A 72,089-nucleotide genomic window follows, 5' to 3' on the forward strand; every position below is an offset into this window, starting at 1 on the left:
ATCTAGGGTTTGGTTTTTCTTTTCGATTTTTCTCTCAAATTTTCTCTTTCTCTCAACTTGCCTAAGATTTTTTTTATCATCAATGGCTTCTGCTGCTTCTTCATCTACTCCCACTTCAAAGAATGCTCCTCCATTTGCTTAGGATTCTCCAATGGAAGATCCCCTGTTGTTGCACCATGGAGAGAGTCCAAGCATTGTGCTTGTGACTTAACCTTTGACAAGGAGTGAAAATTACTCAGCTTGGGCACGAGCAGTAAGGAAAGCTCTGCTCACCAAGAACAAGTTAGGCTTCATCAATGGCACACTCACTTTGTCATCTCCATTGGTGTCCACACCTTCAACTATTCAAGCTTGGATCAAGTGTGATAATATGGTGGGAACTTGGTTGACAAACTCAGTTTCTTCTAAGCTTCAAGCCAGTATCATCTATGAAGACACTGCCTTGGAAATCTAGAATGATTTGAGAGATTGCCTTGCTCAAAAGAATGATTCTAAGATTTACAACCTTCAGAAGGAGATTGCAGAACTCCATCAAGGTGAGACTTCCATTACTAATTTTTTCACTCTATTGAAGGTTTTTTGGGATCAATTGTAGAACAATAGTCCTTTTCCTTCTTGTACTTGTGGGAAATATACATGTAATGTGAATAAGAGACTTAATGACTTGCAATCTAAAGAATTTGTTATGAAGTTTTTGATGGGGCTAAATGACTCTTTTTTACAAGTAAGGACACAAATTTTGCTTATGGATCCTTTTCCATCTGTTAATAAAGTGTATTCCTTGATGATTCAACAAGAAACACAAAGGTCTATTACTCATTGTTCCACTACAAGGGTTGAATCAATTGCCTTGATTGCTAAATCACAGAATTTCAATGTTAATTCTGGGGTCAATTATGTTGGTAACAATGGGAACAAAGGAAAAGATAAGCCAATTTACACCCATTGTGGTAATTCTGGTCACACCATAGATAAGTGCTATAAGTTTCCTAGATTCCCTCTTGGTTACAAGTTCAAAGGCAAAAATCTAATGGCACATCAAGTGTCTCTTTCATAGCCCTAAGATCTCTCTTTTCTGGCTTCTTCAGGACCTGTGACACCTGGTTTCACTCCAGAGCAATATCAATAGCTACTTGCTCTTATTGGCACTTCTAGTTCTCCATTAGTTCCACCTGTTCAAGGGAAAGACACACTCACTACTGCCATGGCTAATGTGGTATCTTCTAATGCTCCTGCAATGGCAGGTACGTATGGATTTTAGGCACTCAGTTTTTTCTGCACAAATGATTAATAGAAGGGCATATGATTCCAATACTTGGGCCATTGACACTAGTGCCACTGATCACATAGTGTGTTTTGTCCATCTTTTGACCACTATTACTGCTATTACTCAGTCCATGGTTCAATTGCCTAAAGGAGAAACAGCATCAGTAACACATGTTGGCACTATTATACTCCACAATGTTCTATGCGTACCTTCCTTTACCTTCAATCTTTTCTTTGTCAGTTCTTTTACTAAATCTCAACCATATTGTCTTGTTCTTTTGGCTACCTTTTGCTTCATACAGGACCTTACCTTTTGAAGAACGATTGGAGTGGGACATGCAATTGATGGACTGTACCTGCTACAGTGTGGCACTTTTTAACAACCTTCTTCTACTGCACTTTCAGATCTCCTAGCCAATCATAAATTGGGTGATGCTTTTCATCCTTTCTCTGCTACAATGTCATCAAGCTCCCTTTCTTCTCTCTGGCATGCAAGATTAGGCCATCCATCAGATGCTAAGCTTCAAGTTTTAGGTCATATTTTTCCTTTTTTGCAAACACCATGTAATGATCTTTGTAAGGTCTATCCTCTAGCTAAAAACAAATGTTTGCCTTTTCCTTTTCCTTTCAATAATAAACTCAGTTCTTGTGCTTTTGATTTGATTCACCTAGATGTTTGGGGACCTTATGCTACTCCTATTTTGGATGGTTTTAAGTATTTCCTAACTATGGTTGATTATGCAACTAGAGCAACTTGGGTATACTTAATGAAATCCAAATCTGAAGTTAGACCCCTCAACTTGGGATAATTGAATCCTTACTGCAGCTTACTTGATTAACAGATTACCATCTTTCTTATTGAATAATAAAACTCCTTATGAGCTTCTTTTTAAACAACCTCCTTGCTATGATCATTTAAGAGTGTTTGGTTGTGAATGTTATGCCTCTACTATTGCTTAAATATGGACTAAGTTTTCTCCCAGAGCAAGAAGATGTGTTTTTCTTGGTTATCCTTTTAATGTGAAGGGTTATAAGTTGTTTGATCTTTAATCTTATTCTGTCTTCATCTCCAGAGTTGTTGTATTTTAGGAGCCTGTGTTTCCTTATCAATTTGATCCTTGCTCTTTTTTACCTGTTTGTTCCATTCCTCTGCCTTACTCTCCTTCTGTTTCTTCTGATTCTTTTGATCCAATTCTTCCTTCTTCCACTTTAACTTCTGCTCCTCTATCATCTGATCCTATTGCTAATCCCATTATCCAAGTTCACACTGATCTTGATGATGAATTCTTACAAGATGTCCCTACTAAACCACCTGAGCCTCTAGTTGATCCAATTCCCCTTAGAAGATCTATTAGGATTCATAGACAACCTTCTTACCTCCAAGCCTATCACTGTAATCAGGTATCCTCAATTCCCAATGTTGTTGCTCTCCAATTAGGTACTTCCTATCATTTATCTTCTCATCTTTCTTATCACTCTTTTTCTCCTTCTTATAAGCATTTTTGTTGTTCCATCTCTTCTATTGTTGAACCTTCATACTATTGCCAAGTTGTTTCTGATCCTAAATGGCAAGAGGCCATGGAAGCTAAAATAGCAGCTCTAGAAGCCAATCACACTTGGACTTTGACACTCATCCCTGCCAATAAGAAGCCCATTGGTTGTAAATGGGTTATAAAATCAAGTACAAGTCTAATGGTTCCATAGAGAGGTATAAGGCTCAGTCGGTGGCCAAAGGTTTCACACAAAATGAAGGAGTTGATTATAATGAAACCTTTTCACCTGTTACCAAAATGGTTTCTGTTGAGTGCCTTTTGGCTGTGGCTACTGTGAAGTGTTGGTATTTTAGTCAGCTTGATGTCAATAATGCTTTTCTGCATGAGGATTTGTCTGAGGAGGTTTATATGTCTCTTCCACTGGGGTTTCAGAGCTAGGGGGAGATGGTTTGTAAGTTGAATAAGGCTCTTTATGGGTTTAAGTAGGCTTCTATGCAATGGTTTGCTAAATTTTCTAACACCTTGGTTTAGTTGGGCTTTAAGCAATCCAAGGCAGACTATTCCCTTTTTACTAGACAAAAGGGTCATTGTTTCATGATTTTATTGATCTATGTGGATGATGTTTTGATAGCATGTAATGATAAAAAGGAGGTGGATCAGTTCAAGGTGTTGCTGGATTAGAAGTTTAAGTTGAAGGATTTAGGTGACTTGAGGTACTTCCTTGGTTTGGAGATTGCAAGGTCAAATAAGGGTATATCACTTTGTCTAAGAAAATACACTCTTGAAGTGTTGAGTGATGCTGGTTTGTTAGGATGTAAACCATCTAAAACACCAATGGAACAAAATGTAACGTTGAGTAAGTATGAAAGGGAAGAGCTCAAACATCCAAGTGCTTACAGAAGGCTTATTGGGAGGCTGTTGTACTTGACCATCACTAGGCCAGACATTACATATATTGTTCATACATTGAGTCAATACATGGCCAAGCCAAGGAAGCCACATTTGGATGCAGTGCATAGAATTTTACAGTATTTGAAGAATGAACTAGGGGAAAGCATCTTGTTTTCAGCTAGGACAGAGTTACATGTAAAGGGCTTCATAGATTCTAACTGGGCTACTTGTCCTGACACTAGGAGGTTTGTCACAGGCTATAACATTTTCATTGGGGATTCCTTGGTCTCATGGAAATCAAAGAAACAGTTTAGAGTATTTAGATCCTCAGCAGAAGCAGAGTATAGGGCAATGGCAGTGGCTACTTGTGAGATAGTGTGGATATTGTATTTTCTTAAAGACATTGGTGTTGAACACAAAAGGGAAGCCTTGCTATTCTGTAATAGTGAGGCAGCCTTGCACATTGGATCAAATCCAATGTTTCATGAAAGGACCAAACATATTGAGATAGATTGACATGTAGTTAGAGACAAAGTGTTGGAAAAGGTCATTAAATTGAATCATGTTAGGACTCATTGTCAACTTGCAGATTTGTTGACCAAGGCATTGAATTTTAATCAATTTTCAAGTCTTATTTGCAAAATGGGAATGATCAATATACATTCAGTAGTTTCCCTTGAGGGGGAGTATCAGAATGAAGGCAATAAACACAAGCAAGGGCAGATGGGCTTGACAGAAGAGGATCAAGGTTGTAAGGTCAACTGCAGAACAGACTTGAAGCTGAACGACAATAGCTATAGCTTAAAGCAGCGAAACGACTTGTAGCTAGTGTATAGTTACTATTAGTAGTTAGCACGTGTATATGTTAGTTATAGATACTGTACAACACGTGTGAAAGTTAGTTAGTTTGTTTTTGGTAGTTTTTTTCTTCTTTGTACATATATATACGAAACTTTGTATTTGTTTTCTAATTAATGAGAATTAGTTTTTACCAAAGCTTTTCTAATAAAAGTAGTTTAGAACTACGATTGTTAATGGATTGCGTTGTGGGGTTAGGTTTAATTTGTTACTTTTGAAATCTCATTATTTACTTTGTTATTCTTGAAATTATAGGATTTAAGTTGTTACTTTTTGAAGCTTTAAGATTTTTTTTTTTTTTTTTTTTTTGAAGCTACAAAGTTTAATATGTTACACCTTTAAACTATTTGGTTTAAAATATAATTTTCCAAAAAAATATTTTGTTGGGGGAGACTATAATTTGACTTTCTATGATCGCATTAATTAAAAAATAAAAATAGGCCAATAAGGCACAACATCGAATGTCATAAAAAAAATAAAAAATAAAAACTTGAGTATGTCCTCCTCATCACTAATAGGTTTTGAGGTGAGGTGACACAGGTCACGATCTGACAAATGGTATTAGGACTATAGTCATGGGTTCAAGTCACAGGAGAGATCACTCTAAAACCATGTCTGCGAGGGGTGATGTTAAATTCCATAAAAGTCTTGAGTTTAGTTTCTTTTTTTTTTTAATTGCCAATTGTTTTTGAGGTTGAGTAGTATAGCTCATAGTCCAACATATTTAACGTTGTTTGGTTGAAATGAACAATTATTACTCCCTCCGTCTCACTTTTTTTGTCCTATTTGAAAAGTCAAACTTTTTAAGAGAACATCATTTATTGTCTTGTCTACCTTTTAAAAATGTATAAGCTTCCAAAACTACCCTTAAAAAAATTTATCAAAAAATTGAATTAGTAAATTAATAGGGGTATAATAGGAACATTAGTAAATTAATGACTTTTATTTTTAGAAATAAGACAATATTTTGGGACATCTCAGAATGGAATAGAGGACAAAAAAAGTGGGACGAAGGAAGAAATATTTTGTGTAGATGTGGTGGTGAACTAGTGGCAGCAAAGATAACGATGGAAACAATATTGGAGATGGAGAGGATCCAAATCCTTCACAATTTGGATTGCTTAAGAAATCTATTAAACTCTTTCCATGTTACAATACGCATCCATCCACATCAAAGTACTGATCTTGATCCGTCTTTTTCTTCCTTTCATTATTCTTTTGCTTCTAGATGATAATAAGTCTAGTATTCAGCTCACATTTCCAACAATTTTGGCAATTACTTTTAGGGTATGTTTGGTTGGGGTGAAAATAGGGAGGATGAAAAATAGGGAGAGGAAAATAGGGTGAAAAATGCTATTTTTCACTGTTTGGTTGAGAAAAAAAAATAGGAGAGACAGAAAATAAGGGAGAAAGTTTTCCCTCTTGAGCCCACTTTTTTTTATCCTCCCAAATTGGGAGGAAAATGAAGAGGGAAAAGTAATGAGAAATGCATTTTACACAAATACCCCCACTTTATTACACTCACCTACCCCTCTCACTTTCCCACTATTATATAACAAGGATATGATAATCAATTTATATAAATTACATTTACTATCCTCCCCATTTTTTCTCCAATCAAACAAAAAAGTTTTTCACCCTCCCACTTTTCCACCCCTCTAACCAAATACACATGAGGGAAAAACAAATTTTTTCTATCCTCTCACTTTTCCATCCTCCCACTAATTTTCCATATTCTCACTTTTCCACTCCTCCAACTAAACGGACCCTTAAAGAGGATCGATGCTCTTAAGAATATGAATGATCATAAGGAAGAAGTGGGATATATCAATTTACAAGGCTCTTAAATGATCTTCTCATCTCATTGATCCAAGCTTTTACTACATGCTGAGAAGTTATTACGGTGTTGTAAATGCTGAGAAGTTATTATGGTGTTGAATTATGCAGCTCCATTTGTTACTTTCGAATGAAAAAATTTGTGTAAATATAATTTTTCATATTTTTCAGTATTTAGTAGCTAGTATAAAAAAAAAAATTATTTTTAGTCAATAAAAAAAGTATGACTTATTTTTTAAAGATTGTTTTTCATTTTTTTTTTTTATAGAAAATAAGTCTATCTCATAATACGCAAAATAAGAAATGTTATTGTGGGGGTAATAGACCAAGGAGCCCATACCAATATACACGTTGGGCCAAGAGCCCAGTCCAAGGAAGAACCCCTTCTCGACCATGGGAAAAACCCCTCCTCGGCCAGGTATGGCCGAAGACAAAGGGAACGGCCTACCATTGAGAGTGGCACTCCGGGTCATTCCATGGAATAGGATAAGTATTAAGACAGAAAAAGACAACGAAAATAATGGAAATATCTAAGGGAAAATTGCCATTATTGCATTAAGTGCTCTGTACTTAACAAAGCCATGTTTTTCAGCCTTTACAACCACTTCCAACGACTTTGGGGAGGGGCTGATGGGACAAATATCAGCACTTTGGATCTAATGCTACACGTGGACGTTGGGGGGAGGAGGGAAGCTAGTATAAAATGGGGGGTGACCACTACCACTAGAGGGGGGACTAGAAAAAGCTCCTCGGATTGTGCCGAGGACCAACCTTCTTTGATAAATTCAGTTCATCTCTACTTGATTGTCATGAACACCATATTAACTGTTATCCATGCACTACAGCCTAACTCTTTAACCCACTCTCTACAAATTTATTGTACTGGGTTCACTGGCCCAAGATCCCATACATCTTGGGCTTGGGCTGCAAAACGTGTCCCTACAGTTATGAAATTGTTTTTCAACTTATTTAAAATTGCTACAAAATATAAGAAAATGAAAAAGTTTTATAGAAAGTATTTTCTAAAAAATGACTAATTTTTAGAAACATTAACATCGAAACAAATTAAGTGTTCAAAAGCTAGTTAGAATCGTAACTCTGTCATTTTTTAGAAAACATTAACATTGAAACAAATTAAGTGTTCAAAAACTAGTTAGAATCGTAACTCTCAAGTCTCAACAGTTGCAACCATATATAGTTGAACTGATTATGGAATACTTTGAACATAACCCATTAATCTTCATCTATATTCGTTGGTTTCCCAATTTTCTTTGCCTTCCATTTAACATGACAGTGATCAACCTCTGTTCCCACAATGAAACTGCATAATTACTCTTATCTCAGTATATAATATATTGATAGTGGCCATTTTTTCCACCGTGCCACCACGTGCTCTTTTTGTGGAATTCTTAGTTTCATTATGATTTATAGTATTGGCATTAACCTTTAGCTTACCCAATTACCTATTTTTCCCCATTGTTAAATTAAAACCGTGTATCATAACGCACTAGCTCTATTAATGATTTGCCATTATTTTTTCTTAGGTTAACATCCATCTTCTCAAAAGAAAAAAAAAAAAAAAAGAAAGAAATGTTTTCTTAGCTCAATTTATCTAAATAAGAAATCTGAAATTTGAATTATGTTTACACCAAAAGTCAATTGATATATTGGTTTAATGATAAAAAGTATAAGTTGAAATTCTATTGCATCTAAATAAAAAAGATGTCTAGAAAAATAATATTTAGATATTGTTTTTAAGTGCAGTATCTTAGCTATAGTGTATTATATTATTCAATTAAATTTAAACACATAATTGCATTAAATTTAATTGTCCTTAAAACAAACAATATTGTTTGTACTTTATTGATCAATATAATTATGTGTTTGAATTTAATTTAAAATTTTAATAAATTGTAAATAAAAAATTTATCTAATTTTTGCCACTCTAGAAATGCTTAGCAGGATGGAGTATTTGTTCTAAATTTTGTCACTCTAGAAATGCTTAGCATGATGGAGTATTTGTTATTTTCGAATCCCATGTGATGACAATGTTCTTAAAGAATGTGACATCAATATTTAAATGGTTCGAATCGTTTGATTGTGAGTAGTTTAATGAGATGCTATTTTTAGCCAAAAAAGAAATAGAAAAGAAATATATATATATATATATATATATATATAGAGAGAGAGAGAGAGAGAGAGAGAGAGAGAGAGAGAGAGAGAGAGAGAGAGAGAATGAAATAGACAAGTAATTTGTTTTTTTTTCTTTGAAAGTCAAGTAATTTGTTAACCTACACAGATATGTAACATGGAATTAGGGATGAACGCATCTTTCTGATAATTGGAACATTTTTTTTTTTTTGAAAATACTAAGTATTTTAACACATACACACAAGGAGAGAGGGAAGAAAATTTTAAAGAAATTAATAGTGATATATATCCAAAAATGTCTAATTCTTGAAGCAACTTGATGTCCTATATGATACATAGGATCTAAATCAGAGCCATTCGGAATCTTATTAATTTGTTGAATTCATTATTCTTCTTGCTTCATAAGCGGCAATTCAGCAGATGCAACAACAGTTATGTGCCAGCAAGATAATGCTATGCCACTTCTATAAATTTTTGGGTATGATATTTTAATAATTTTGATTATTCTTAATTTTTTTCTGAAATATTTTTATATATGAATGGTTGATATATTATAATAATTGAAATGAATAATCAAGAAGGACCCGTACACGCAGGCAAGATGATGATGTTCGATCTATGCGTATCAACTACACAAAATCAGATCATATATTAACTTGCTTTGTAATAGATTTTTCACATAATTTACATGAACTTTTGGTCGTGTTAAAAAAAAAAAAAAAAAAGAAGGTAAAATACAACCTTTGTTTTGGGGTACATGGACTACCTACAAGGCTACACCAAAGATAGTAATCAGGTTTTTATAGAACTTTTATATATATATATATATGTTATAGAATAGTTGAGAAATAACAATGAAAACATGTCAAAAAAATTGAAGATTAGTTATGATATAATGAGAAAATATGAAAAATTAAATAGAGAGAGAGCACAATGAATCAACATGGTTCAATTTTAAATGTCTAGACAAAGGTTGTGAAGCCTGGACTAGACCAGGCGGTCTAATCAGGTTAACCATGAATTAGGTGTAGAAGAAAGATGCATGTGCCTATTGAATTTAGTTGAAATTACCAAGATCGATTGTCTTGTCATAATATATTAGATATGAAAAAGCGGCCTTTGAAATTGTCAAGATGTTGTCCACAGTAGCAGGTAGGGAATAAATCACAATAAGCCTACAAATTGGCTAGCAATAATAATGGTGAGAGAAAGAACCTTGATGTTGTCCAGGAAATGGAATAAATTAGGATGAGCCTACAGAATGACTGAAGCAGTGATGACAGAAGCAACCTAGATCTAGCGATTAAAAAAAAAATTAGCAATTTAAATGGCTTAAGAGAATCTCATTGTACATGCTCATAAATCCAATTATCCTATCAATTTTCTACTTGTTCAATTGATAATAGAACATAAAAGCGACTAGTGGGAAGAAACATGACACATGCTTCTTTACCATGTTGATTTACAGTTTTCCAATTATATATTACACTTTTACAGAGACATGACACATGCTTCTTAACTTTTTTCTCCCAAAGAATTTTCCTATCACTCTTTTTGTGTTATTCCTTTCCCGCCGCAAAGTTGAGAATTTTCTCACTGGAAAGAAACTAAGAAAGAAAACAACGAAATATTTTTCTTAGATATTAGAGTCGAGTAAAACTAAAATAGGATTTCACTAATTCAATTCTCACTTTTACTCTATTTTATCACGTAAAATCATTCAATGCTCAGGACAGTGATGTTTACTTTTCTACACTCTCATAAATAGTAAATTTTATCATGAATTATATTAATAGAACCCACAAGTTGATGAGATTAAGAAGCATTATTAAATATAATTGCTTGTTTTGTTGCCGTTGGAGAGTTGACTTGTATTGCTTGGTGTGAACTGCTGCAAAAAGAAAAGGTTGGAGGCTTTAGATTCCTACCAAAGCATTTGAAATTTCCATAACATTGACTGCATTTTGTACCTCAGGAAAAGTGATTTTCACATAACTCAAAAGCACGAAACATAAAGCAGAAAGGTAAACTGAGTTTTTCATTCTTCCAAAGTCCGCAATAGTACCTAATATTCAACAAAAATGATAAGATTTACACCTTATAAGATATACAATTAGTGGGAGTTCTTATACAACTCAAAAGCATAACATGCTTGCAATTTTTCTTTTCTTTGATTTTTTTGCTGATATTGTTGAGTAGATTACTTGTACTACTTCCATTTCAAATCATAGAAATAACCATCAGACTTTTATAATTATTTTCAACAATAAGTGCAATCTCTTATTAAAATCATAACGTGATTCAGGAACAATACAGTACCCCTGATTCATTTAAATAATAATAATTTACTAAGAAACCTAGACGCAATGCTGGAATAATCACGTTAGAGAAAATTAATTAGAAATGATAGTCAATGCAAACATCATGCAGCCTTTGATTCAACTTGGTGTTCCAAGTTGTCAATTCTCAATTTAGCATACGGACTCATTGGTGGTGCATGTGTGTCCAAATGTGATACGGATCAGTACCAAATGATCGATGTTGAAATCACAAAGATTTTTTCATCGTAAACCAATGAAATTTCAAAGGAGAAGCCCACAAAAGGCTAATAAAACTTTCATTCACCAGCCATCTCAAATGTGTTGCACTTTAATATTGCCAATTTTCTCATAATAATTTCTTTCTTTATCCTCTAGCTGTCCAACTTTGATTCCACGTGTAATGCCCCGAATTCCAGTCAGCTATGAATGATCATGTTGACTTCTTTTTATATTCTTTCTGGACAATTTTTCTTTTCACAAATTTTTAAGATAATAAGTTATGATTGTTATAATACTTAGGACTGTAAATGAACCAAACTGTTTATAAATAGTTTGAAAAAAAAAATTGTTTATGTTTGTTTATTTAGTAAGCAAGTCAAGCTTAAGCCCAACTTTAGGCTTAATTATTAATCGAGCCAAGTTCAAACATAATAATGTGTTCGTAAGCAAGCTCGTAAACATGAATGCTAGAATTAAATATATATATATATATATAATACATGTTTAAAATTATATTTATATAAACTTGAAATTGGTTTATATAAGTTTGTAAATTATTTCATATAATATAAAATTATTATTTCTAGTTTATTCATAACATAAACGGTCAATTTATAGTAAAGATTCATAGATTTGTGAACAGGTAAAAACATTTTAGTCATGATTTTGTTATAAATTGAAAAATAATAAGTTAATCGAGTAACTTGTGAGCAAGTTCGAGCTTGCTTTATAAGTAAATGAATCAAATTTGAATATGTAATCTTATTTGGTGATGAATTCAAGCTTAACTCGTGTTTGAAATAAAATTAAATAAGTAAGTTTAAACTTTTAATCCTCACCTTAGCTCAGTTTGTTTACCGCCTTAATAATATTACTTTCATTTGACCATACATTGGTATGATTTTATTGTGCACTAATCACAATATTCTCTTTTTAAAAAAATTATAAAAGCTGTTTATGAAAAAAAAAATTGTGTTAAATTAATTGTTAAGATATAAACTATTTCGATTTTTCTTTTCTTTTTTTTGTGAATCAAAAAACTATATAGTCGGATGTCTCCGAAGGGACCAAAAAACTATTTAGAATCTCAATTAAAAGAATCTAATTATTTCATTTTGTACTAACATAAGGCTGTCACCCAAATGGAGCCGACATATAATTATAATATTTTAATTTCAATCAAAGGTACGTGTATTGACAATATTGAATATTGATTGTCAACGGTCGCACATGGCCATAACTCGCGTTCATATTGAACCTTCCCTCCATGTTCATTTCCCACCCGAATTGTTATTGAGTGTGGGGGACTCTTAACTTGAGATATTTTAGGATAATAATTTTTATCGCATATTTTTTCATAATTATTTTATATAATAGGCTATGATTGGTTGTCTAGTATTTTCATATAAACTCACTATTTTTTTTTCTATCACTTACAGTCAATTGTAGACAAAAGAAGAGTGTGTTTTTTTCTTTTCTTTTTCTTTTTTTGGTTTTTAGTGTGTTCTTCGAATTATTGCTCTATAACTTAACCGTCACTGTTTCAGAAATGTGCAAGTCACTTCACCAAGTGGGGGGTACTATTTTCGAACCCACCCACCCACTCAAAGCCTTTCATTTTCATCAACATAAGAAATCATGCTACACCACACGGTCCACACCACAAGGATAGAACTTGGAAGATTCAGAAAAACTTCACACGAAGACTTGGACTAAGGAGGTATAAAAGTCAACACAACACAAAGTGCTATTGTGGTACACTGGCCTCTTTTTGAATTTAGTCGACCATGTGGATGGCGATATATGAGCTCACCGTGTTTTTGCACAAAATTGACCTGAATTTCTTAATTAATTTGCACATGTTTTTACGGCTGGTATGGCTCCTCACGGCACGGCTGCTAGCTGATTCAAAGTTGGCTCACACGTTCCACTCAATTTTTTTAATGCCAATTATTATTTCTTGAAAATGTTTTAAGTATGACTAAAGTTTTTTTTAATTACAAATTTATTCCAGTTGTTCATATCTAACCAAAAAGGCAAAATTGATTCTTAAAAAAAATCAAAAATCAAAAAGACAAAAAATATATGCTTGTATGGTATTTCCATCATTGCTTAAAAAGTTGTGGATACAAGGAAAATATTTCCAAACTTGAAGACAAGAAATATGTCTAATGTGAAAAATAAATAAAGCAAATCAATTGACAAAAAAACAATAAACTAACCAAGTAATTGGTTTATCCTGCAAGAGCTTAGTTTAGTAAAAAATATTGTGGATGTAATTTTTTTTCACCACTTATAAGCGTTGATAAGTTGAAATTTGAATAACGTCACTTTTACAATGATTTATTAATAATAATAATATTTTTATGTATCAATCATAATAGGCAGTATCAACCTTTAAAAATTTTGTTCACTTATATTTATTGTTTAGCTTTACTATGAGTCTGTTTGGCTAAACATTTTGAGAGTTTAAAATATCTTTTTAAAAATCTAAAACTCTATTTTTGTAACCACAACTCTTCATAACTTTTTTGTTTTTCACGAACACTCATTCTAAACTCAAAATACAGTTTTTCATTTCACAATCCATTAAAATGTAGGATTAAATAAAATTCAATCTTGATCCAATTAGTCAGTATTCTCAAGCTTTGATCTTACAAGCCAAGCTAGTTTATTAGGATTAAACGCTACTTGCTTGTGTCCATATATATCCACCCTGAAAAAAAAAAAAAATCCTCCATGTACATGTGGTTTACATTCAGCTATTCAATCTTCTTCTTCTACTTTTTTTTTTTTTTTTTTTTTTTTTTTTTTTGAGAATGAGCTATTCAATCTATTGGTTGTGAACCAAGCAGCTACCCACTATTTTGTCATAGTCAATTTATAATTAATTAATAAATGGCAGAGGAAAATAATCGAAACCGTTCAGGGAAATTTATTCAACACCTTCCAAGAAATTCAAAAGAAATTTTCTATTGACGCTTAATGTCAACAGGCTATTGTACCCGCACACGGTTAGTACAATTATTTGAGTTAGAAATAGGAGAGTTATCCGAATATATGGAAATCTGTGTCCACACCTCTAAATACAAAAAATGTCGATATATTTGAATGGACTGCGAGTATGGAAGATTGTGCTTGGATTTTAAAGCTGATGTTAACACGGAATAATTTAATAAGTGCAACCTTAGTCACACTATTGGCTTAAGTTTTTGAGTTGTAATATCTAAAATTCTAAACCATATAAAATGTCACAAATTATGCCATAATTGTCTATGTCGTAAACGGTAAATAGTAGAGCAAAAATAATGGATTTATATGAAAGTGACAGATAATTAATCACAGTCTGACACGAAGAATAGTTATGATAATAATTGTGAAATTTTATGTACACGAAGAATAATTATGATAATAATTGTAGAATTTTATGTAGTACTAAAATTACTCGTGAAATTTTTATTTTATTTTTTTGGAAGTTTTTTATTTATTACTATTTAGTTATATATGTTTCTAAAGGAATGACATCATATGTTGAAAATTTTGCATTATTGACTATTGAGAGTTAGACAATTAGAGTCACCGTGACACTTGGGTTTGAATAACTCCTAGTAATTGTTTGACAGTTGACACAGTATGGAAAGCGAAAGCAAAGAAATATAGGGATAATGGAATAAAGAATGCAAATAATTAGCCCAAAACAAGAATGCAAATAATAAGAGATTACTCATTATCCTTAGTTCTGAGTTCTAGCTAAGACGGATGATGATACCTTTTAAGTATGAAAAAAAATTCACGGTTGGTGATGACAGGTGAAAGGAATAAAAAAGCGACATGATAAATAAAATTTAAAAATAAATCTTATCCCAAACTTCTATTATATCCAAGTTTGAAATGGAGATATTTTGATTACAAACTTGATTATAGTCAATGACTATAATTATCTCTAAAAAAAATTAACATGACTACATAATTTAAAATTTTAATTGTTAGATTATATGTTCTTTATGTTCTTAACATGTATATCCAATTTTATGCCAATAGAATGTTATTTATTATTTGATCTATAAACTTATTTTTTATACATAGTTTTAAATTACAAAAACTTGAAATTTAAATATTTAATCGATGGCATAGCTACTAATTTTTTTATTTTCTGAAAATTTTGCAAGCATGAAAAATAAAGAAGAACATGTTATCCAATTATAGATTTGTTAAAATTCACATCCAATATTTATTTGAAATTGTTTATAATAAATTAAAAGGTTAAATTGGTGGATAATATATGCATAGGCATAAAAAAAAAAATTTTTAAAAAGGTCTCGATATTTGTTTTTAATATAAAATTTAAAAGCCCGGATAAGTAAAGGAAATATCTCCACCACCCTTTTCAATAGCATGTATACAATCCAACGCGACTAATAACTGTGTTTTTAAAAAGGAGAATTTGCACGGAAACTTTGCAGAAAGTTAGTACCAAGTTATGACATTCTGGTGTTACCCAAAAAAAAAAAAAAAAAGTTATGACATTCTGGTAGATGGTTGCAAGAAAGTCTATATTTTTCTATGGATTTGTTGGTTATATAAGGACAAGAAGTTAAAGTTTTACTTACCACCATATAAAATACGGGCTTGGACGGTTTGAGTTGGACCCGCTAAAACCCTTAAGCATTAAGCAAAAATATTCAGTAGTATTCAAATGCAGCTAATTGCCTCATTATGTACACTAATATACCAAGAATTCATTTACCACTACACCCTCTTTTTTTCCGTTTTAATCTCTTTTCTTGTTGAAGAGTAAATTGGGATCATTACAAGAAATATACTAAACAAGTAAATTGGGTCTATGGGTTATCCTTGTGAAGCTTCACTTACTCATCTTTGTATCTTAATCGCTTGGAAAAAGAAAGAGGCTTGTCCTATATTGTATCTTAATTCTTAATCCCTCATTATCTTCCCTTCCATTTAGAGCATCTAAACAAGAATTGGGTCTCTCTCAAAAAAAAAAAAAAAACATGAATTGGGGCTACCTAATGGATAAGAAGAAAGAGAATCTTGAATACTTATTTGTTAGATTAAGCTAACCCAATTGAGAGTTTTTTTTTGGGTTATTAATGTATTATCATTTATCACATTCAAATGGTACTTCAAAATGAGACTGGTGTGGTCCTAGTTTCCACCAATTACAATGTCTACAATGAGGTTGATGGTTTTAGAAACTTGAGAAAATCCAAGCCACTGGTATTGATTATTGAATGGTTGATTCTTAACAAAATATATAGTTATATTGTTGAATGATCAATTAAAAGAGTACTAAAAAAAATAATTTCAAGTTCCCTTGTAAAATTTGTATTAAAGATCATGGAAAAAAAATATAAGGAATGAATAACATGTTTGATTATTATACCTTGCTTTAAATAAAAAAAAAATCCACTTTATTATAACTCTATCAATTTTTAGTTTTTATTTCATGTTCTGTGGGTTAACCAAACATTATTTTGAGATTATTATACCTTACTTTGAAAATTCTAGTATAAACGGGCCACTAAATAATATGCTTCTCTTAGAAGAGCTCATAAATTGATTTTAATTTCATATCATTTGCATATTAAACTGGGTTTGTTACTAACTTACCAGTCCCTTGCTAAAGTTTGCTAGAAATGTTGTTGAAGAGGTACTTTAGTTAGAAGAATCTTCAACTCCAACTCCAACCATGAGAGTTTGTATATCATGTATCTGAAACATGTAACCATCCTAACATATGGGATAAATGTGAAAGGTTGATTATGTGTGTTGAATACTCATCTACATGAAAGGGTGGTTATATGTATTTGATATACTAGTCGCTAACCCGTGCGGTGCACGGAAATAGTTACAGGATGAGTTTCAAAGGAAAAATAGCAATGTTGTTTTATTTATTAGTTTTTGTGGGAATGAATAAGAGATATAATGTTGTGTCTCTATTTTAGTTTGTGTTGTATATATAGATATATACAAGATAAATTGTAAAATATATACCAAAAGGTGCCTATTGAAAGGTTATAACCATTCAAATTAGATTACCAAAAGGTGTCTATTAAACGAAAATGTGTTTATTGACTGAAGAGGTGTCTATTGACCGAAAAGGTACCCTATCGAATGAAAATGTTCTTATAAACCGAAAAGACGTATGTTGAAAGGTCATAATCCTTTGAGTATAAATAGTGATTCATATTCATTTGGTAACTTCTTTTCAACTTCTTTTTTTTCATTTTTCTTAAAAACACAAGAAACTTGTAAGTATTTTCCAAAATTTCTATTTGTAAGTTGGGTTTTTTTTTTTTTTTGGTTAGAAAAAGTGGAAAGGTCCAGGAATCAAACCACACCAACATACAAGAGTAGCAACAATAACACTAAACAATTTTTTTCATTTGGTAACTGTGGGGCCGGGGAGCTTATGATCCGGCCACGCTCTATTAGGGCTCAGGGCCCATGCCGAGGAGGGTGTGTGCCGAGGACAAATGGTGAAAGGCCGAGGTGTCAAAGGGAACAGCTGAGGACGATCCTATCCTTGGCACTCCAGGACTTCAAGGGGAAGTGCAACTTCTCGACGAAGGCCGCCCCCAGAAAACCTCCTGAAGGAGATACGAGTGGAATGGGACCCACATGGGGGGTACGGTGCAAAATTGGTTCAGGGTAAATACGTCCCCTCCACATTAAATGCACTCGCCAGCATCCTAACCATGTTAATGAGAAAAGACTTCTAGACAAGGTGACTTCGATCATCGCGACTAACATAAAGTAAGGAGGGACAGCTGATGGGACAGGTACAGAAGTAGGCACCTGCCTGACTGACAAGTGGAGGGCTAAGATCAATCAAGAAGGGCTATATAATGTAAAGGTTAATGCACCAAGAAAAGGGCTGAGAAAAATGGCAAAAAACCAGAGCCTCCCAGCCCGCCTTCAGGAGAAAGACTCCTAGGGCGAACACGATTTAACTATGTATGAATACCACGAAAAACCGCCGTTTGGTGACCAAGGCCTAGCCTTTCAAACCCACGCTCTACAAATGATATTGTTTGGGCCTTTTTACGTGCGAACCCAACACTGTTACGGGTCGTTACAAATCGTGTCCTTACAGTAACTTTTTTTCAACTTTCTCTCTTTCAACTTTTTTTTAACTTCTTGATTTGGCAATTGCCCCCTGACCCACCCAAATAGTGACAAATAATTTTATAAGTATGAATAAAGACCAACGGATAGCATCAAAGATATTAAATTGTATTAAACGTAATCAGTACCTACTGAAAAAGAATTATAAAAATTGCTTTTGACAGTTTTTTATTTTAATATATGCATCTTATGTATAACAATGAGTAGATACTACTTAACGGGAAAAAAAAAAAAAAAAGGCACAATACTGAAACTTAAAAGAAAAAAGAAAAATCACAACTATTCTGAATTTTAAAGCGTATATGTGGAATTAATTTTTGTAGCCAATAAACAATATATGTACAAATTTTTGTGTGAATGTATAAGAGAAATAAAGTAAAACTTACAGACCAAATGAATACAAAATAGTTGATATAAAACGTAGAAGAAGCACTACAATCTCCGTGCACAACAAATAGAACTGTGTTTCTCTGTCTAACTCTTATGAATGAATAAAAAAAACTAACTTTTTAAAATGAAATGAGGGATGCCTATTTATAGGCACACTGGCATCGGTTCGGAATAGGTGTAACTGTGAATAGACATATTGAAAAGGCACAACTGGTTAGTGTTTTAAAATGTAAATGTGGCTACAATTAATGTAGCCATGTGACGCAATGAGGAGCGGTCAACAAAAAGTCAAACGTTTCGGCTATTAATTATTATATAGATATAGATATAGATGACATCCCTTGCTAAAGTTTGCTAGAAATGTTGTTGAAGAGGTACTTTAGTTAGAAGAATCTTCAACTCCAGCTCCAACCATGAGAGTTTGTATATCATGTATCCGAAACATGTAACCATCCTCACATATGGGATAAATGTGAAAGGTTGATTATGTGTGTTGACTGCTCATCTACATGAAAGGGTGGTTATATGTATTTGATATACTAATCGCTAACCCGTGCGATGCACGGAATAGCTACAGGATGAGTTTCAGAGGAAAAATAGCAATGTTGTTTTATTTATTAGTTTTTGTGGGAATAAATAAGAGATATAATATTGTGTCTCTATTTTAGTTTGTGTTGTATATATAAATATATACAAGATAAATTGTAAAATATATACTAAAAGGTGTCTATTGAAAGGTTATAACCATTCAAATTAGATTACAAAAAGGTGCCTATTAAACGAAAATGTGTTTATTGACTGAAGAGGTGTCTATTGACCGAAAAGGTACCCTATTGAATAAAAATGTTCTTATAAACCGAAAAGACGTATGTTGAAAGGTCATAATCCTTTGAGTATAAATAGTGGTTCATATTCATTTGATAACTTCTTCTCAACTTCTTCTTTTTCATTTTTCTTAGAAACACAAGAAACTTGTAAGTATTTTCCAAAATTTCTATTTGTAAGTTGGGTTTTTTTTTTTTTTTTTTTGGTTAGAAAAAGTGGAAAGGTCCAGGAATCAAACCACACCAACATATAAGAGTAGCAACAATAACACTAAACAATTTTTTCATTTGGTAACTTTTTTTCAACTTTCTCTCTTTCACCTTTTTTAACTTCTTGATTTGGCAATTGCCCCTGACCCGCCCAAATAGTGACAAATAATTTTATAAGTATGAATAAAGACCAACGGATAGCATCAAAGATATTAAATTGTATTAAACGGAATCAGTACCTACTGAAAAAGAATTATAAAAATTGCTTCTTTGTATTCCATAATCGACAGAAAATCATTTTTTTTTCTATAAAAAAAAAAAAAAAAAAAAAAAAAAAAAATCAAGCCACATGCCCATATACCATTCACTTAACCCTTGGAACCTGCCACTATAACCGCAATTTCCTATTCAAGCGTGATATTGATATATCATTCACTTCTTTCATTTTTACTTCAGTTTTCTTTTACAATTTTTACGTATTTTTCTTCTCAATGACAGTTTTTTATTTTAATATATGCATCTTATGTATAACAATGAGTAGATACTACTTAACGGGGGAAAAAAAAGGCACAATACTGAAACTTAAAAGAAAAAAGAAAAATCACAACTATTCTGAATTTTAAAGCGTATATGTGGAATTAATTTATGTAGCCAATAAACAATATATGTACAAATTTTTGTGTGAATGTATAAGAGAAATAAAGTAAAACTTACAGACCAAATGAATACAAAATAGTTGATATAAAACGTAGAAGAAGCACTACAATCTCTGTGCACAACAAATAGAACTGTGTTTCTCTGTCTGACTCTTATGAATGAATAAAAAAAACTAACTTTTTAAAATGAAATGAGGGATGCCTATTTATAGACACACTGGCATCGGTTCGGAATAGGTGTAACTGTGAATAGACATATTGAAAAGGCACAACTGGTCAGTGTTTTAAAATGTAAATGTGGCTGCAATTTATGTAGCCACGTGACGCAATAAGGAGCGGTTAACAAAAAGTCAAACGTTTCGACTATTAGTTATTATATAGATATAGATATAGATGACATCCCTTGCTAAAGTTTGCTAGAAATGTTGTTGAAGAGGTACTTTAGTTAGAAGAATCTTCAACTCCAACTCCAGCCATGAGAGTTTGTATATCATATATCCGAAACATGTAACCATCCTCACATATGGGATAAATGTGAAAGGTTGATTACGTGTGTTGAATACCCATCTACATGAAAGGGTGGTTATATATATTTGATATACGACATGACATCCCTTTTTCTGCCATAAAAACTTTGTAGTATTTACTTTGATGCTCACATTATTTCTTGATATTAAAAATATCAATGTTTATTCCTTTAAAAAAATATTGTGTTTGTTAGATATTACTTGAGTTTTTTACAAACACAACAAATTGTTATAACATTTTCACAACAACTATAGTGTCAATAACTCATCGGTCAAAATAAAATATTAAAATAAAACCTATTACGACTAAAAAAGTATTGTAAAAAAGTTATAATATTTTGTTATATCTACTCTCTCTTGCCTGGGCCATGGCATACTTATGTGTACGCTGGGCCAAATAACTTTTTTTTGGGCACGCTTCTGAGACCACGGCATGCCTGTGGGCGTGTTTCTGACACCAAATAACATTTTTTTGGGCACTGTTTTTTGGTCGGACTATATAATAACCGCATAATTAGGTGAAGCCGATAAGAAGATAAATCAAGCGACTAAGATCAAAGGTACATTTAATGGGCTGTCCACTGACCCAAGGGCAAAGATTGATGGGCCTTTGATATTCTCTTCTTTTAAAAATCAAAATCTGCCTCAATGTTTTGTAGGTTGGGACTTGGGCCGAATGTATTTTCACGGCAAGTTCAAATTAGTATGGAGCAAACCGGTTGGGCTCGCGAGTCCAAAACTAATTTGGTGTCTACCGTTGTGAAACGAATTGGAACTAGGATAGGGAAAACCATTTTAAAAGAAATAAAATAATTGCAAAATTTGACCCAATGGGCCTGCCTAGGACAACAAAAAATGAAAACAATCAGTTTAAAAATGAAACACAAACATAAAAACACCTTCTTTTTTTTTTTTTTTTTTTTTGAGAAGAAAAAACACCTTATTTACATGTAAACAAAAATAGTTCTAGCTTTTCTGGCCGTCTGTTTCCTCGTGATCCATTAGTTTACATGTACAAATTTTATTTTTTACTTCCTTTGTGTTAGTTTGAGCAGCCTCTAATCCATTTTTAATTAATTGAAATATGTTAATGATCATATAACATTATTGTTTCATGCCATTTCAAGTAGTTTTCATTTTTTTTTTTTAATTGCTAACTTTTTTTTTATTAGCTTATTTAGATTGTTAAATATGTTAAATAAATTGGATAAAAGTATAAGTTCATCAGCTTATAAGCTTAAACAAATACGCTTATGATTTTATTAATTCAAAACTACGAAATTGACAGCTAGTAATAGTGATAAGTTCTTACATTCTTACTTGCTAATTGCACATTCTAAGTTACATTGTCTTGTATGATAAATTTTTTGATTGTTTATATGAAATGCAAACTGCGGCAAATTTTTTGTGAATTTTAAGAATAGCTTTAGCTGGATGAGCATCAAAACCATCACATTATCACATTGATTTACTTGATAGGGTTTTTAGAGGCCTTCAAAATTCCATGTCCTTTTACTCAAGTAACTGCATAATGTAAATTCATTTAGACATGTAACTATGTAAGTAAGCTGATCCGTGTTTCTCTGAACAATGTGTTTGCTTAGCTACCAGAAGTTACAACTTTATATGGATTATATTTAGATCATTTTGGCCAAATGAAATTTTATTTCAAATATGGTGGGATAAATCAGCTCCAATTCACCATGGTTTCTCTCTTTGAGCTTGTAAGCCTTGTACTATGCTATAAAGTATAAGACAAGCATACAAGTGCATGAACTATCCTAGAACCATCAAAGATTACTTGTTTGATAGAAGATAGGTTGAACTTCACAAACAAAAAATCAATAGTAAGAATGTGAGCCTCCTTTGTAAGAATTATTTTTGGCCGTGTTTGCTCCTTTAGAAGCTCTTTAATTCTCATAAATCTGTCTGTAATCACACAGCTCTGACTCCACTCCCTTCCCCCCCCTCTTTTTGCCTTCAGCTGCTAAATTAAACATTGTCTAAAGGCATTGACAAACTTGGTTCCCTAGATTTTATTTTAAGCTGATGCACATTGAACATTTATCTATCCATAGAATCACAAGCCTTTACATACTGTAAAAGCATATCACATTGTGCCTTTCTAATTCCCTGCCTCCCTCTTCCATTTCCCTTTTACTCGACTAAAAGATAAGGATAACAGATAAATACATGCTAATACAGAATATTACATTTTTTATTCTGCTAATCAGCTCCAATACAGCATGAAGCATAATTCTGGAGCCAGTATTGAAGAACAAGTACATAACTTGTACATATTGAACAAGCAAACATGCTACAATGACATAAACAAAGGAAACATGCTAATAATTTCTAAACTTCAGGAACCAGCTAGAGGACTGGTCTGATCCTTCTTCTAAGTCAGTGCATTTCTTTTTTGTTGGCATGGTTTCAAGTAGTTGTTACTTCCTTTCTGCATTTGAGGGGCCTGTATCATTTCAATACCCAAGTGTTCACATCAAGTGAATCAAGCTACTGAAACTACAGGACAACTCTGACCATGTCGCTGCCTGCTTATTGGGGTTTTCACAGATAGACCTGATGCACCAAAACAGAAATATTGGCTCCTCGACCTTCTATGACTGGAGCCTTGTTTGGTCAAATTTGGTGTTTCATCATCAAATAGTTGATTGGAGGAAGATGGTCCTGCCACATCATCTTCAATAAAAATACCTTTTTGTTTATCTACTGAATTAGGTGAAGAAAGTGATGATTTTGAAAATGAACTTGAACGAGAACGGTGTGGCACAGAAATATGAGGCACGGCCTGCATAACACCATGTACTAGCCCTGAAGCAAATCTTTTCTTCGCAGATGGACTTGATTGGTTGCTCCTGACAGAAAGTGTCCGTTTGTTGTTCGGAAGTGATGAAGGCTTTGAAAATCTCTCTCGAAGAGGAGTTGGAGCTTCATCTGAACTGTTGCATTTCTTATATGATTCAACAGAACCCTCATCAATTGATTTTTTGGATCTCTCAGTTTTCTTTTCTTTCATCCGGGGCCATGGAAGGACAGCTTTTAATCGTTGTGCTGCAGTATTCATGGAGCCTGGTTTCTTGCTAGTTAGTCCCTTATTGTTCTCATTGGTTGAGTCATATGGACCAAGTTCACTTGTAGATGAACTCATTACTGCACTACCTTGATCAGCAGTTGCATCTGATGAATTCTCAAGGCCCGTATACAAGAATATTTCTGTGTCAGAGATTCTAAACGAAGTTCCCGGACTGCCACCATTACCTTGCATCTTTATGCGAGAAGCAATGGCTCTTCTTGCAGTATAATCCTGAGAGCCAAATATTCCCCCAGCTGAAATTAACTGCCTAATCAGCATATCGGATGATGCAGAACGTGGCTGTTGTCTAAGGTAATCAAGTGGTGTCAGGCCATCTACATCATGGACATTCACATTGATTGAAGGAGAAGTCATCAGAAGCTGCACGAGGTCAGAGTGAACATTCCCAATGATGGCCATGTGAAAAGCAGTCCTTCCATCATTATTTTTGGCATTGATGACATCTTCCATATTGAAAACCTTCCCATAGACCAACTTCTTCATAAGCTCAATTTGCCGGTCCAGTCTTCGAAACGCGGCTGTCTGGAAACCAGAGACAGCCTTATGGAGAAATGTTTCTCCAGAATTGTTTTTCAGAGAGATGGATGAAGGAGACGCAGAAATTAGAACTTCAACTGCGGCTAATTGGCCCCTATTTGCTGCTACATGAAATGCTGTATTGCCCTGATGATCAGTGGAGTTGATGATATCATAGGATGCTATTAGATACTTAACTACCTGCATTAACAACAAGATGTCAATTTTTTTTTTCTTCTATTTTTGCTAAATAAGGTGTCAAAATTTTTATTTATCAAGTACTTGGATTTAAAATAAAAATAAAAATCCTACAGTTGCACCATGTAAGTGAAAACCCCATATGGGCCTTAATAACAATATTTGAGAAATATTGTAAATTTAAATCAGAGGTTTTTGGATATCAATAAGTTTACAAGGGTTATTTCATACAGCAATAAAATATTAATAGAAAACTAATTAATAGTCAGGCAGCAGGACTTTAGAACCATTAGTTCATAAGAGCCTCTGAAAAAAGAGATATCTGTATTTGCAAGTTTACTCTTCTCTGATTCGTTTTCAACCTAAGATATAACTTTATGGAGCAAATTAACTTTAAGCTAAAAAGGTCCATGCAGATCACGGCGAACATTTTATAGATGGTATTGTGTCATTGTCTATTTTTGTACAAGTTAACTGATTCGGGCAGCCTTTCTTATCCAACAAAAGAAAGGGGCATGCATCTTAAACCACTTTTAGGCCAAAACTGACAAGTATGGCTTTCAAGGAGATGAGGACTTGACCTCATCATGAGATGAATATCTAGTATGATTGGTGACCTACTGATTTAACAAAATTTGGATGAGCAGAAGCCTGAGAAAGGGGGCTTAGAGTTTATATGATTATTTTCAAGCATTTAATACCCTGTTGCTCAAGCTTCACTTCCATGATTACATATCTTTAAATTGGTTCAATAAAAAAAATAAAAATAAAAATCTTTAAATTGGTATTGTAAATGAACAATCATTAATTTAAAGTGAATGAATCACTGCTAAAGTAAATTAATTAAAGGATTTCGCAATTGTGACTCAGTTATTTCCAATGATTTTTTTTTTTTTTTTTTTTTGGGGGGGGTGGGTGGAGATGAAAAAAATTAAAATTTTAGTTCTATGTAATGGTAAAGTATGAGCAACAAAAAACAAAGGGTCAGTTTTCCATGAGCTTATAGTAGTTTTGAGTCTCACCTCAACTTGCCCTCTCCCAGCTGCAGCATGTAGGATAGTTGAGCCCTGAACATCTCTATAAGCCAAAATATCAGAGCAATCAGCAAGAAGCTCCTTTAAAACATTCAAATTTCCTCCTCTAGCAGCAGCATGAACAGCCCTGTTCACCATCTCCCACTTGTAAACTGAAGGGATTTCCCCAATGTGCTCCACCATTTCTCCACCTTTACCTGTCAAAAACCTTGGGGAGACTGCAAAATCAAAAAGAAGCCTAAAAACCTCAGAATTCTTACTCCTGGCTGCTGCATAGAGTATATCAGTAACACCATATTCTCCTTCTCCAAAAACAAGTAAAGGGTTCCTTTCAAGAAGTTCTTGAACAAAACCCAAGTCTCCAGCTGAGGCAGCAGTGTACATAAGCCATCCTCCATACCCAGCTCCAATGAGAGAATTTTTCCCTCTCTTGGATTCACACTCAACAAGAAGCCTTCTTGCAACCTTAGAACGACACTTGGCCACATCGTCAAACTGTACTTCATCATCCCAGACAGTTTCAAGTCTTCGAATTCGGCGTAAAGAGGTAAGCTTGATAAGGTGATTGCCATCAATGCGAAGCAGCTCCCGGACCAAGTCATAGTGGCCATTAGCAGCTGCCCAATCAATTGGAGAAGCATACCACCATTGGTCTCCAGTGCTCTCCCACCGAAGAGGAAAATATGCTGGAGGCATTGGTAAGATGAGAAACTAGAGACTGGTGGAATATGATGATAAAGATCAAAGCTTATATGTGAGCTAAATCAAATTCTTTTGAGAAAAAAAACTCAAATCAATTCAACAAGACAGGCAATATTCACCAAGCATATTGAACTTTTAGAAATTGCAAATACAGGGTGAATGAGCAGAGTAGAACTAGACAAAAGGAAAAGATCAAAGTAATCAGAAAGAAATTTGAGAAAGACCACTTCTATGCAAAAGAGCGGGAAGGGACCAGAATAAAGTTAGAACAAACAAAACGAGAAGAAGCAAAATATGACAACTAACAACAAGATAAGTAAAGAGTCAAGCCTAGGAAAACCGAGAAAGACACACGGAGAATTAAAGAACTTTACTAAAGCTTACACAAGGAGACAACAGAAGAGGACCACTTGTGGTATTAATGTAGTGTAAGCTGTTGAACTACCTTTAGTAAAACCAATTACAACTCTGGCAAAGGAAATGAAGGGTAATAGAGGGCACAGTTTGTGAAAATAAATAATGCCTTGTGTGTTTTGATGCCAGGTTAGTTAGTTGGAATTAATAATATCAACTAGATGATATGTGAAAGGAAACAGCCATCATTGCTCACACAAAGCAACCAGAGAAAAAGAAATAGGCCCTTAAAGGTGGAGAATGACAATATAGTTACAAGGTCAAACACTAATTATTTCCATAATGGAGTGCAAATACTAAAACTTTTTCTTTTTTTAAGAGAAAATGAGAGAGTAATGCTAGGGTCACAACCTTTTTCATAATTGTTGGTATAACTTATTATGATCGAAATAAAATAATATCACTTTCACCTAGTCCGCCAATGACACAACTTTTATTATACACCAATTACAATTGGCCATGTCAAAGGGGAAACATATTGTGATCCTAAACTTATTAAAAAAAAAAATACTAAATTACCAATTTCACCCTTCAACTTTGTCTAAAGTTTAATTCAGTCTACTAACTTATAACTTTATTCAATTCAGACCTTCTATTAGTGTCAAAACTGAGAAGCTGCAAGATTAGTGATAGTTGGAGGACTGAATTGAATAGTGAAAGTTATATATAATATCCTAAGGTGAGATTCCTTTTGAACAGTGAAAGTGCAGTTTAGAGAGACACAGACAATGATGGTCATCCAAAAAGATAATTTAATAAAGAATATATATATATATACACAAGAGGGAGAGAGGATAGTTTTCACTTATATTGGTTGGTTGTAGTGATGATAGAGGTCGCAAGCTGAGCCAGTTGATTGAAACTTTCACTGTGCAGAAACATGAAGATGTTGTAGCACAACTTTCAGAAAGAAAAAGAAAAAAGGATTTTGGAGTAATTATAGGAAAGCTTAGCACAATGCCTCTAAGGTTTGGAGAAGTTTTAACCCAGCTTATCATATTATCAAATGCTTAATGACCCTTCCAACTTTCTTAATTAATTTTTAGCCTTTGGATAATTTGCCACGCGTGGTTAAAGTGATGGTTGAACTCCTAGGTCCACATGCTGGAGCTTGGCCCATTCAAGTACTCAACCAAAAAAGTGTTTCTCTTTCAATCTGAATTTGATCTGAAACATCATTATTGTAATTCTCAGATTTCTTTTTTAACTAACAGCTTTTGGACCTAAAAAAATTATAACTTAAGATATGAGCAGTGACTTAACCCAAGTATTGCTTCACATTTATAAACAGTAAAGCGCTGAACCTTACAACAGCTTAGAGCCTTAGTCGTCCTTCTCTGAAATGGAACTTTCATGCTGGAGCAAGAACTAGAGTCCAAGGTTGTGCAATCCTTCTAGCTGCTATCCAGAATTTTTTTTCAAACCATTTATCACTTCAAACAAATATATTTTCAGCACAAACTACCCAATTTTTGTGTGTTAATGTGGCTGGGATGCTGCAAGATTAGGCCACAGAAAGTGCAACTCTTTTCATTGATATGGTAATAATGTAGCACAAGTAGTGGGTGGTGCAAAGCACCTTTAGACTGTCACATTAAATGATAGTTTTGTTGGTTCAATCAACTTTTCTCCCCCTATTTTCAGAAGTTGATATATTGAGATTTTCATTTGGTAGTTAGTTCTTTTCATAGGTACTAAATATTTACCAAGACAAACCAGGGCCACTTCAAGATGAAATGAGTTCTCTCAAGCACCCACCAAAGAACACTTAGTCTTTCCAATTATTCCTTCTTATAAGGAAACACAACCATTCCTGCAGCATTGCGTATTAAGATTCAATCCATATCACGTCCAATCCAAAGTAAAATCCTTGCCCCACCCTCAAAAACAGCATAATTGGTTAAAGAATAAGTCCATCAACAAAACTTATTCATCAACTTTTTTTACAACTTGTTGAAATGGTTAATTGTGAACGATGTCAAAATAAAAGTGGTGTCAATGGTGATTCTTGTGAAAGTGATTTGTCTACCATTCACAAGTTTCCATCTCAACAGATTATGAAATAAGTTGTGTCCATAGCAAAGTTGTTAATTAAAATGTGCATGTGAGTAGAAAATATAAAATTGAAAAACAATACATGAGAGATGCATTAAAGCTGATACGCATGAACGATGCAATTTGCATCGTGGTGCTTCAAATCTTGAAAAAAGGAAGCCATGTGGTCAGATAAGCTTTTCAAGGACACCCTATCCATGGCTTTGATTGTAGCACCAAATCTTCGCAAAAAATTTGCCAAACTTTGTCTCCAAGAACAATTCTTCTCCCTTAAGAAGTAGATGAAGGGCAACATCATGAGTTTTAAGATCTACATACGTGTATAATTCATCCCCCCCAAAAAAGATATCAAGTAGAGAAAAACATGCTTGCCCTCTCTTATTTATTTTTTATTTTATTTTTGGGCTTTCTAATTAATTTTAAATGTTATTTACGTTTAACTCTTAAAGTGTAATACCACGAGTTTTGTAGCGAGTTTTATAGCTCAACTGATTTGCATGTTGTGGGACCCAACTATAAGAATTTGTCCAATTAGTTAGCTCATCTACCCCTTTCGGAAATAAAGATGTTAGGTAACATATTAACCCCATGTTTGGCATATGTCGTCCACTAATGCTTCCAAACCTCTGCAAATCAAGTATGACATACTCAATGAGGAAGCTAGCTGGATTTGCTACTCTGTTCGAGCTTTTATATTGGGGGCTTGTACCTTGCAGATTGGTGAGCGGTGCCATTTTGGCTCTTTAAAAGCCCTGTAACTAGAAGGTACAAACTCTAAAATAAATTTTTTTGACCAAAAAAGAAAAGAAAAGGATGACATGTGAGAGGCAGCTTTACTTTTTGCAGTACCTGCATCAAAAGCCATAATAGAGGGTGGGATACCTGCTTTAACAATAATAATGCATGTGTTGGTTCCCTGCTTCTATCATTTTCTTGCTTTTCTTTTCTTCTGCTTCCACTAGTCTCTTTCCCACTTTAATGGGAGTCATAAAGCCTAATGTTCACATGGCTCGAAGAAAGGCATGACAATCTCTATTGTAGCACATAGTTCAGTCCCAACACAACACCATCATGGTGGGCTAGAGGGTCAGGTTGTAACATGTAAGCCATGCTGCACTACAATAGTTCATAGGAGTACCAAGAAGGCAAGAAATCTGGACCACCAAAACCAATTCATATCGATTATAAGATGATAACGATCGACAAATGTAATGTCAATGTGTCCATATGTCCTTAGTTCATGCAATATGGACAGATAGGTTCATCAAGTTTACTTGATAGGAAGGGCTGGACCACCAAGGCTCCAACTCAATGATACGAGGAAAAGTGAAAAAAGAAAGAGATCTCTTAGGATAAACTCCAATCCCCCACCATTGCTAAGAGGGGACAAGAGGATGTGGCTTCCACCTATGAAGTTTAATTGCAATACCAAAACTCTCAGGTCCCAACTCCCAACAGAGTGATGCAATGAATAGTACATATAATAGTCTGTATTGAACCCAATATCTTCCATGTATAAAATCCAATAACGCCTTGAGCGCACTCAATGTCAGCACCTTATATTGGAACATCCTTGCCTCAAGCAGTTGGGGATCCAACATCTAATGGACCCTATAGAAAATGCATCTCAACTTTGGGGAAAAATACCCACGAGATGCAATGTAAATTGAAAAGTAGGATAATACATCCTTTGCATTGCAACCAGAGAGGAACCATGAACCAACATCTAATGGACCCTATAGAAAATCTATCTTAATAGTTAATTCCCACAACTAGGTTTCACATAGTGACACCTCTCAAAGTAAAGAATCACCTGTCTAAATGGGGTCCAGCTCCACAACCCCCAGCCACAAGTCTATAATGCATAATGTGTATAACTAAAATATCATGTTGGAGGTCCTATTAACGATTTGAGCCATTCCACCCTACATTGCACATCTGGAAGATTGTTACCATAATAACATCATTTCGTCAAACAGTCAAAGCAGTAATGAACAACAAATCCCTACAATGAGGGAAATTAATAGGAACTCAGGGTCAAAAAAAAAAGTACAAAGTGACTGTACAACCTAGTCCAATTATAATGTTAAGCAAAAGATAATGCCATGGTAGGGCTCTGCCACAATGCTAGTGACAACATATCAAATCTTTTCTGCATCATTAAACATGATAAATCTAAAAAGTGAAGGAAAAGTGTTCAAAGCTACAGAGAAATTCTAAATCATTTCTTCTCTGTTCCAATCCCATTTGATCATTTCCACACATGCAAATCAATCACCCAAAAGAATCCCAGAAGATGAAAATGAACCAGACTTGACAAATAAATGACGCCTCTAACAGATTTTAATTTAGTTCTTGGCCTTAAGGGAGTTGTTTTCCTTGATCCTTGCTCGGTTGTCCAGCTTAACAAAGCGTTTGAGATCTTCATAAGGGAGGGTTTCAGTTTTCTTCCTCCTTAATTCACTCAATGCTGTTTTTTTATCGATCAAATGCCATAGCCAATCGGGGTATTCAGAATCAGGTAGGATCTTGGGATCTGCCCCATCCTTGAGGATATTAGCACCAACCACTGTAGTAGACTTGACTTCTTTGCTAAGAATTGATTCTTTTGGTGCATCACTGGCTGCACTCCCTTTAGATCCCTTCTTTGCTTTACCACTAGAATATGTTCGTCGGCTTACCACCCCCATTGCCTCCCTGGTAATGGCAATGCTTCTAATCAATCTGACATGGTTCATTGCCATAACTTTAACCTGTGTCATCAATGTAAATGAATATAGGAAGGAATTGTTTCTTAACAGGAAAACTGGGATTTATACCCTAACACTATCAATTTAAAATGGATTTACTAGTTTCCAAGTTCCTCCATCTCCTGCATGAATGTATGTTGGTCAACAGATTATATCCTTCTAAAGTTAATTTTCAAGGGAAGCTAAGCACAGACCAGGAATGCTTACATTTTAGAGCAATTCATTCAACCATTTGACAGATAGACAACATTTGACCAATAATTTTCTGAATGGTCCCATGTTTGGGCCATAATGAGATACATGCTATTGTTTTTTTGATAAGTAAGATACGTTCTAATGTAGTATTAACTATTTCTCTTTCTTTTAGACTTTAATAAAATTTCATTACTTATACCCCCCACCCCCCCAAAAAAAAAAAAAAAAAAACTACCTTTCTCTTACAGGGTTATATCTAAAAATTAAAATGCCAGTGCTCATTCAACAAAACTAAGCTTGTAGACTACCAAATGAAGCAAAATCATTTGAGTCCCAACATCCAGAGTTAGAATTAATTTTTGGCAAGTAATATCAAATGCTTTGTTAAAACAAGAACATGAACAGATTGTCAGTAATTCTTAATTCTCACGTATCTAGAATAATCCCTCAAATCAATAATCGCAATCATAAAATGGAACTGTACATCACAAAGCTTCTCTTCTACTAATCTTTTGCAACTCCTAACTTTCTAAAGTACTCAACTTGTTCAGCATTAAACCTCAATTCAACATTCCCAAACACATTCAAACTCAACTTTACCCTCTATATTGCTAAAGGATCACGAGCCAAACTAAAACCTCCTAGTAGTTCCTTGTATTAAAATCATCAAACAGCTTGAGTGTAACATAACCGACTCAAGAAAATAAGGAATTAGAATAGCACCAATTCAGTTTCCTCATTCAACAACTTACCCAAAAAAAGAAAAAAAAGAAACAGGATTATAAAAAACCTAAAAAATTCTTATCTATCTCCAACAACTACCAGATAACGACAAAAACAAAGCTTTAGTCCCAAAACATTTTGGGTTGGCTATGGATTCTCAATAGATTAATCAGGTCCACCACTAGTGTTTTTTCTTTGCCATTCTATCCTATTGTGTCCAAAATCATATACTCTTTGTCACCTTGAAACATCCTTAATTAACAAATATGTCCTTTTTTTTAAATGTTATTTAAGCTCTTCTTTTACCTCACTGATCATTAATAGCAAATGCCATTCATAGCAAATGTCAATCGCAAAGTAAACAAAAAAAAAAAAAAACAAACAAAATTTAGATTAAAACGTTAGATAACTAGGAATTAAGCATGAGTTTAGTATGACTGTAAGGGTCCGTTTGGTTAGTCGTTTTTGGTAGCCTAAAAGAGCATTTTTAAAACCCAAAACTCTTCGTAAACGCTCATTTTAAACTCAAAACACTGTTTTGCAATAGTTTATACAAACGCAACCTAAGTACAACTTCTAGTATCCAATGAATACCATTAGTACTTGTAATTATGAACTCCTGAAGAACCCTAAACTAAGAAAATGACACTCTGACACTACCGCAGCTTTAGCGCACTGTTTGGTTAGCTGGAGAAATCAGAGGAAAAACAAACAAATTTGAGAAGCTTGTAATTTTAGATCTACTCTACCACTTCTCAAACGGTGAGGGAATTCAGAAAATTTCAATATGCATAAATACCTGGTTCGAGATTTCGAAGATTCGAATTCAATATGGTGGCCCCTGCTTTTTGATAAGAACCTTCTTCTGCGATAGGGTTTCTCTGAGACCCAAAACCAAAAATGGCAGCCACTGCAATTTGTTGAAGGAGAAATGGACAGAGGGACAAGAAAGTTCTGTTCTTACTATTTTTTGGGCCATAATAGCTTTAAACCATTGCTAAAAGCCCAACTCTAAAACTAAGTTCTTTGTCTTAATGTTGGGCCATCTTCATCATTCTTACAATTGAGCCGAAATCCACTAGTGGGCTTTATTTCTTTATTTGTTTTTAAAATTGCAAAGTTTTTTTTTTTTTTTTTAGAAATAAAAATTGTAAATTGAATATTCACCTTTTTATCCATTTATGGCCAGTTTGGATTAAGGGGAGAGGGAAGAAGAGTGGAAATGAGTAGAGTAGAGTTGACTGAAAATAAACACGTCTTTATTTGTTTTAAAATAACAAATTTTTTTTTCTTGAGAAACAAAAATAGCAAAGTGTATATTCTCATTTTTTTTATCAATTTAAAGATGCATGTTGTGTCGTGTCACGTTTAAAAATCAAGATTTTTTTAGCAGAGGTTATATTATCCTTTTTATCAATCTAAAGATGCATGTCTTTATTTGTTTTTAAAATAGTAATTTTTTTTTGGAAAACAAAAATAGCAAAGTATATATTCACTATTTTATCAATTTAAAGATGCATGATGTGTCATATCATTTAAAATCAAGAATCACCATCATTTTTACGCAGCAACGCGGTGAGCACATAGTGAAAGAATCACCATCATTTTTGGAAATAATTCATTATATGGTGATTTTTTTTTTCTCACAAATAATAAGGAATTGAATTGGGTCCAATGTTTTTGTGCACTAAAACTCTACCAATAAAATCTTATTTCTTTTAATAAAAAATGATAAAATACCCACACAACATTTTTACGTTTTTAGGAACTAAGGGGGTGTTTGGATTGGAAGTATCTCAAAACTCAAAACACATAACTCAAAAACATAACTCATTTCTTAAAACTCTATCTCACTCAAAACCCAAAACTTAAAAATTTTGTTTGTCTCCAATATCTCAAAACCGTACGCCACATCTCAATCCTCAATTTTTTCACTTTTTGGCGGAGCCCACAGCCTGCACAAGTCAGAAAGTTGGTTTTCTCTCGCGCGTGTCCTCTTCTCTCTCCTTTCACCCAATACTGTTTTGTCTTCCTATCTCCATAGACACACACACGCCGAACCTAAGAGAAATGTCTGAGCTTTTTTCTTTTCTTTTTCCTTCTTTATACTTCTGCCTCCATATCCTGAAGACCCATCGCCTGCAAATAGCCAACTGGTGAGTTCCTTTTCTTTCTCTGTTTTATCTCTGTCTCAAAAGAACCCCTAATTTCCCAAATTTTGGTTGAAACTCATCTCCATCAAACCCCTTTCTTCGTGTCTTCTAGCCTAGTCGTACCCACTGTTGTGCCTAAACCCCACGGGTTTTTCCTTTCCCTTTTAACTCTAGGCCTCTATTGTGTCTGATTTCCCCTTCTTACTCTGCCCCCAAAGAACTTGAAAATCAACCAGTGGGTTATCCATCTTAACAATGTAATAGACACAAATTTCATTATTTTACAAAACCCATCAATGTTTAGAGAAATTGAAAAAAACAACGAAACACAAACAAAATCAAAACAAAGCACCTGAACAAAAACTTTGAATACAAACATTGAAATTTAGAGGAACACAAAATAGAGCAAGGTGGGTTTACAGAGGGAGAGAGAGAAAATGCAGTCACCTGGGCAGAGGTTGGATTCCCAAACTAGAGTCGGCGCTGGTATTGGATGTGTCGGGGTGTGCTTGTTTCTGGCTGAGACTCCTTCTTCTTCCTCTCGCTTTGTGTTGGGTTAAGAGTGGCTTGTGAAAAAATGGAACAAGTGAGACGTCTGAGTAATAAAAGAAAGGCAAAAGTTTGAAATAATGGTATGTTGGTAGAGGTGGGTGAGAGGTGTTAATGGAGAAGCAGTAAATGGAGAAGGTGTAAAATTGTAAATGGAGAGTCAGCGGAGTAAAGAGAAGAGAGGAAAACAGAGGCCAAACTGAAGCTGGAGCATTTGGCACAGCAAAAGCTTCCAACAGCTCTAAGGATGATGTGACCATACACTAAAGAGGGTCTCACATGTTTGCAATTATTTACAAAAAAATGCCACAAAACTCATATTTCAAAAACTGAAAACAGCTTCTGAGGAGTTCTAATTCCTCATTCTCAAAACTCAAAATTTTGAGATATGAGAACTGGAAACTAAACCAAACAATATTTCAACTAGTGGGTCTCACGGATGTTGAGTTTTGAGTTAAGGTTTTTGAGTTATATAACTCAAAATAAACCAATCCAAACGTCTTCTAATTTATTGATTATTAAAGAATAACAAAAAAAAGTACTCCCAAAAAAAAAAAAAAAAACAGAGAAAATACGAACTGGACCAAATAATTAAATTTCATTACAGCCCAAGTCCATAACTTGCTCAAGTAGTCGAAGTGAAGCGTTTCGCTCTTTTCCCTTTTCCCAAGCAAAAAGCATTGAATACATAAACCCAACCTCCAAAACCCCACCCATTTCCTAAACCCTTCTTCACCTTCAGCCGCTCAAAAAGTCTCACTGTCCCATTACCAAAAACCCTAACAAACCCACACTCACTCACTCAACCATGGGTAGTAACCAAGCCGTTTCTTTACTGACCAACATCGCACGCGCCGCTTTGGGACTCGGCGCCGGCGCCACCGCTCTCAGCTCATCTCTCTACACCGTCGACGGTGGCCAGCGCGCCGTCATCTTCGACCGTGTCCGTGGAATTCTCAACGAGACCGTCGGCGAAGGTACTCACTTCCTCGTCCCATGGCTCCAGAAGCCTTTCATTTTCGATATTCGCACAAAGCCACACACTTTCTCTTCGGTCTCCGGTACTAAGGATCTCCAGATGGTCAACTTAACCCTACGCGTTCTCTCGCGTCCTGAGGTCACGCGCCTCCCTGAGATCGTCCAAACCCTAGGTCTCGAGTACGACGAGAAGGTCCTCCCTTCGATCGGAAACGAGGTGTTGAAGGCCGTGGTGGCTCAGTTCAACGCCGATCAGCTACTCACCGAGCGTCCGCAGGTCTCGGCGCTTGTGCGGAACGGACTCACCGAGCGCGCCAAGAACTTCAACATCGTGCTCGATGACGTGGCGATCACGCATCTGTCTTACGGCGCTGAGTTCTCTCGCGCCGTTGAGCAGAAGCAGGTGGCGCAGCAGGAGGCGGAGAGGTCGAAGTTTGTGGTGGCGAAGGCTGAGCAGGAGAGGCGTGCGGCGATCATTAGGGCCGAAGGAGAGAGCGAGTCGGCGAAGATGATTTCGGAGGCTACTGAGAAGGCTGGAACGGGACTCATTGAGCTCAGGAAGATTGAGGCCATGAGGGAGAATGCCGCGACTCTCGCTAAGTCCCCGAATGTCGCTTACTTGCCCGGTGGCCAGCAGATTCTGATGGCTCTCAATGCCAACCGTTGAGAGTAAAGGTATATTCATTCTTATCATTACCATGTTTTCATTGTTTTACTATAATTGCTAATGTGATAAGCCATACAAACTGATTTATTTAACTTTTAAACACAAGAAATTCGTTTCAGTTTGTAAGTAGTAAAAATAGTTGTAATCTTAGCATTTTCTCATGATAATTTAGAATTGCATGACATGTAAGCAAAAAATTGCTTGTGTAATATATCACCTTAAGAATAATGTGTTTGTATGATAAATCAATGGTGCATGTCATTTCCTTCAAGATCAAGAAATGAGCTTTGTGAAGTGCCTAGGCCCTAGGGCTTTGAGTTTTGAGCTTCTATACATTAAGTCTAGGGTTCTATTGATTAATAAATATACTTAAACATAATTAGGCCAGTATATGTGTATGCATTTGGGAACACCACCCCACATGAGGTAAGACAATTAGTTAATAAAATCCCTATGAATGATCCCAAAATTATGTGATATTTTTTGGTTATGATGATTCTGTGGCTATTATTGAAGTCACTTCTCCCTCTAGATGGAATGGTTCTTCCACTTTATCATTGCTCATTTCTTTCTTTTTGTTGGAGATTAGCAATAGCCTTAGTTATAATTTTTTTTAATAATGTAATTTATTTATTCTTTAGAAGTATTTTTTAATACATTATAGTCTTGAAATAGACTTGCTTTAAATCATTGCTTGAAAAGATATCAAGAAAAAATTTAGCCTGTTTTTTACAATGCATAAGTTTCTGTTGGTTGACCTGTTTTTAAGTTATTTAGCCTGATTTTTTACAATGCATAAAATTTAACCTGTTTTTAAGTTATTTAGCCTGATTGTATTTGTTTCAAGAGCAGTGAGTTTACAATCGTAAACACATTGTTCCTTTTCATCAATAAAACTCTTATTATCTATCCAAAAAAAAAGTGAATCTGTGTTTAACTATGGGGTTGACCTGTTTCTGTTTTATATGTGTGAAACTTTTGCGTTGTTTAAAATGGTATTAAGGACAATCAGTTAGGATAAAACAACACCACAAAAGTAGGACATTCTTTTTTTCTTTTCTTTTCTGAGTTGAAAATGGCAGGAAGAATTTTATTAATGAGAATCAGAATATACAATGTTCTAAAGGCAAGGAGGAAATCCTCAATCCAAAGGAGAGGTCCCTCAGTGTCTTGAGCATGCTTAGCTAAAACAGGAGATGCATGGTTGACTGATTTATTAATAGGAATAATAGAGACAACTAGGAGTCTGCTCAGTGCGACTTTAATATCATCAAGAAGCAAACCAAACTCTGAGAGATCATCTCTGTCTATTGTAAGAGCCCCAAAAATTTTTGGATCTTCACATTCAACTTGCAGCTTCCAAAAGCCAGCCTCAATGCTTAAAATATGAGTCTTATGGGCAGCTAGGAGTTGCATGAGATTTTGTTGTATTGATGACTTCAATTTGTCTCAAACGGCAGCTAGAAGCACGCCTTCTCCATCTCTAATAACAGCACCTATTCCCCCACTGGTTATCAATCTTGTGTTTGCCTTTTGCAAAATTTAACTTGTAAAAATTCTGATCTGGGGGTTGCCACTTTTGCTCCCAAATACATTCTTTTGATAATTAAAAACTTAGTGATATTTGTTATTATAGCTTAATAAAATTTGCTGAGACTATTCAATTTGACTGTGGAGGAATCACATTTTCTTGTTGCAGTCCTGACTTGACATCAGAAAAGTAAGACTATCCTCTATAAATGTATTCAACCTTTGTTGTTGCTTTTGTATATATGACTCTTGTATGAATTCCTAATACTTGAATAGAAATTTTAACTAGCTTGCGTGCTTTGTTCTGATTCACATGTAAAAATTATGGGTCACATTGGCAATTGTTTCAATGTTTTTCATTACATATCATGAGAAACACTGTGAATTGGATTCATCTTTAGGAGGCTGTATGCCAAAAAAAGCCCACAAAACTGTCAGTGTGACAGATCAAATATTATCATAAAACATCCAATCATAAATTTTCATTTTTTGGCTTTTATGTTTGCAGGGTCTCATGACATGGCATAACAGCATGACGAGGTCATGGATTTGGACAAATTGTTGGTTTATTGCTCTGAAGTTGTTTCTTTATGTATCTAAGATCATATCATTTGAACTTTCTTAAGATCCAGTCAGGAAACTGTTTTGGATGTTTTGTTGAAGAGCATGGGTTTTTTTCCCTGTCCTAGAAGTATGACAATGTTTATAACTTATGTGATAAAATTGCGTTTTTGATATGTTCATCTATGCCAAATGCATTTTCCTTTCCCCAATTTACTTTATGGCCATCATTGATGGTTCTGGTTTATTGATTGATTTCCCTTTGACACAATACAAGATGATCTAAACGCTGTCATTAGGTTCTCTGTGTTTTATAGATTGTGGAACTTAACAATGTCATGAATTCAACCATGTATGCACTTGGTAATGTATATAGCTGTTATGTAGCTTCTGGTGGTTATCTTCATATAATACCTAGTAAGTGCAGAATTGTATCCGCTTATCTAGTACAGATGTGCATTTACTGCCATCGGATAGGGTTGCAAGCCTGCAAATAAGCTCAAGCTTGGGTTTGTGAAAAAATACAGTGGTTTGATCTCCAGTTGAGTTATGATACCCACTTACCCATGCTCAACCTGAGCTAAATGTGAGCTTTATGTATCTAAGAACAAAACTTTAAGCTCATGAACAGGCTCATTTATTCTATCGTAGTTGGAACCCCTAAATGCACTCTTTCTCATAATCTGTTTTTATTTTTTGGTTTTTTTAATAGGATAGCAAGAAGGATGCCAATGTGCTTGCATTTCTGTTTTTGTGAATGAAAGCTTATGCAAAAATTATTTTTCAGACAGGTTTTGTGTGGTCTGGCAAGCAACAGAAATATAGGTCAGAATATAAAGCACTGCTCTAGTGCTCTCAACAATCTAGCACCGGGGCCAGCCCTGTACTCTCTCAGTATGTGTGCCTATAAAGTTTAAACCAGTTCTGGTCATTTACCATTTGGGCGGTGTAAAAGAAAATGGACAATTTTCATCCAAACTAGTTCGAAGAAAAGTTTCTCCAACCTACTATGCAATAAGCCGCCAACTCAAAAGATTATCTATTTATACTTTAAATCACACAATTTACTTAAATATGGTAATAGGTGTTATTTAGCAACCCACTATGCGCTTATCAGTGTTATTTAGCATCCAAGTTTTGTAGCACGGTACTTTTGTGTTGCTTAAGAAAGTTATCAAGATGATTGAGCGAAAACTAAATGCTTTTTTATGGACTGGTAAAGCTGAAAAAGCAGCTGGAGTCAGTTTCTTGGGACATGTTAGGAGAAGAGGAAGAACACTTTTTTACCCAAGCAGGTTCAATTTGGATTGCTTGGATTAGATTGTACTTACTTAAAGGGGGTTGCTTCTGGAATATCCACATCCTTCCAAGTTCCTCATAAGTTGTTCTTTTTTTAAGAAGGCTAACAAGGCCTCCAACACAATTTAGGGGTTGGGGAAGGAGCTTCTATTCATCTTTGGCACGAGAGTTGGCACCCTAAGGGGCCATTGAACTGCCAAGTAGTCTAGCTTTATTAAAAGAGAAGTTTTAGTACGACATAAAATGTCACAACTTTTGCCACAATTATTCTACGTGTAAATTGTAACTGGCTGTTTATCACTTTCATATGGACCTACCACTTTTTTCTTTACCACTCACAGTTTGCCATGTGGAGAGTTGTGGCATAAATTGTGACATTTTATATAGTCTTAGAATTTTTGTTATTAAAATTAGCTGGTGGGATTGACCTCTTGCCGGGTTTGAGTGGCTGGTTGCTGTCGGTGGTAAGTGTTTTGAGGTTCAAATTAATGGGAATGAAGATGGTCCTTTCAACTACGCATGGTAATTACAATTCATAAGATACCTGGGGTGCTATTAGGCACAAACAGCTTGTGGTAAATTAGTAGAGAAGTGTACGGTTTTCTGGTTTTATCCCTAGACACGCTTTCATAAACCTGGTTAACTGTCAAATACAGATTGATTATAAGAGATAGAACACTCGTATGAGGTTATAAAGGTGATACTACTGGTGTTTTCTATAGAAGCAAGATTAAATTAAGAGACCACCTTTATTTTGAGTGTTCAGTCACGCATAGATTGTGGAAGTAAATCTTGTTGTTGTGTGTTTTTGATGGCCAAATTGGGAACATGAGTTGAATTGGGGGATCAATAGGTTGAAGGGTACTGGTTTAAACTTTTAAGGCACAGGTTGTGTGAAAATTGGCCTGGGAACACATCTATCTACCATGTTTGGAGGGAAGGGAATGAAAGGATTCATAATTGTAGGATGTGATGAGAAGAACAAATCCTGAACTGTATTGCTGTTGATGTGAGGGGTAGAACTAAAATCCCTGCAAGATCCAAATTGAAGAGTTCAATATTGTATTGCACCTTGTGCTGCATATGGAAGATTCCTTATTTGGTGCTTGCTTTATTGAGTTGCTTGGTTGCGCTGTTTTTGGTATGGTTTTGTAGCAGATTATATTTCTTAAAGTCTTTTGATATGGTGTTTTAGTTTGTTAAGAGTGGTTTGTTCTGTAGTGTTCCAATATGAGTAATGTTGTGTTGTCTGTAAAGGGGTTGGTCTCTTCTTTTGTGGGCAGTTTTGCTGCTTGTATTAGTTGACCTGCTTTGCAGGCTTCTTTGTTCTCATTTGAAATTGAATAAGTATACTTATTCATTAAACACTCTTTCATTTCTTTTCTTTTATTGTGTTATATTTCTTCTTCTTTTGTAAGACCATAAAAATGGAAAGTATATCTTTTCACTCTTGAAAATGTGTGGACTGATGAGCTTAGCAATCGTGATGATTTTTTTTTTTTTTTTTTTTTTCGTATATAGCATACAACAAGAGAACCAAAGCAAATAAATCACGGCAGAATCTGTTAAATTTTCAAGGCAGAAAAACCATCCAAGAAAGCCACAAAATTAGGAAATAAGATAGTTAATAATCATATCTTATGGGAAAACACCAGTCAAGAAAGAAAGGGGTGATACAATGACACCAAATTTAAAAGAGACACATGGTATATAACCATCCTCATATCAATTATTCCAAAACATTTCTGTGTACCTTACAAAAATTAAGCTGCAAACTATGCCAAAGGAAAGGGAAGTGAAAGGGTAAAACATGGTGATCGTCTAGACTCCAACACAACTCATTGAACGGAGGCAATGTGTCGGATCAAATCAATAACACGTGAGCTGCAACAAAACAAAATCACTTCAGAAAGTAATCTCAAAAGTAAACCAAAGATAGCTGGAAATTTATCAGCCAGAACTGGTTGGGGCAAGCAAGATAGTGAACAACTAAGAACTAACACTGGAGAGAAAAATAAGGCATGCATTGACAAGTAAATGTTGCCATTTACAAAATTACATCTGCTAAAGACAATGGGGCCAATAACCATTTACATACTTTTAAGGATTCCATTATAATTATCACAACTACCATTGTTAATAATACAATTTGTTAGTTGTAAAGAATGTTCTGAATCATCTATACTTAAAAAGTATGTTTTCCCTGCAATGCAGTTGGCCATAAAAAAAGTGGCTATGAAAACAAATCAGCTTCTTCATAAGTTGGACATTAGTTGGCTTGCCTAGGATCAATATCATCAAGATAGAAACGTGGCTATCAATTCAAGGTTGTAATTGGAAAATTGGAACAATCGCCACAACATTAAGTGCAGGTAAATATAGTGTTGTCAAGACCAATTTTACTAGCCAAAAGCCACTAATGTAAGCATCCACATTTTACAAACAAGAAAGACCACAATGACAACGTTTTTTTAATTCCCTGTCAATTGTAAGATTATTATTAAGACATAGATATGTTACCTGTAACCCCATTCATTGTCATACCAAGAGACAAGCTTCACAAAATTGTCATTCAATGCAATCCCGGCCTTGGCATCGAAAATGCTTGACCTGAAGTAAGAGTCAAAACACAAAGCTTCAATTGAATATTAACTTGTAGCAACAGCTAGAAAAAGACAATGAAATATCAAAGCAATTAAGTTCATTTAGGGGGGAAAATTAGCAAAACCACAGCACCTGCTGTCACCCACAAAGTCAGATGACACCACATCCTCCTCTGTGTAACCAAGAATTCCTTTTAGTTTACCTTCAGACTCCTCCCTACACAACAATAAAACAAATAAGGAGATGAAGGAAAGGTAGTGATTGGAACATTATATACTTTTACTTTACAATTCCCTAGTGATTAGTAAATAGTAGAAGCTTTACACTATACCCATGAACCCTTTTCTTCCCTAAACAAAAAATTCAAAAGGAAAGCATTCCTAATCCTTACTTGATAGCAGCTTTTATCTCCTCATAACTGGCCTTCTTCTCAAGTCTCACCGTGAGGTCAACAACTGAAACATTAACCGTAGGAACACGGAAAGCCATCCCTGTCAACTTCCCATTCAATGAAGGCAGAACTTTACCAACAGCCTGCATAGTTAAAGAGTAAAACACACAGATTAACCAGTGAGCTAAAGAAGACTGAAGTTTGGTACTACTAAAATTCAGTACATGCCAAAGAGAGAAGATATTTTGTAATCATAAAGGTATGGAGTAAAAAGAAAGAAAATGAGGGGGCTTAGTTAATCATGAATTCCACAAGGATATATTTTTTTTCTTATTTCACCTATATGATACATCCAGCAAGATAAATGCAAAGCATGCTAAAAATGACACATTTATGCAGATCAAACCATAGATGCAAGAATTTAATACCTTAGCAGCTCCAGTACTGCTAGGAATTATGTTGAAGGAAGCAGCTCTGCCACCTCTCCAATCCTTCATTGATGGTCCATCTACAGTCTTTTGGGTGGCTATATGACATAGAAGTCATGTCAATCTATAGTCATATACCATGTAATTGAAAAGAGTGTATTCCAACATAGACTCACCAGTAATGGAGTGGACAGTAGTCATAAGACCTTCAACAATACCAAATCGGTCATGAATTACCTACAAAGAGATATATTCAAAAATCATACGATTTGCACTTAAATCTTTATACTTTCTCAATTCTTAAAGGCATAGTTTTGCACAACACAAAAGTAACCAGAAAAGTTTTAAAATTACCTTAGCCAATGGAGCAAGACAGTTGGTGGTGCAGCTAGCATTAGAGACAATGTCAAGTTCTGGCTTGTAGTCGTTCTCATTGACACCCACAACGAACATGGGAGCATCCTTACTCGGTGCAGAAATAATTACCTTCTTTGCACCAGCCTGAAATACACCCAAACATGAGAATAGGTAAAAGAATTGAGAAACCTACATAATGGAAGTAAAACAGAAAATTTGATTCACAAAACACGATAATATCTTTATTTATTTTCTCTCTTGTTTTTGTTTTTGATATTTTCTTTTGGAATCTATCATATGAAAGATAACAACACAATGAAAAACCATTCCTATAGTTCCTCTTCAAAATACTAATATCACTATCACAAACTAGGAGCAATATATATACCATAATCAAATCAAACACAAAACCAGCATTCAAGCACTTAATCATAAACCTTCAAGTGGGCAGCGGCTTTTTCCTTGTCAGTGAAAACTCCAGTAGACTCAACAACAAATTCGGCTCCAGCCTCACCCCATGGGATCTCTTCAGGGTTCCTAAATATCAAAAACAACTATATATATTATACAAGTACTAATAAAATCTAATTTCCCTCTAGAAAATGAACAAAGAACTAAATAATAAAAGTTGAAAATACCTGATACCAAAAGTAGCAACTGGCCTGTCACCAAAAAGAAGAGTCCTAGAGTCCTTAACCTTGAGTTCATGGTGCTTCCATTGGCCGTGAACAGTGTCATACTTAAACATGTAGGTCTGTGCAGCACAATATCAAAATTATAGTACTAAGCAAAACTAGACAACTAAAAAGCTTTTAAATACCCAATATTTGGCTACAAAGAAAGTTTAGCATACGAACAGTCATCGAGCACTTTCAATCATTTGGCATAAACAAGCAAAGCTTTTAATGTTAATTCTGCAATATCAAAATAATATTTTTAAAAATCCCCATTTTATTTTTTTGTTACTTTTTTATTTTTATATATATATAAACTGCAAAATTATTAACAGCAAAAGGCAGAAGTAATCTCCATGGAATAATGAAGAACTGACGGGTGCTAACATGGGCGGAGACAGGGGGGCAGTTGCCCCATGACACTACCCAAACCCCCTTGACGTTCTTTTAAAAAATTATTTTTTTATAATATTTCAAAATCAAAACTTCTTTTTTCTAAACTTCACCCCCACCCCCCCCCCCCCCCCCCCCAAAAAAAAAAAAGATCAAAACTTCATTATGAAAATAACTTTTAACTCTCCAAATATTAGTGAGGAAAAAAATTTCTTAAACATAGTCTTAAAATTACAACATTTTATTGCAATATCTCCCAGACAATGTTCCAAATTTTATACATTGCCTTAAAAATTAAAAAAATATTACAATTTTATATATAGTTCTTAAGGTCTTTTATAATCAACCCACCATTTGATAGTTCAAATGTAATCTAACAAAGAAAGAATAAACATTGATACCTTTAAGTTAATTCAAAAATAAAAACAACATTCAACATCTTCTACAAAATTCTCAAGTATATGATGATATTTTTAATACTTCTAAGTTAATTTATTTTATTTTTTCATTTTAATTTTAAGTATTCAAATGATTTGTTTGAATATCTTATGTTTTGATTAATCTTTCATTTCATATATTAATAACTATATACTGATTTTTTTTTTTTTTTACTTGTTTGAATTATAGACTTATAGTCACCTTAAATTTTGAATAAGTAGTTTACACATAACAATGATTATACTAACTCTAACTAATACTAGGCTCTAAAAAAGAAATTGGAACCAAGAACCAAAAATAAATAAATAATAACTTCCCTTTACATTTACATCATATTTTCTTCTTTAATCAATATTTTTGGTTTGATTAAATTAAGTAATATATATGTTTTCTTATATTAATATACATGTTTAGAATTAAATTTGTCTCCAATTTTTTTATTCTAATCTTGTCCCCCAAATCAAAATCCTGGTTTTACCATTGAGTGCACAGCTCTACAAAGCAAAACTAGATATATGATGCTGCAAATACAAATTTAAAAAAAAATCATTTGTAATAATTAAGAACTGAACACTTTTAATCATTTGGAATAATTAAGCAAAGCTTTTCATGTTATATCTAGAATATCAAACATCATAAAAACAAATCCAAATGTTGATTTTCAACACAAATTTTGATTAGACAAATGGTGCCTAAGGTAAGGTTTAAAAGCGTGTTATCACTTATCATATATAGTGTTGATATTAATTAGAAAAAAGAGTTACCATGTAATCAGTGGTGATGAAGGGATCATTAACAGCGACGAGTTCAACATCATCTCTCTCTAGTGCCACCCTAGCCACCAAACGCCCGATTCTTCCAAATCCTTCACCAGTTTCAAACACAACCCAAAACAAAGAATCATCATTTTCTAAAAAACACAGACATGTACACATGCATGCATGAATGGACAAAAACACACACACACGAATGGAGTTGAAAATAGTAAAATACACACCATTGATCCCAATCTTAATCTTCCCCATGTTCCTCAGAGAAAGTGAAAAAAAAAAAAAAAAAATATATATATATATATATATATATATATAACGTTAGAAGGAGAAAGTCTTTGTGAATGAAAACGAGACTTTTACAGTAGAGAGAGCAAGTTCATCACTTCATATATATACGTGAAAAAATAGGAAGACGCGGATTTGTTGAGGGAGGGAAAGAGTGGGGACCACTAAATGCTCATTATCACCGTTGATTTCGAGAGAACACATGGGAATCATGGGATTTCTCTTTCTTTTTTTTTATTTAAAAAAAAAAAAGAATAATTCTCGTGAATTTTTCACGGATCTGCAGGTTAGAATCAGTAAAACTGAATGGAAATTTTACTATTTTTAGTTTGGTTTCCATCAGTAATGATAATTACTAATTAGAGTTTAGAGATCAGCAGTGTATTTTTGGTGATATTCTGGATGCTTCTATAAAATTAAAGTCTTGACTGTCATTAATAGCTTAAGTTAACTTCTCCTCCAAGGTTGAAATATGGAGATCACACCAAGTCTGTGCTCTTTTATAGGAGAAACTAGAAAGTACATCCTGTGCGTGTGCATGCAGCAGATGGGTTCCACTGGTCAGTGGGATCCACATATTGTGAGAGGACTGTTGCATGCATCGGGTAAAGAATATGACGTAATTGTCAATGAAGTAATTCATTTTTTACACAAACTTAACTCCTCCCAAAACATCACCGAAATTAGTTGATAGGACCAAAAGATACAAGATAAATCATTATTTCTTTCTTATTATACACGTAAAATCAAATTTAATTCATGATGTGATTAATGTTTTGACAACTATGATTGGGGTGATCCTAACAAACCGTAAATGTAACCGAACTATAAATGCCTTTGTCGTATCGAAGAATGTAATAATTTTCTTTTTCAATTAGCTTTTTATAAACGAAGGAGCAAAAGAGTGCTTCTTGAGGTGTGATCCTCAATCCATTGTGCCACCCCTCGAGTCAACAGAATTTATATAACAACTGCATATCATGTGCTTCTTATTAGCGTCATGATACATGTGATTCAGCGGCCAATTGTATCAAAATTAAGTTGATGAAATTTTAATGCACAACAAGATAAACTGATAAAACAGTTGGCGTTATGGGAGAAGACGATAACCATATTACAAGTGTCTCATACATCTATTATTGTTAAGAATCAACTCACAGTCAGTGTTGTATATATAAGTATATACATGGATAGGTTATAATAAAAATGTTTGATTTTTGGAGAATATTGTTTCATAAAGTTGATAAAGTAAAAATTCAAGTTCAAGAATTTTCTAAATGAAAATTTGAAATTCAATATGTTCAATCGGTCAAAACTTTTGCTCAATTGATCGAAATGATGAGAAAAATAATCTTGGAGCTCCTGCCTAACTCGATTACTATTTGATTCTTATTCAATCAATCAAAAAGAGCCTTTGATCGATTCTCGATTCCTCTCAATCGGTCAAGACTTGTTAAATTGAATTTTTTGCAGAATTTTCTGATAAACATTTTGAAGGTTTGAAAAACTTTCAAACCTTGTGAATAGTTTTATGAAACGTTTTAACTCTTCATACGTGCTTTTTGGTGAAATAGAACCCTATGAGTATAAATAGTGGGTTATGTTCACTTGATAGCTTCTTTTTCTTCCAAAAGTTAGTTTCTAAGAAACATAAGAAATCCTATGAATATTCTCCGGAATTGTTATCTATAGAATCCAACAACTTAATCATATCTTGGAGACAAGTTTGTAATAACCTTATAGCAACAATAGTGTGGGGGCAAATATTGTCTAAAAATAACAATTTTGTGTCTCAAAATTATTTATTTTCTGTTCGTCTTTTGCGTTAAACTTGGTCTTCCATTATTACTTTGTGTAATATTCCCAATAGTCAAACATCATAACACAGCTCTTTTAATCATTGTTGGCCACTAAATTTAGTAGCTAACGTCCATTTGAATATGGCATGGAACTATCATCGTGGCTGATACAGGGGTTAATTCTTTGATCAAGGATGATTAACAATGATTGCTGCTGGCATTTTAGAAGAACCTTTGAAGTGAGAACAAATGCTTTTGGTGTATGCATCAGAGCCAGATTATCCCTAATCACTTTAAGATATATCAAAGGACTATGCACAAAGCATGGCCACAAAACTCCAGAGGTTAAATATCATTACATTCAAATAGCAGCCATGTTACGAATAAATACATATAAGCCATGTTACGAATAAATACATATAAGTCGAGTGATTCAAAAGCCACAAGCTTAAGAATCCATGCTATTATTAAACATAAAAAGAAACACAAAATTTTGATCCACATAAGGACCACAAGCTGAAGCTAACAGCCTATGCACTATCTACCAACATACTTGAGAATCCATTATTTTCAATCATTTTTTCTATGATGATCTTCAGTGCAGGAGCGCTCACCTGGCATTTCTTATCAATGAAGCAGGATCTACCTTCTTCAGCAGCCTTACAAAGCTGCGGATCCAATGGCACCTTCCCAAGAAAAGGCACTTCCATTTCCCTACACATTTTTTCTGCACCACCACTGCTACTATCAAACACTTCACTGCAAGCAATCAAATTTTGAAGTTCTGGTGCTTTCTCTTTAAGATATTCCCTAACCCGCTCCGAAACATCTATATGTTCACCAGTCTCTGTCGTCCTCATAAACTTGAAATCCATTAGTGGCTGGCACAAGCCGCTCATATTCTCAACAACCCCAAGAACCTTAACTCCAACTTTTTTGCAGAAATTGATTTCTTTTCGCACATCAATCAAGGAGACTTGCTGTGGAGTTGTGACAATAATTGCACCATCTATTCCAGTAGCCCCAAGGCATTGAACAATTGAGATATGCTCATCTGAGGTCCCAGGAGGAGCATCAACAACCAAAAAATCAAGTTCATTCCAGTACACTTCCTTCAGGAAATTCTTGATGAGCCCATTCTTGCGAGGGCCCCTCCATATAACAGCTTCATCAGGATCAGGAAGCATGAATCCAATTGACATGACCCCAAGATTATCATCAACATAGACAGGAGACCAGCCGAGGTTGCTCTGGTGGATTTCTTGACCTTCTAGGCCAAGCATCTTTGGGATGCTCGGGCCACATATATCAATGTCAAGCAGACCTATCTGGAGGTTCATAGCTGCCAGGGCGAATGAAAGTTGGGCAGAGAATGTGCTCTTGCCAACTCCACCCTTCCCTGATAAAACAAGTATCTTATGCTTAACATTAGCCATCCTTTCTGCAATAACAACCAAGTCTGCAGAAACAAGAGTATAGAACATTAAGACAATAAGCATACCACCTCTAAGTCATAAAATATGTTTGCAGAATATTAACTAAACCAGAGTGACACTTAAAACATGTTATACATAAATGAAACACCATCCTTGAATAATTAATCCATACATTTATCATTCATTTCAGGCTGCAAGCCCCAGAGAGTGATGCTCTTCTTGGAATTTTCACTTAGTTTTAATTTTGAAAATTTTGGTCTAAGGGTATGTTCAGGCAAACAAGTAAATGAAATAAATTAATGCTCATCATCAGCAAACACCTTATCAGGAAAAAAGGAGGAAAAAGAAAAAGATATTAATTTGACTGACAGTTGATGAATTGCTTGTAATATCAAGGGCTAACTGAAACCATGCCCAGCTGCCAGGATAAGGAAACCAACAATGCAGGAACTTAAATAAGTCACCTTTTTTATTAGAGCTCACTCTGTGTACCTTCTCAACTCCTCCTTTTCTTTTCTTTTTTTTTTGATATAGGAGAACTTATCTCAGATTAGTTGCACGTCATAGAGTATACTGTACAACAATCCTCATTGTTAATCAACTCCCTCCCTTTCTTTTCAAAAAGTAAGATAAATCTTTCTCCTTTGTGTTTAACAGAAAAGTTCAAGATTCTTTTAACTGTTACTTGTCATTGTCACACCTCTAAATATTTTGTCCGAAGTTGTCAAATTCATCATAGTAATTTCCTCTCCTTCTTCTTAGTAAACAGACAACTCAATATATAGTCTTGTTTAATTATATGCTTGTTTGGTATATAGGCAGTGAAACTTAACCAATGTAAGAAGATACCTTTTAAAGATTGTTAAATAAAAATGACATCAGTAGTTGGTTTACATGGTTGTTTGATGTATAGGTACTAAAAGTTAGTGATGGTAGTTGATACATTGGCGGGACAAAATGGGTTAGTAATTAATGGAAAATTTCATTACAGATTGTGCTATTGGGACTTTTATAGGGGGTTGTTGATGGGTATATAATATATTTGCATTTTTTTGAAGGTCATTTAGAAGTGGGTTCTTGCTGATTTGGTGGTTTCACTCACCATACCCACTCATTGAAATCTTTATGGAGGAAGGTTTCTATAATGATTCTCTTAATTAAGAAAGAGACAGTTTCCCTCTCTAATATTTCAAACCAATAAGAGTTGTTGTGGTTGTTGAGGGAAAACATGGAATGAGGATACCAGAATTAATGCGAATCATTGCCTTTTTGTACATAATTTTTTTGCTGTAATTTTTTAGGCTTCTTTCTGATCATTGTACATGAAGTAGTCTGTCAATAAAGTTATCATTATCTATCAAAAAAAGGATTAATGCTGGTTAAAGTTGTGTGCTACAATGAGCTTTCTGTGATTTGATGGGTGACAGGATTGCTTTGAGCTAATCTTTATTTGATTGTGGAGGGTAAACTCTATACCTTTTTTTTTATCAAGCTATAATCATATACCCTGCAATGCAGTTGATATTTATGAATTCTATACCTTTTTTTTATCAAGCTATAATCATATACCCTGCAGTGCAATACAGTTGATGATAATGAATCAGCATTCTGATTCAATAGTTCTAGGCTACCAAACATGGCAGTTTTAGCCTCTATTGGAATAAGCTCACCTAGTTTTGTAAAAAATGGAAACCAATCATAATAAATAAACACACCAATAGATGTTCTAAACCATAACTTCCTCTTTCTCCTTTCATCCATTCACATGTAATCTTTTACACAACTTGTTCCAAAGTAGGGCTCTTTCCTAGCTATGTGCTCTAAGTTAACAAGCAACAACAAACTCGCCAGTTTTATAGCTATAACACGTATACACTGCTACTCTAGAACTCAAAGTTTAGCATGAGACAACAAGAGTCCGTTTTTAAAAACGAAAACACCATTTCGCAACAGCAACTCCTCATAGCTTTTTTTACAATTGCTCATTTTAAACCCAAAATGCCATTTTGCAACAGCTTACACAATCGCACACTAACAAGTAACAAGCTTAACATTGTCCTAAATTCACACCATAGGTTTGTGGGTTACCATACTCTCAATAACGCTAAAACCAATCTTGTACAGCACATAAAGATAACAAATTAAAATTTTTCAAAACCTCAAATTTCAGACAATATGACATATAAAAATCAGAATTACTCCACGAACAACTGGTAAAACATAAAATAACCACCACAACAACATAAACAAAAACAAAAACAAAATTAAGAATTTTATAGAGCTGGAAAAAAAAAATGAAAGAGGTAGAAAACCTGGGTCAGGGCCTTTTGGGGCAGTAGCACAAGCTTCTTGATTAGGACAACCTTCGCAAGCGTCAGATTTTCCTGCGGACTCTGATTGAGTACCAGGGCAATCTGAATCAAACAAAAACAAAAACAAACAAAATTAAGAATGGAATTTTGAGGCTACCCCATTTGACAAAACCCAGTGACTTTGGAAAGTTTAAGGAGATGAAAAAAAAAAAAAATCTCAAGAGGGAAAATCTTACGCTCATTGGCATCTTCAGGAATATCACCGTCCGCCATGGTCGACTTTTCTGCTTTTGCTGTACTCTTTCTTTTTTACTTCGCTATGGCCTTCTATATGAGAAAGGAGAGATTAAACAAGAAGCGCGTTTATTTATATACGAGTTGTGACTCTCTATGGCGGTCGAATCGGATCAATTTCCACCGTTGGATTGACGCACCTTTTGACCCCAAATTACGGTATTCCATTTTCCAAGCAAACCCAATAATATCTTCGAAGCTTATCCAAAAAATTAGGGTTTTGATTACCCCTAATACTTTTTAAAAATAGATCTTATTTTGTTTCAACAAGAGATTGTTACATTATTCACTAATTAAATAAAATGTTAAAATTAAAATTCACTATTACTTGTCATTGACTCATTGTATATTTAAAACAAAAAAATATGTCCAGTTAAAAAAGTATTGAAGGTAAACCAAACCCTAAAAACTAATTATTATTTCATCCAAAAAAAATCCAACATATATCTATATATTAAGAGGATTCAAAAAGTTAATTATGAATTCAAAAAATATCAAAAATACCTCTAATCTAATTAAATAATCTTTATTCTTAAAAATATAAAAAAAAATGGTTAAAATTATAATTCAACAAAATTCAAAAAAAAATAATAATAAAAGAAGCGTTTTTCCTAAAAATTAGCACACCCTCTATTTAAATGAGTAATGCTACAGACACAAATTATTTTACAACATTTTTACAAAATGTTGATGTGGCTAGCTCTTATTAGTTTTTATTTATGTCCATCATTAATATCACTTTTTTATTTACCAATAATTACTCGCCACATCAGCAGTTTGTAGAATTTTTTGTAAAATAGTTTGTATCTCTAGCATTATTCCTATTTAAATATGAAAAATAATATGTCCACAATATTTTCACAACATTTTTACAACAAATCTTATATATCTCACCCACGTTTAATACATTTTTCTCTTAAAAACTAGCACATATTAATATATATTATCATCTTCGTTTATATTATCATCTTTCAGTCACTAAAACATTGATAATAATCATCACATTAAAAGAATTACCAAAATCGGATGATAATTACGGAATGAGTGCGTGAGTCTTTCTTATTTTGTTTTTAAAAATAAATAATTTTCAGTCATCATATTTGTAGTTGCTATATTTTTCAATAAAAAAAAAAATACTTAGGGGGTGTGATGAGACATATAGGCTAGTGCATATGATATATATATATATATATATATATATAGGATTGGATTCAAATTACACATGGTGTAATTCTAAGTAATGTTACACCACGTTTCTAAAAAAAAAAAGTAATGTTACACCACTTATTATTTTTTAATAGGATGCCAATTTTGACAAATACACCATTGGATTACATTATCTTCGTATATTCTCTATTCTTGCAAAATTTCAAAATAATCGAATATCAATAGTCATGCCATCAATCAATTGTTTAAATTTAAGTGTTTGTAATTTAAAATAATACATAAAAAATGTGTTTATGGATAAAATGGTAAATAACATCCGATTAGCATGAAAATTGGCATGCATGTTAAAAACATATAGAACATGTAATCCAATAGTAAAATTTCCAAAATATGAATTCAATAATAAGTTATTAGGTGGTATAACACTGTTTAGAGTTATACCAGATGTAACTTGAATCCAACCCATATATGTATATATATATATATATATATATATCATTTTATTGTCCAATAATTCAAAAAAGCAAAATGTTAAAAGAACCAATAATTCAAACTTGTTCACAACAACTTGATTAACTTGATATTCTCTCATATAAACACCATCGACTAAAGTTTTTTTTTTTTTTTTTATTACTTTACTAATCCATGCTAGTAATTAATAAATAAATTATAGTATTTTTTGCTAAATAATAAATAAACTAGTTGATAACAGTGGGAAAATTATAAAATAATATGATTTTTTTCTCTTTTATTTTTTTGTCTATATATGAAATTTTATGATAATTAATAGTGTAGGGAGTGGGTTTGAGCGCTCTTTCTATTGGAAGAAAGGTCTCAAGCCCAACTGGCTTAATATAATGAATTTTTAGAGAATAGGTTTAAAAACTAGGTCTTAGTCTGAACCACAATCACTAAACACAGTTAGGTGCGGACTGACCAATAAGGAAATGGGTTCAAGTATGGAATGTTCTCCCCAGGCGTTTCGTCCGAGGAACTTAGTATTCTTCTTCTTCTACTTTCAGTACTAGGTTACAAGTTGTTTTCAAGACCATGCAGACTGCTACAGTTTTCTCTTTTTTCTCTCCTCCTGCTCTTTTTCTGCCATCCCTCATTCTTGGATGGTCTCTCACATTATATACTTCTTTCCAGTCGATCTTGACCCTCCACCTGTTGATTGTGCATGTCATTACTTGAGTGCTTGTCCCATCAGCCACTTTTCCAAACCCTCTGTGAGTTGCGGCAACCAAGGCCGCACTGTTCAGGGGTCCTTTCCTTATTAATGCAGCCAGAACGTTAGTTGGATGCATTCAATGTGGAGGTGACAGCTTTTCCTTGAACTGCTCCTACACCATACCCCCGTGTGTGTCCTACTGTACTCGTCCTTTTTTCGGGGAGCGCTCTGGGAGGCTGCCTTTGATGGCGTACCGTTCTTTCCTTTTGGATTCTGGAATGCCGAGGACAGGATCGTCCTCGGCAACATCTCTAGGCCATTTGAACTTTCATTGTACATCCTCAGACATTTTCCTCTCTTCGGCACGGGCCTTGGGCCCAGTACAAAGTGGGCCGAGGTCGCTAAGTTCTTTGGACCCACAAATAAATATTTATTATGGTATTCTAGGAGTACACAATAATTTTCTATGGAACTATATAGTATTTTTTTTTTTTTTTTTTGAGAAACAATACTATATATGGAACAATATAGTATATATTCTAAGTTCTAACATCAAGTGTGGGGTCCAAAGATTTGAGGCCCTGACCCATTTATTCATTGGGGCCCAAGGCCCGAGCCGAGGAGGGTTATAGCCCAGAATAGGTAATACAAGTACAAAATAGTCCTGGGACACAGTCGAGGACGAATCAGTCCTCGGCATGTCCGAGGTCCCCCTGGAAGGAAGGACAAAAACGGAACAGAAACAGTCTGGAAAAAATCTAAAAATATCTATGTCAATAGGGAAGGACACCCTGGATAGTTTAACGACCAGGGAAAGCTGCCCTTACTGCCATTTAATACTCTGCACCTGACAGAGCCATACTCTCCAGCTTTTACAACCACCCCAACCACTCTGGGTATGGGTTGATGGGACAAGTATCAGTCTTGGAATGTCGATCCTACACGTGGACGGAGGATAAGGAACACAGGCTAGTATAAAAGGAAAAATAAGCAATCCAGAAGAGGGGCTGGGAAAAATGGCCAAAAATTAGAGCCTCCCAGCCCGCCTCCAGGAGAAAGACTCTCAGGGCAAACACGATCTAGACCATATATGAACACCACGAAAAGACCCGCTGTCTGGTGACTAAGGCCTAGCCTTTCAAACCCACGCTCTATAAATGATATTGTTTGGGCCTTTTTACGTGCGAACCCAACACTGTTACGGTTCGTTACAAATCGAGTCCTTACATCAAGCATTTATTATGATTGTGTATGTATATAGAATTATATATTTTACTATTTAAAGAAAATATATTGTACCAAGATTCTAATGGAATGGAATGTTTAAATATAGAATAAAATTTAAATTTAATTAAGATTCATATTAGAATAGTGATGTGTAAAATTATGAGGCTTCAAAAGCTTATGTGACATGATATTATAAGATCAATCACAAATCATATGTCTTTGATTATATATATATTAGATTAGTGTGGGGCCCAGCAATTCGTGGACCAGGCCCATTTGCCCTTAGAAAGTCCGAGGGCCCAATCCGAGGAGAACTGTGGCCCAAGCTCCATGACGCCGAGCACGGACCAATTTTTGGGAGGCAGCCGAGGACAGTCTAGTCCTCGGCAGGCCCATAATCCGCCCAGAATAAAGGGATAAATTCGTAAGGAAATCCAAAATACCTTGGGGCGATTACCCTAAATACCCTTCTGGATAAGGCCCAATGCCTGGCAGAACCGTACTCTGCAGCTTTATCAAGTCATCCCCAACAATTCCGGGATTAGACTGATGGGACCAATGTCAGTATTTGTAAAGACTGACCCTACACGTGGACGAAGGACATCGAACGCACACTAGTATAAAAGGAGAAGTAAGTGAATCTAGCAAAGGGGAGGAAAAAAGGAGACTTCATGAGGAAGATCGCCGGAACGATCCATGCACAGAACAGAGAAAGTCCTCCGTTGGACAGCCGGAAAGGACCACAAGGTTCCTCGGATCAAGTCCGAGGATCCCATTCTCAGAGGTGGCAGTATGGCGGGGCTTTAAACGTTTAGGCCCAGTCCATTTTCCACAGGGATCTTTCTGAAATCCAGACCGGACCATCCCCCCGTGACCAAGCCCAAGCTTTTCAAGCCCACTCTCTACAAATCGTATTGTGAGGGATCTCTCCCGCGTGAACCCGAAAATGTCACTGGGCCGCGCAGGAATCGTGTCCTTACAATTGGCGCCGTCTGTGGGAAGCATGCGCGCTTGGCGCAGGTGGCGGTGGAGTCAACTCTCTACTAAGCAAAAATCCACGGAGCTTCCTCCGTCTCCTTTGACGTGCAGCTGTTGTTCCGACATAAACTTCTGCTAGGGGCTACTCCTTGCAGCGCCCATGGCGTAGGCGGCCCTAGGGGCTCTTGGCCTCAAGCCGGCTCTCCCCGCCCTGATCTAGGGGCTTACATCCGAAAAACAAACCAAACACAAAAATAAATCTCGTAAGTTTTGGACAGAACCAAGGTCTTGCATGGTCCTCGGACTCAAACCTATGGGGAAACCAAGTACAAGAGATGAAAATCAAAAGTTTTGGACAGAACCAAGGCCTTGCATGGTCCACGGACTCAAGCCTGTGGGGAAACCAAACACAAAAAAAATAAATCTCGTAAGTTTTGGACAGAACCAAGGTCTTGCATGGTCCTCGGACTCAAACCTATGGGGAAACCAAGTACAAGAGATGAAAATCAAAAGTTTTGGACAGAACCAAGGCCTTGCATGGTCCACGGACTCAAGCCTGTGGGGAAACCAAACACAAAAAAAAAAAATCTCGTAAGTTTTGGACAGAACCAAGGTCTTGCATGGTCCTCGGACTCAAACCTATGGGGAAACCAAGTACAAGAGATGAAAATCAAAAGTTTTGGACAGAACCAAGGCCTTGCATAGTCCACGGACTGCAAGCCTGTGGGGAAACCAAAACACAAAAAAATAAATCTCGTAAGTTTGGACAGAACCAAGGGTCTTTTGCAGTGCGATTCCTCGGACTTCCAAAACCTATGGGGAAACCAGTACAAAGATGAAAATCAAAGTTTTGGACGAACCAAGGCTTTGCATGGTCCACGGACTCAAGCCTGTGTGAAACCAAACACAAAAAAAAATAAATCTCGTTAAGTTTTTGGACAGAACCAAGGTCGCATGGTCCTTCGGACTCCAAACCTATGGGGAACCAAGTACAAGAGATGAAAACCAAAAGTTTTGGACAGAACCAAGGCCTTGCATGGTCCACGGACTCAAGCCTGTGGGGAAACCAAACACAAAAAAAAATAAATCTCGTAAGTTTTGGACAGAACCAAGGTCTTGCATGGTCCTCGGACTCAAACCTATGGGGAAACCAAGTACAAGAGATGAAAATCAAAAGTTTTGGACAGAACCAAGGCCTTGCATGGTCCACGGACTCAAGCCTATGGGGAAACCAAACACAAAAAAAAATAAATTTCGTAAGTTTTGGACAGAACCAAGGTTTTGCATGGTCCTCGGACTCAAAAAACCTATGGGGAAACCAAGTACAGGAGAATGAAAATTCAAAAGTTTTTGGACAGAACCAGCCTTGCATGGTTCACGGGACTCAAGCCTGCTGGGGAAACCAACACAAAAAAATAAATCTCGAAGTTTTGGAACAGAACCAGGTCTTGCATGGCCACGGACTCAAGCCTGTGGGGAACCAAACACAAAAAAAATAAAATCTCGTAAGTTTTGGACAGACTCAAGGTTTGCATGGTCCTCGGACTCAAAACCTATGGGGAACCAAGTACAAGAGATGAAAATCAAAGGTTTTGGACAGAACCAAGGGACGTGCCATTGGTCCACGACTTAAGCCTGTGGGGAAACCAAAACACAAAAAAATAAATCTCGTAAGTTTTGGACAGAACCAAGGTCTTGCATGGTCCTCGGACTCAAACCTATGGGGAAACCAAGTACAAGAGATGAAAACCAAAAGTTTTGGACAGAACCAAGGCCTTGCATGGTCCATGGACTCAAGCCTGTGGGGAAACCAAACACAAAAAAATAAATCTCGTAAGTTTTGGACAGAACCAAGGTCTTGCATGGTCCTCGGACTCAAACCTATGGGGAAACCAAGTACAGGAGATGAAAATCAAAAGTTTTGGACAGAACCAAGGCCTTGCATGGTCCACGGACTCAAGCCTGTGGGGAAACCAAACACAAAAAAATAAATCTCGTAAGTTTTGGACAGAACCAAGGTCTTGCATGGTCCTCGGACTCAAACCTATGGGGAAACCAAGTACAAGAGATAAACATCACAAGTTTCGGACGGAACCAAGGTCTTGTATGGTCCTCAGACTCAAACCTATGATAAAACCAACTACTCGTAAGGAAAAACTACATTACGTAGAATTTGGATTCATCTGAGGAAAGCTCCCCACTCGCCATTGGGTCAGTTCCCAAACTGCGGGGATTCGCAAGTCTGCTCTTAGATCTGCAGCACCAAGGGAATCGATGCGACGTAGGGCAATACGTCACCTGAGAAACAATTTGAGTTCTTTACCCTCCGTCAACTCCTCGGACGGTACTCTCATACTTATCACAGAATATTCAATTGTTATTTTTGCTAGTTTCCTGAGTTAAACCTGCTATGAGTTATCGCCGTAAGGTTTGGTAGTGTTGGTACATTAGAACTGATTGGATTATGTTTCAAAACTTCCTGCTCTAAGTATCATTGAAGAAACAGACACAGGGAGCACACCCTTCCACAAAATAATGTTGCAAAAAGAGTAGTATTCAAAATAAGTAGGCAAAATTTCCTTTCTTATTAAAACAAAGAAACAGTACAGCATACAACAAAAAGCTGAAATCAACTTGTGATAAAACTTGCTACATGATAGAAAGGAAAGTTACAAGGAAGCAAGAGAAGGCCGAGGAGGTAGCACAGACGAGACGTGGGCTACTGCTTCGAGGCCTTGTCCCTTCCCCCATGCTTTCGCATGCCCATAGCTCCGGCAGCAAAGGAGCCCAACTTGAGCCTCACGCCGCAGTGGGGAGGATGCAGGTAGCACAGAGGAGAGGTTGGCTACTGCCTCAAGACCTCGTTTCATCCTCAACGCTTTCACGTGCCCGAAACTCAGGCAGCAAAAGAACCTGACCTCAGGCTAACACCATCTACAAAGAAGATGCAGGGAGCCGAAAGTTGGGAAGCCCCCGCAGAAATTTGCCGGCTGCAAGGTAGACAGTGCTGATGGTGGAAATTCCTTCTTCGGACATACCAAAAATCTGGCATGACCAGAACCTGCTTCGGATTTTGACTAAAAGCGTGGGAAACACCCTCTCCCCTCTGTCATAAGGAAATATTTCTTTGAATCTATGCCTTCGTTGCCCGTATATCACTCTTCTGAGCTTGAGGAGAACGTGGCGCCTTTGCGGCGGAGAGAGTTTTTCTTCCCCGACCCTCGTCTCAAACATGACTTGCTGCGGGAGGAAGCTGAAGGAGGAGACTAAGGAGCTGGTGCCTAGGCAAAGAAACTTGCTCTCTTATTTATTTGAGGAGATAGGGTGGTGGCATTTAATTAGCGCAGCTTCCCGAGGAACGCTACAGACAAAACGTCTCCAGCTCGACTTCCAACAAACCTCTGCAACGACAAGACTAAAGGAGCCTCGTCGAGGTGCACCTCGAACATCGGGACACCCAGAAGTACCGCGTGGCCAAAGATTATGGAAATATCTCATGATCCGTGGGCCTAGTAAATTCGCGGCCCATGCCCTTGCTACATGATGGCCCACGGACTACGGCCCACGCCGGGTAATAACTAATGCCGAGGACAACCTCCTGCCCGGCCGCGTACGGGATACCTAAGGAGAGGGAATAAAACAGAACCAAGGCCTTGCATGGTCCTCGGACTCAAGCCTATGGGGAAACCAAGTATAAAAAATTATTATTATTACAAGTCATGGACTGAACCAAGGCCTTGCATGGTCCTCGGACTCAAGCCTATGGGGAAACCAAGTATAAAAATTATTATTATTACCAGTCATGGACTGAACCAAGGCCTTGCATGGTCCTCGGACTCAAGCCTATGGGGAAACCAAGTATAAAAATTATTATTATTACAAGTCATGGACTGAACCAAGGCCTTGCATGGTCCTCGGACTCAAGCCTATGGGGAAACCAAGTATAAAAATTATTATTATTACAAGTTATGGACTGAACCAAGGCCTTGCATGGTCCTCGGACTCAAGCCTATGGGGAAACCGAGTATAAAAATTATTATTATTACGAGTTTTGTATAGAATCAAGGCCTTGTATGGTCCTCGGACCCAAACACGGCATCAAGCCTCCAGTTCTCTCCTCGGCCAGCATGGGTAATCATTACTTTTCACTGGTCGGCCTTATTGGGCCAAACACTTATATTAGAGTTATGGCAACATCTTTTTATTATCAAGTATTTTGGTCTTAGTTGTCATCGGTTTAGATACTTTCTCATTGAGCCGAGCAGCATTTACCAATATACAAAAACATAAACGGAATATGCAAAATGAAATAATAAACACTTTTATTAATATAAGAGATTATTACAATGTACGAAAAAGGGCTCAAACAAGCCTATACAAAAGGAGAACTGCTGAAGCAACGATAACACTCGCAGTACAGAGAAGTAAACAGTCAGGCTTCTTCTAAAACTCATCTTCAAGGTCTCTTCAGTCTCTGCCTCAACATTGCTCATATCATGACAAGAACCTTCTTCGGAAAAGGATGAAGGACAAGGAAGAAGAATTGAAGGAGAAGGAAATAGTAAGGAAGAAATCAATGAAGAAGATGGAGGAGATGAAGGAGAAAGATGGAGGACATGAGTAAAGAAGGAGGAGAAGAAGAGAGAAGGGACGAAAAGAAAGAAAAGGAGCAAAAGAGGGAAAAGGGAAGGCACCAGGACGGAACTGGTGCTGGGAAGACTATAAGAGGAAAGCGGAGGAGGGCACCAAGGAGCAAAAGAGGGGGAAGCAGAAGCACTTAGCCCCTGCCTCAGCCCTGACTCCTAACACGTTGGTGCCATATTAGGTATGCTCATGAGGAGCCGGGTGGTGCTGGTCTTGGTTGTTCTTGACTCAGTCGCGCCGAGAATTCGACACGACGAGTCCCTGCTTCGGATTTTGGCTGAAAGAGAGGCGAGACAGATCTTAAGTCTGCGCCACCCTTGCCCTGATCGAGCCATTTCAAGCTTTATCAGAATATGGTGTCTAGAGGAGGGGCATGATTTCTTCATCATTTGGTGCGATCTCAGAAGAATAGAAGGGAGTTAGTACGAAAGTGATGGCCTCCTGCTTGCCTTCTTATAGGAAGAGCAGAACGGATGGCATTAAATGCATTCAACCTTCCCAAAGAATCTGAAGAAAAAAGAGGCGTCCGTTCCACTTCTCCACCTTATCAAATGAGCCGCTGGATATAAATGAGCCTCATTAAGGGGAATTCATTAAGGGCGCGTCTGGGACATCCAAGCGGAAGGAGCAGATTCCGAGCGGATTAAAAGGAACCCCTCAAAAACCGCCTGACTTCCTGAGAAACCGCTCACATAAATGCGGGATCAAGCTAAATGGGCCATATTAAGGGCCCGGGTTTGCCAAAACCCTCCTTTCCAATCCGGAATTCGGATAGAAGGGTTTTGAGGGGCTATTGTGGGGCCCAGCAATTCGTGGACCAGGCCCATTTGCCCTTAGAAAGTCCGAGGGCCCAATCCGAGGAGAACTGTGGCCCAAGCTCCATGACGCCGAGCACGGACCAATTTTTGGGAGGCAGCCGAGGACAGTCTAGTGCTCGGCAGGCCCATAATCCGCCCAGAATAAAGGGATAAATTCGTAAGGAAATCCCAAATACCTTGGGGCGATTACCCTAAATACCCTTCTGGATAAGGCCCAATGCCTGGCAGAACCGTACTCTGCAGCTTTATCAAGTCATCCCCAACAATTCCGGGATTAGACTGATGGGACCAATGTCAGTATTTGTAAAGACTGACCCTACACGTGGACGAAGGACATCGAACGCACACTAGTATAAAAGGAGAAGTAAGTGAATCTAGCAAAGGGGAGGAAAAAAGGAGAATTCATGAGGAAGATCGCCGGAACGATCCATGCACAGAACAGAGAAAGTCCTCCGTTGGACAGCCGGAAAGGACCACAAGGTTCCTCGGATCAAGTCCGAGGATCCCATTCTCAGAGGTGGCAGTATGGCGGGGCTTTAAACGTTTAGGCCCAGTCCATTTTCCACAGGGATCTTTCTGAAATCCAGACCGGACCATCCCCCCGTGACCAAGCCCAAGCTTTTCAAGCCCACTCTCTACAAATCGTATTGTGAGGGATCTCTCCCGCGTGAACCCGAAAATGTCACTGGGCCGCGCAGGAATCGTGTCCTTACAATTAGATTATAAATTATTGTTGAAATTATGTTATTTGGGTTACTTATAGAATGATTTTCTTTTATAAACTTATAAAAATTATATTTTTCAATCTTGTATTGTTAAAATTATATATAATTCTCTTTCAAAAAAAAATTATATATAATTCAATTCTAAACAAAATAATTATATATAATTCATATTATGAAATAGATTGTTTATGTTATCAATACATTGCAAATACTGATTCGATATATTAAAAACTTATTTAGTAATTTACAAAATCTAATATCAAGTCTATATAAAATATAATATATTTTATATTTGCGTAACTCAAACTTATTCTTATGCCATGATCAGGCAATCACAGCTTGCTACATGCATGGGCAGCTATGGATTACTGCTAACATGTATGGGCATCAAGGGCTACTGTTAACAGGCTATGCCAACAACAGACAACTTTGGCTTGCAACATGCGTGAGTAGCCATGGCTTGTTGCATACATTGGCCGCCCAGGGTTGTTGCCATATATATATGAAAGTTTATTTGGTGTTGCGTTATTTTGATGTGTATTTGTCAAAGTTTCTTTTGTTTATTATTATTACTAAATTACAACTTATGCCCTTTAAATTTGGGTTAAGTTTGATTTTGCCCCCTTAAAATTTCAAGTTTTGGACACATACTCCAAACATTACACAGTTACATATACAATGTTCGGATTTAAGTCCTTCTATCCATTTACTGTGATATTCATTAAATGCCACCTCAACTCAAAACGATGTAATTTTATAGATCCAAAATTTGAAAATTTGGGGGGCAAAATTAAAATTACCCCAAACTTTAAAGAGTATTGTTGGGGGGGGGGGGGGTGTCGAGGTGTGGCTGCCTTGTGGATTTTGGGCCAAGAAGAAGATTCTAAAGATCCCTTTCCATGGCAATGGCCTTGCTCATATGTAAACATGGGATAACCAAAGCCTAGAAGAAGAGAGACCCTCTAAGCCTGTTACTGAGGTAATCCGAGGAACATAGTCGTCTCGAGGTAAAGTGATCCAACCAAGAAGCAATCAGCTGGCTCACTGTTGAGAGGAAAATTTTGATGTTCCCAAATAGGATGTGGGGTAGCCAAGTCGAAACTCGACGATGGGCCCTTGAAATAAAACCCAAAGGCTTTCGGTGTCATGTAAGCTCGCCCAAGCAAGAGATAGAGGCTGCACTATGAAGAAAAAAATTCCAAAAAGTCTCAAATACATTATAGCCTCCCATAGTAAAATAGTAAGTAAATATTAGTGGCTGCATAGTGATGAAAAAGGAGTTATTTTGGCATGGTATGAAGGGAAAGAGAGATCTCAGCTCAATGCAGCAAGTATTAAACTAAGATTTTTGTGAGTATATGTGCATAAGGCATGAATGAGGTAATGTGGGCTGCTTTGAGTGAGTGGGATAGGATTAATACTAAGATTAAGGCTTTTTGTGAGTGGTGAGTTGTTTGTGACTAGTTGAGAGACATTTATGAGCTGTGGTTGTGTGAAAGGGGGAAAAGAGTATCTGAGATTAGATGAATGTGAGCTAAAGATAATGAGTGGTGAGCTTAAGAAAAGCTATACCATGAGCAAAGTAGTAAACAAACCAAGAGTTTCAGAGAGGGCAACTGTACCCTAGTGGGTTGAGGTGTTTATGTTTTTATAATGGAGCTTTAGAGAAGTACTAATTACAAGAATCCAAAAAAACGTAGGACTAATCAGAGGTAGTGAATCAAGGTTAATCTTCCTGGGATTTTTGGTCAGAAGTAGGAGATTTACTTTAGGGGTTGCCTTGCTTCTTTGGGTAATGATGAGATTTTAAAGTGCTTTGCATTAAATGCCAAGATTTCTGGGGCTAAGCTTAATCAATGTGATTAAAGCGTGTATCAAGAATGAATCCTAATGCTACGACTGAGATTTGAACCCCCAAGAAGTAAGATTTAACACCCCAAACTAGGTGTCAAGTTTTAAGTCCACTTTAGGGGGTTTCACTGGAGATCCCTTTATGTCCTCCAAACCACATGTTCCCAATTTTTCCCCTTTATGATTCATGGGCTTGGAACATGAATCACGTCTTAAACGTTTTTAGCATTTATAGCATCAATTTGTTGAGATTTGGACAATTTGGTTTCAGCTCCCCTTCCGCTGGAGGTTCAGTCTTGAGGAAGGTAATGGAGTTCCATCATCCTTTAGACTTCAGCTGATATGACAGCCCTTTGGCACTGTTCATATCGGGTAGATGGTGGTAGAAAACTGATGAGACAACCCCTAGTTTATCCTCAAAGGCTTGGTTCTCTTGTAGGGGTATCTAGTTGTACTTTGGTTAGGGATGAATAGGGGCTGGTTGCCCACTTTCAAGCCTCTTGCTGGGGACCTTTTTGGGCTGGAACTTTGCTCCATTTCATCACTTTTAATTGGGCCACATGGCCCTTTCTTTGCTTGGGCTTGTTCCCTACTCCATGAGATTCTTGGGCCTACAAAATGGGCATTAAAGACATGCTTTGCCATGGTTTTTTTACTTCTCGTGGGCTTTAGTTGTTAGTGGAAATAAAATCAATCCATGAGTTTTAATAAATATTTGTGATAGATTTTGGGTATTAATTTCCATCAGCTCTAAATAATAACTTGTATAGTTTCTCATATTTTTTGCTATGGATTACTTGTAAATGATAATGACCTCCAATATTTTTCTTGAGAATAATATTTACCATGTATTTTAAATAAAAATGGTAACAACCACTATAATGGAATAATGTGATGTTCTCATGAGTTTCTCTATAGATAATCATAATGGACATGTAGGATGAGTAATTACCATGAGTTTTGGTAATAAATATTATGAATGTTGTGGTGTAAGATAGATAGTGAACATGAGTTTATAATATGAAATAAATAAATGTCATGGGTCTAATAATCATAACTTTCCATGGGTTTTTATAAGATGATTGCCATGGGTTTTGAGAGTAGATAATTCATAAATTTTATGAGCTTGTAATATTATAGTAATGGGTTTAAGAATTTAAAATATTGTTCATTATTAGACTTTTAAGTGAAATAATTATGATATAGTATTTTGCCAAGTGTTAATAGCTTTGGGTTTTTGATAAAATAATGCCAAGTAGTTAGCTTGGGTTTTTAATAATGTCAACGTAAATTGGGCTTTTGATATTGCCAATAAGAATTGGGCTTTAAATATTACCATGAGAACTGGGCTTTGATATTGCCAATAAGAATTGGGTTTTGATGTTGCCAATGAAAATTGGGCTTTAAATATTGCTAGTGAGAACCGGACTTTGATATTACTAATGAGAATTGGGTTTTGATGTTACCAATAAAAATTAGGCTTTAAATATTGCCAATGTGAATTGGGCTTTAGATAAATAAATTGCCATGTGTTTAAATTATGGGTTTTGATTATGGATTTGAATTCCATTGATAAAATTGTTTTGCCATGGACTTGAATCATGGGCTTTGCAAATATTTCCAAACGTAATTATTTTTGGGTTTTAAATAGAATAGAATGTGTGTATTAGGTTCATAGGGCCGGTTTTGTGCTTACTTAAAATTGGATAAAATATGAGTTTTTAGGCTTTTTGTGATAGTTCATATCATAACCCAATTTAGATAATGAGATATGAAACATTTGTGATTAACATAATAATAGAACAAAAAAAATTTGGAAAAACCCAATAACTTATTAGTGGTATTTAAAAATAAATAGGTGGTACTCAAATAAAATTAGGTGTAAAAACAAAAGCACCCTAACACTCACTGAGGATATCGCTTTGGTTATCTTCTCGAGGAACGTGAAGAAGAAGATGCAAAGCCCAATGTAACAATCACCTCTGCATTAATAATCTCTCCCTACCTAATGTCAGCCCCATTAAATGCTGGATGACTGGCTTAAATAGTAAGAATACCCCAAAAGTTTGCCTTCATGATCAAGAAAGTCTAATGGAACAAATATCTCCACAAATCCAACTAAGAAAGGAACAACTATATAGGAGGGAGGGGGAGTATAAAAAGAAGTAAACCACCAACAAAAAAGGGGATCCAGAAAATTTGAGAAGGAAGAACAAGAGAGAGAAATAGTGAGAGCAAGAACTTGCATTTTCCCCTAGAACAACCATTTGTATCACAGAAAACCGATTTTTGTCGATCAAAGTATCTTTTTTTGTTATCTTTGACTTCAATCTCCTATATGATCTTCCCATTGTGGAATCAAATCCCCTTTTAGTTAGAAAATTAGTTGTGTTGATTAGAAGCCCAAGCACATTTAAAGATTTACTTTGTTTTGTATTTTTGACCCCCACAAGTATAAATTACAATTTACTCAAAAATAATACTTGAAATGGATTTAATAAGTTCAACGTGATGTAGTTTTTGAGAAGAAAAAAAAATGATGTCATTTTAAGCTTAGTTGGTACTTAACAGACACATCATAACAGTGCATTGACCGAAGAACTTAAATTGTAATTATACCTTACATTAGAGGTACGGATCTAAATTTTGAATTTTAGGGGACAAAAACACAATTACTCCAAACTTTAAAGGTGTAAATTAAAATTTATTCCCCTTTTATATTTCTCTATCGGTAAGTTTACACAAATTTAGTGAGTTTGAACCCACATTTCATCATTTCTTACTGAAAGAGGTGTTGTTTCATCTAGAGCTCACTGGCTAGCTTATTTGGTTAGGCGCGATTTAAAATCTCTTTTTTATGTGTTTTCTAAATTCAGTTTGCTTTTATTCAGCTTATTTCTTAAGCCAAATAAGACAATAAAATTAATTTATTTCAAATAAGGCCCTAACAAAATGATGAGTTCTATTCGGTCTCAAAGGACCTAAAACAATTTAATACTCTTTTATAAATCTGAAATTAAAAACCAAATAGAAAATGTATGAGTTCTAATCTAGTAATCTGTATCAACTAACACAACAATTTATAACTTAAGAATTGAAACACACACACACACAACAACAAATAAAAAGAACGAAATTGATACATTAAATACGTTTTAAGGATGAAATTGAAATTTTTTAAATTTGAGGATGAAAATTGATTTTGAAACAAATTTCATAGAAGAAAAATATATTTCCACTATTAATTTATATTTTATGGTATACCTTATAAACGTTTTAAGGGTGAAATTAAACATTTTTAAATTTGAGGATGAAAATTGAATTTGAAACAAATTTTATGGAAGAAAAATATATTTCCTCTATTAATTTATACTTTATGGTATCAATAGATTTAACACAACCGAATGATGTTTAATATGCATAAAACAAATCGTTTCCATGGTTTATTCTCTTTATTATTCTTCTCACCATTAAATTGTGCCCACTATCCAATTAAAAATATTTATATAAATTTTTTTTTTGCATTAATTGGTAAATTTTTTGATAGTTGAATATGAAATTTAGGGTTCAATCCCCGTTTACACTAAAAACTTATTAGTGTTCTCTAAAAGAAAAAAAAAACTTATTAGTGTAATAAAGGACTATCATCACAAGCGGACACTATGGATTGAAACTATTTCAAAAAAAAAAAAAAATCTAAACAAACCAAAATTGTCTAACTAGTATCCTCCTTGGCTCTTTAATTAATTAATTAATTTATTTGGTTTGGGTAAAATAAATAAATAAATAACCTAAGGTTGGTATACCTCTTTTTTTTTTTTTTTTAAGCCCCCCAAAAAAAAAAGTTCCTTAAATTAATCAAAGACAAGCCTCCAAGGCAAAAGTTCCTATCATCGAATCTAGTGGAGAAAAATATCTAGACCCGTTGGACAAGTATATGTCTAAAAGTATTTGGGCTAAATATATTCTATAGGCTATAGCAAACGCTTAAAAAGCACTTATAATCGGTCATCCCTGACGACAACACAAGTTACACAACCATGGAGGAAACAGTACGAGAAAGCACCGATTTGACTTTAAAAATATATAACAAATCAATAACTTAAGGCATAATAAAGTGTCATAACTCATGATAAATTCATATGAAAATAATAGAAATAACCCCAAAAACATTTTATCACCTTAATTATGAAAGTAATAATAATTATCAATAGATAAGGGGTCATGGCCCCAAGTCTGTTGAAATTTCTTTAAATAGTAAGAGTATATATAAAATATATATTTAAAAAAATATTCAAACAATCCATACATGATCCCCAAAATTAAAAATTATTTCCCAAAAACTATTTAGTTCCACCTAAAAGATTGCTCTTTTTTTCTTTTTTTTCTTTTTTCTTTTTTTTTTAACCATCATTAGATGACTTTACAATTGAATATTATTAAGTCACTATTGATTACATATTTTTATGGCACAATAAATTCTCAATTACAAGATTTAAATCATTGGTTTAGACTTTTAGTGAACATAAACATAATGAATTTTGACATTAGGACTTCAAAAAATTGTTAAATATTTTTTAATGGTACCAATGGCTAGTAGGGACTAAAAAATCAATTGTCAACATGATGTAGTTTTTTAGAAGAAGAAAAAATGATGTCATTTTAGCTTAGTTGGTACTTAATGGACACATCATCACAATGCATTGACCGAGAACTTAAATTGTAATGAAACTTTACGTTAGAGATACGGATCCAAAATTTGAAACTTTAGGGGATAAAAACACAATTACTTCAAACTTCAAAGGTGTAAATTAAAATTTATTCCTCTTTTTTATTTCTCTTTCGGTAAATTTACAGAAATTTAGTGAGTTTGAACCCACATTTCATCATTTCTTACTGAAAGAGGTGCTGTTTCATCTAGGGTTCACCGGCTAGCTTATTTGGTTAGGCGCGATTTAAAATCTCTTTTTTATGTGTTTTTTAAATTCAATTTGCTTTTATTCAGCTTAATTTTTTAAGCCAAATAAGACAATAAAATTAATTTATTTCAAACAAAGCCCTAACAAAATGATGAGTTCTATTCGGTCTCAATTGACCTAAAACAATTTAATACTCTTTTATAACTCTGAAATTAAAAACCAAATAGAAAATGTATGAGTTCTAATCTAGAAATCGGTATCAACTAACACACAACAATTTATCAAAAAATTTTATAACTTAGGAATTGAAACACACACAAAAACAACAAATAGAAAGAAGAACGAAATTGACACCTTATAAACGTTTTAAGGATGAAATTGAAATTTTTTAAATTTGAGGATGAAAATTGATTTTGAAACAAATTTTATGTAAGAAAAATATATTTCCACTATTAATTTATATTTTATGGTATACCTTATAAACGTTTTAAGGATGAAACTGAAAGTTTTTAAATTTGAGGATGAAATTGATTTTGAAACAAATTTTATGGAAGAAAAATATATTTTCACTATTAATTTATATTTTTTGGTATCAACAGATTCAACACAACTGAATCATGTTTAATACACATAGAACAAATCGTTTCCATGAACGAATCATTTCCATGGTTTATTCTCTTTATTATTCTTTTCACCACCAAATTGTGCCTACTATCCAATTAAAAATATTTATAAAAAATAAAAATAAAAACTTTTGAACCAATTGATAAAATCTCTGATAGTTGAATATGAAATTTGGGATTCAATCCTCACCTACACCAAAAACTTATTAATGTGATAAATGGCTATTATCACGAGCGGACACCATAAGTTAAAACTATCTCAAAAAAAAAAAAATCTAAACGAACCAAAATTCTCTAACTAGTATCCTCCTTGGCTCCTTTATTTATTTTTTATTTTTTTGGTTTGGGTAAAATAAGTAAATAACCTAAGGCTGGTATACCTTTTTTTTTTTTTTTTTTTTTTTTTTTTTTTTTTTTTAAGCCCAAAAAAAAAAAAGTTCCTTAAGTTAACCAAAGTCAAGTCCCCAATGCAAAAGTTCCTATCATTGAATCTAGTGGAAAAAAAATCTAGACTCGTTGGACAAGTATATGTCTAAAAGTATATGGGCTAAATATATTCTATATGCTATAGCAAACGCTTAGAAAGCACTAATCGGTCATCCCTGACGACAACACAGGAAAAGGTACGAGAAAACGCCAATTTGACTTTAAAAATATACAACGAATCAATAACTCTAAATAAAGTGTCATAACTTTTTCTTAAAAAAAAAAAAAGTGTCATAACTTATGATAAATTCATATAAAAATAATAAAAATACCTCCACAAACATTTTACCACCCTTAATTGTGAAAAAAATAATTATTATCAATAGATCGATAAGGGGTCCATGGCCCCTGGTCTGTTGAAATTTCTTTAAATAGTAATACTATATATAAAATATATATTTTAAAAAAAATTCAAACAATTTGTACATGATCCTCCAAAATTAAAAATTATTTCCCAAAACTGTCTAGTTCCACGTAAAAGATTGCTTTTTTTTTTCTTTTTTTTTTCAACCATCAATTAGATGACTTTTCAATTGAATATTATTAATTCATTATTGATTACATATTTTTATGGTATGATAAATTCTCAATTACAAGATTTAAATCATTGGTTTAGACTTATAGTGAAGATACAAATTTTGACATTAGGACTTCAAAAAATTGTTAAATATTTTTTAATGGTGCCAATGGCTAGTAAGGACTAGAAAATCAATTGCCTACCAATTTGTGGTATAGAGTGGTTGTACTTACAACTACTTTTTTTTTAATTTCTATTGTAACTATGTAATGAGTATTTTCAATTATGAATATTATCAAAACTAGATTTCACAACAAAATGAAAGATAATATTTTAATAGACGCTTTGATTTTGTATATTAAAAAGGAAATTGTTGCAAATTTAATACAAAATTAATCATAGATAATTTCAATGTTTAAAAAGTCAATTTTCATTTTGATATATCAATACCATAAAACCCACCACAACCCAAAAAAGATATTCCATTTCGATGAAAAAGCTAGTGACACTTTCGGTTTTAACCAGATTTTTCAGCTTTCCTCGTGAAAA

The 72,089-nt window shown here is 34.9% G+C and overlaps 5 protein-coding genes across 5 annotated transcripts; 1 reads left to right on the forward strand and 4 right to left on the reverse strand.

Annotated features, from left to right (window-relative positions):
* Positions 1 to 22,964: 22,964 nt before the first annotated feature.
* LOC115976503 lies at positions 22,965 to 27,051 on the reverse strand. Its single transcript, XM_031097808.1, has 2 exons — positions 25,643 to 27,051; positions 22,965 to 24,623 (listed from the first exon to the last, which is right to left on the reverse strand). The coding sequence occupies exons 1-2, from the start codon at positions 26,348 to 26,350 to the stop codon at positions 23,301 to 23,303; spliced, it is 2,031 nt and encodes a 676-aa protein (XP_030953668.1). The 5' UTR covers positions 26,351 to 27,051; the 3' UTR covers positions 22,965 to 23,300.
* A 3,765-nt stretch (positions 27,052 to 30,816) lies between these two features.
* LOC115976504 (54S ribosomal protein L37, mitochondrial) lies at positions 30,817 to 33,466 on the reverse strand. Its single transcript, XM_031097809.1, has 2 exons — positions 33,293 to 33,466; positions 30,817 to 31,578 (listed from the first exon to the last, which is right to left on the reverse strand). Exon 2 carries the CDS (start codon positions 31,567 to 31,569, stop codon positions 31,174 to 31,176), a length of 396 nt encoding a protein of 131 aa, XP_030953669.1. The 5' UTR covers positions 31,570 to 31,578; positions 33,293 to 33,466; the 3' UTR covers positions 30,817 to 31,173.
* Positions 33,467 to 35,823: 2,357 nt separating this feature from the next.
* Positions 35,824 to 39,229, forward strand: LOC115976505 (prohibitin-3, mitochondrial-like). Its single transcript, XM_031097810.1, has 2 exons — positions 35,824 to 36,848; positions 38,879 to 39,229. The coding sequence occupies exon 1, from the start codon at positions 36,004 to 36,006 to the stop codon at positions 36,838 to 36,840; it is 837 nt and encodes a 278-aa protein (XP_030953670.1). The 5' UTR covers positions 35,824 to 36,003; the 3' UTR covers positions 36,841 to 36,848; positions 38,879 to 39,229.
* A 2,615-nt stretch (positions 39,230 to 41,844) lies between these two features.
* Positions 41,845 to 46,652, reverse strand: LOC115976506 (glyceraldehyde-3-phosphate dehydrogenase 2, cytosolic-like). The gene is made up of 12 exons (XM_031097811.1): positions 46,592 to 46,652; positions 46,513 to 46,561; positions 46,280 to 46,380; positions 44,649 to 44,764; positions 44,448 to 44,547; positions 44,008 to 44,154; positions 43,830 to 43,890; positions 43,654 to 43,751; positions 43,226 to 43,368; positions 42,967 to 43,050; positions 42,751 to 42,840; positions 41,845 to 42,114 (listed from the first exon to the last, which is right to left on the reverse strand). The coding sequence occupies exons 2-12, from the start codon at positions 46,538 to 46,540 to the stop codon at positions 42,069 to 42,071; spliced, it is 1,014 nt and encodes a 337-aa protein (XP_030953671.1). The 5' UTR covers positions 46,541 to 46,561; positions 46,592 to 46,652; the 3' UTR covers positions 41,845 to 42,068.
* A 1,998-nt stretch (positions 46,653 to 48,650) lies between these two features.
* Positions 48,651 to 52,600, reverse strand: LOC115976508 (cytosolic Fe-S cluster assembly factor NBP35-like). Its single transcript, XM_031097812.1, has 3 exons — positions 52,357 to 52,600; positions 52,121 to 52,222; positions 48,651 to 49,831 (listed from the first exon to the last, which is right to left on the reverse strand). Exons 1-3 carry the CDS (start codon positions 52,391 to 52,393, stop codon positions 48,903 to 48,905), a joined length of 1,068 nt encoding a protein of 355 aa, XP_030953672.1. The 5' UTR covers positions 52,394 to 52,600; the 3' UTR covers positions 48,651 to 48,902.
* Between the last annotated feature and the right edge of the window lie 19,489 nt (positions 52,601 to 72,089).

This window comes from Quercus lobata, chromosome 2 (genome assembly GCF_001633185.2).
Source record: "Quercus lobata isolate SW786 chromosome 2, ValleyOak3.0 Primary Assembly, whole genome shotgun sequence".
In the NCBI taxonomy this organism is placed as follows: domain Eukaryota; kingdom Viridiplantae; phylum Streptophyta; class Magnoliopsida; order Fagales; family Fagaceae; genus Quercus; species Quercus lobata.

Excerpts from the sequence above, each read along its gene's own strand:
- LOC115976503 (XM_031097808.1), bottom strand. The coding sequence starts at position 26,350 with ATGCCTCCAGCATATTTTCCTCTTCGGTGGGAGAGCACTGGAGACCAA. Across the intron at positions 24,624-25,642 it reads CTGGGAGAGGGCAAGTTGAG|GTAGTTAAGTATCTAATAGC; the intron begins GTGAGACTCAAA and ends TTGTTAATGCAG.
- LOC115976504 (XM_031097809.1), bottom strand. The coding sequence starts at position 31,569 with ATGGCAATGAACCATGTCAGATTGATTAGAAGCATTGCCATTACCAGG.
- LOC115976505 (XM_031097810.1), top strand. The coding sequence starts at position 36,004 with ATGGGTAGTAACCAAGCCGTTTCTTTACTGACCAACATCGCACGCGCC.
- LOC115976506 (XM_031097811.1), bottom strand. The coding sequence starts at position 46,540 with ATGGGGAAGATTAAGATTGGGATCAATG. Across the intron at positions 46,381-46,512 it reads GATTAAGATTGGGATCAATG|GATTTGGAAGAATCGGGCGT; the intron begins GTGTGTATTTTA and ends AAACTGGTGAAG. Across the intron at positions 42,841-42,966 it reads GACTTTGTGGGTGACAGCAG|GTCAAGCATTTTCGATGCCA; the intron begins GTGCTGTGGTTT and ends CTCTTACTTCAG.
- LOC115976508 (XM_031097812.1), bottom strand. The coding sequence starts at position 52,393 with ATGGCGGACGGTGATATTCCTGAAGATGCCAATGAGC. Across the intron at positions 52,223-52,356 it reads TCCTGAAGATGCCAATGAGC|ATTGCCCTGGTACTCAATCA; the intron begins GTAAGATTTTCC and ends TGTTTGATTCAG. Across the intron at positions 49,832-52,120 it reads CCCAAAAGGCCCTGACCCAG|ACTTGGTTGTTATTGCAGAA; the intron begins GTTTTCTACCTC and ends TTGTTTCTGCAG.